General features: G+C 41.4%; 2 protein-coding genes across 6 annotated transcripts; one reads left to right on the top strand and one right to left on the bottom strand.

The window, feature by feature from the left end:
- The first annotated feature begins 30335 nt into the window (after positions 1-30335).
- PRSS54 (serine protease 54) lies at positions 30336-43802 on the top strand. Its single transcript, XM_017664615.3, is given in 8 exon segments — positions 30336-30552; positions 33410-33581; positions 38701-38959; positions 39569-39700; positions 43026-43060; positions 43062-43082; positions 43084-43467; positions 43469-43802. Coding segments are annotated over 8 exon segments (1263 nt in total). The 5' UTR covers positions 30336-30383; the 3' UTR covers positions 43560-43802.
- A 146-nt stretch (positions 43803-43948) lies between these two features.
- Positions 43949-70123, bottom strand: CFAP263 (cilia and flagella associated protein 263). 5 transcript variants are annotated; one of them, XM_073225471.1, is made up of 9 exons: positions 69924-70123; positions 68181-68304; positions 64708-64869; positions 62446-62601; positions 61604-61684; positions 59030-59185; positions 54481-54588; positions 45063-45218; positions 43949-44662 (listed from the first exon to the last, which is right to left on the bottom strand). In XM_073225471.1, the coding sequence occupies exons 1-9, from the start codon at positions 70022-70024 to the stop codon at positions 44591-44593; spliced, it is 1116 nt and encodes a 371-aa protein (XP_073081572.1). In that variant the 5' UTR covers positions 70025-70123; the 3' UTR covers positions 43949-44590. The 5 variants fall into 5 exon arrangements, with proteins under 5 accessions (XP_073081572.1, XP_073081571.1, XP_073081569.1 ...); XM_073225470.1 differs by having other exon boundaries at positions 43949-44097; XM_073225468.1 differs by having other exon boundaries at positions 43949-45218.
- Positions 70124-72089: the final 1966 nt, after the last annotated feature.

The raw sequence follows: 72089 nt of genomic DNA, 5'->3' as shown, positions 1-72089 counted from the left end.
ATGTCCTTGGTCACCCTGGGGCAGTAACTGGACTGGAAACTAGATCTTGGGCTCCTAACACTGCTTTCTACTCACCCCAAAGTGCTATGTTTATAGATCTTTGTGTGGGATTAAAGTTTTTTTTTAACTTTAAGTAGCATGGCTAAGCTTCTACTTTAGGTAATGATCTTTGTGATGCAACAAGAGTGCTCTAGGGAATCCTTTTAGTTCCAGAGTCTGAGCCAGAAGAGCATAAAGAGTATGATGACTTACAAATGGTCTGTGAAATCATAAAAGTCTCGGTAAACTATAGACACACTAAGGTCCTTAAAGGGATGCGCATTCTCTGTGCTGGCGTTTAACATGAGTTGTTGTTCAAGGGCAGCCTTCCGTAGAGAAGTGGCCCAGAACTTAGTGAGCATTGAGTGTTGGGGACATGAACGGCCACCAAGTGATCACCCTGGCAGGAGCTGTTTGCCTCAGATTCTTTTAGGGGTTAAATCACTCTGGAAGGTGCTGGGTGGATCGAGCCTTTGGGATTTGCTTGGTGCTGCTCTGACATTTCTTGTCTCTGTTCCTAATTTTAGAGCCAGCAGCTGTCACGGCTTTGTTCTAACAAGTCGGTAATTTTCCATTCCCCTTGCTTACTCGTATTCCCTTTATATATCTAATCACTCACTTTGCAGAGACGTCTAGCTTGATCTCATCACTTTTTTAGCCCCAAGGAAGGATGTGTGTGTCAGATATTCTATCATTTAGTATTTTGTCATTTCTGTAACTTAGTCACTGCTTTCCAAAAAAAAAAGCACTCCTTCAGACAAAAAGTATTATCTTTTATTTCACCTGTGTGTGCTCTATCTATATAATCTAAACATTCTTACAGTGAGAGTTTTATCACACTGTGCTTTACAGGGTATGACATTTAATGCTTTTCCTCTTCCTAACAGGAAGGTTACTTTTTGTTTTTTTATTATTGTCCATTTATTTATTTTTTAGGATTCCATAGCTGTTACTTGAATTCCTTGGAGACATTTACAGGTGGCATCATACCTTAATTTTTCCATTTTAATTTTGCATTATCTGAGATTTACTTCAGAATAATCAGGATGACAGGGAGAAGGATATAGGCTAATGAAAGAAGAATGCTGAAGGTGGGTGGCAGGAACATGGTGGTTCATGATACTGCCCTCTTAAGTCTTTGTGTATGCTGGGAATTTTCCATAATAAAAATGTTTTAAATTTTTTTACAGAAAGATTATTTGTAATAATCTTTTTAATAAAGAAAGGGCAGATGGTACAAAATTTGCCACTTCTGGGTGGAAAATGTTTTACCGTGTTCTTCTTTGACTTGCATAGGTTGCAACACCGAAAAGATGGGAAAATTTTATTATAATCTCCATTGCCATCCTAGTAAGTAGTAACCCTAAAGTGTTATTGTCATGATTATTATTTCCTCAGAACACTCTATTAATATGAATTTCTAGGTACAACTCACATTATATTACCATCTCTCTTTTATATATCAGTAAAACTAGTAATTCAAAAAGGTCAACATACACTTTCACATAAAGACTAATGATTTGAAAAGGTTTGAAAATCCCAAAGCAGAATATCACAAAAATGTGTTTTGACACTTTAAATGTTTTTGGTGACTTGAGAATGAGACAATATAGGAAGTATTCATGTTCATGTGAGCTCTCAAGAAAGAAAAGTGCTTGCTTTCAAATTTGGGGAAAATGTAAGCAATTTCTTTAAATCATATAGAGTAGACATAGGTAACTTTATGGAAAACATAAGTGAGTGGCAAAATAAATGCTTCTGGGGTTAAACCAGACATTCTGGAAATTGTATTTGAAGCTTTTGCTAGTTCTGATGCTGGGATAAGCACAAAATTGTCATTGGAGCATATTTCAAACCTCCCTTCTCCTGTGATTAGAGTTATAAGTTCACTTTATCCTTTATTTTCTGAGGTATAAACTTTTTTCTACAGAGTTGTCGTGTATATGCCTTTCAGATAAAATTTATAATATTTGGCCTATTAAAATTCCAAGAATAACAGTCTTTTCTGAGATGGCCTTGCCCAAAACACTTTTTTCACTCATTACATCTGTAGGATGTTGTCTTCACGCTTCTGCTCCTTACAAGGTATTCTGAGAAGGACAGAGGTTCACCCAGTAATGAAAACAATGTCACATTGATTATGTAGGCCAACCTAACTGATTAAGAGAGTAGGACAAATGCTTTTACATTTTCTGGGAAAACCATATAACTGGTTGGCTCAGGCTCTCTTATTACTCATTAATGACAACAAAACAAATAACCTGATTAAGAGGTGGGCAAAGAACTTGGATGGACAGTTCCCCAAAGAAGATATAAAAATGGATGTTTGGCACATGAAAAGATGCTCAACATCACTAATCATTAGGGATGCAAATCCAAACCTCAGTGACCTACCACTTCACACTCATTAGGATGATCATTAACAAACCAAAACAAAACAGCAGAGAATAACAAGTGTTGGTGAGGATATGGAGCAGTTGGAATGCTTGTGTACTGCCGTTTGGAATGTACAATGGCATAGCCACTATGGAAAGCAGCACTGTGGTTTCTTAAGAACTTAAACATGGGATTGCCATATGATCAGTAATCGCACTTCTGGGGATATACCCAAATGAATGGAAATCAGGGACTCAGATATTTGTATATCCATGTTCATAGCAGCTCAGTAGCCAAAAGGTGGAAGCAACCCAACTGTCCACAGACAGATGAATGAAAACAAAATATGATTGTCCAAGAATAGAATATTATTCAGCCTTAAAGGAAATTCTGAAATATGCTACAACGTGGATGAGACTTGAGGACATTATGCTAAGGGAAATAAGCCAGTCACAAAAAATACCAGTACAATTTGTGCACAAGTATGATTCCACTATCACAAGGTACCTAGAAAAGTCAGATTTATAGACAGACACAGAAAGTAGGATGGTGGTTACCTGGAGCTGTAGAGGGTGGGGACTAGAGAGTATTCAATGTGTACAGACTTTCACGTAGGGAAGATGGAGAAGTTCTGGAGATGGATGGCGATGGTGGTTGTACAACTATGGGAATGTACTTAATACCACTGACTTGCACACTTAAAAATGCTTAAAATGGTATATTTTGTGTAATGAAATTTCACAATTAAAAGTAACAAATAAAAAAAATTTGGACAAAATTTGCATATTAAAAGTAGGTTGTTGAAAAAGGCACGACTTTTGAGGAGAAGTGACTTAAAAAATAGAATGCTGTTTAAAAGTATTATGTTAATTCTTGCCAATTTGGAAAGTATTCTTTTAATAGTATTTTCGGAGTTTCTCTGTGTGTCCAGCACTGTAACAGATATGGACTTGGATATTGTAGGTACAGAAAACATTAGCTTGGCCTTTGGGGAAAGGACAACTTTCATGGGCAAATAAGACATTGTATATGACAAAAGTGAGTAAGAGGGAAAGGCTGTCTGAGGTTAAACTTCAAATGAGCATTACAGAGATTAAGTTTAAGAGGGAAAAGAAAGTTCCAGAAAGCTGCTCTAGGGGAGAAAAAGGCCTAAAAATAAGAGATAAGAAAACTCTTGACATTGCTTTGCCTCTCTGAACCCAGTCTTCAGTTTGGAGTCATTTCTATTCAATCAAACAATGAATACTTACTACACATCACTTGTCAGCAAAAAGGGAGTTACATAATTCACAAGAATGAATAGAACCCTTTCTCTGCCCTCCAAGAGCTCATAATCTAATAAAGGAGCTAGAGTATACATACTAAGAATTGCATGTGTATATTTAAAAGCTATTTTAGTAAACAGATTATGGCCATGAAAAAAACAACAACCAGAATATTCTGCACATTCACCATTCCTTTGGTTTTTGCATCATAGGAACTAATGTTCATGACCCAAAGAACTCTCTGGGGATTCTGTTATAAGAATTTCCAAGGCAGTTTCTGATGTGCACAGTCCCACCAAGCTAGTCTTAGTCGCTTGGGATGCAATAGGAAAAACTCTGAGCTAGACATCAGATCTGCTGCCACCAGCCCAGCTGTGTCACCCAAGATGACCCAGGCAAATCACTGAACCCCCCCCACCCCACTCCTGTAAACCGAGGGAGTTGGACCATCTGAGTTCTGTCCCTTCTAGCTCCAAAATGACCCACAGTGGTTCTTGCACTTGTCAGGTCTAGAATAAAAAGATAGCCACCGTGGTTTTCTCTGTGGCAGCAAAGTGGACCTCAATCAATGTTCGAGGAAAGCAAAGAAAGAACAGAAGGAGCCCCAAGCAGTGGGGAGATGCCTGACCCTGCCTGCTCAGTGAGGACAGAATTGTCTGCCAGCACAAAAGTCTGAATGAGACCAACAGACGCTCCATCCAGGTGTTCCCTCTTCTCCATCACTTTTCCCCAACCGCGTGGATGATCTGCCACCCCCTTTCCAGGTGTGCTCCTGGAAAACACTTCTGTGCTGTAAGTGGTAATGCCTGCTTTCATCTTCCCAGTCAAAGAGTGTGGGGTGCTTCTAACTTGTCCAAATCCAAAATGGTTGTGCTTTGGTCATTAAAAAAATAATTTTGATTATAGTTTTCCACTTCGATGCTTAGATTTCTTGAATTTACAGTTAAAGTGTACAAATACTAACTTTTGAGAATCTGTGCAAATTGACCGTAACAAACAATGCCATTTCCATAGCTAACACCATTTTCTTTGCCAACCTCATTTATTTCTGGAGTCAAGGGACTTGAGGTGTAATCCCCAGCTGCCTTGTCTGTGCCACCGGAACACCCCTGGACCTTTGTGAAATGAACAGTGGTTTTTTGAAGGTGTTTTGTTTGTTTTGACAGCAACAAGAAATTGCTATGAAATAGAGTCTTACCCATGATCTCCAATACAAAAACAGGTGCTCTAACAAAAACAGCCCCTTTCTTAGTTTCCTAGGTTCACAGCCCCTCCATAAGATGCTGCCAAGAAAACCAGAGACAGGTTGGGACCTCAAGTGTCAGAAATAATGTTTTAAATGCTGCCACCCAGTGAGGCTGATAGCTGCAAACAGACACTTTCCTGCAGGGCCAGTCAGCTTGCTCAGCCTCTGCTTTGAGCAGTCCTTCTGAAGAATGTCCAGGTGCCAAACAGTCTTGGAAAATGAGGCAAATGAAAAAGTCACCTGACACCAGTGAAAAAAAAAAACCCCATCAACACTGTAATTAAAAAGTTGAATTTAATACTGCCAAATTTTCAATAAGTTGTGAAAAGCAGGCAGTTATCTTTCTTTTTTAAAAAAGCAGTTCCTTCTAAAAACGGGCCAGAAACCAGGGAAATATTTATTTATTTATTTTTAGCATTTTTCTGCTGCTGTTTGCAAATAGCCGCTTCCCCGCCAAGGAATCGTCAGGGTAGAATTTTTACGTTAATTTTCTTTGGCCATTAATTTTCCTGAGTGCCACAGCTGGCTGCTCTTCCGAGAGGCCTGGAATGTAGAATGTTGTAGGCTAGATCGCCACCTACTGGCTAAAATTACCATCGCACATAAGCGCCCGGAGAGCATGTGGTAGGTGAAGGCAGCTCTGGGGATGGAAATATTTAATTACACGAGTTTCCTTGGTTGGACTCCCTTGGATAACGGATAGATGATAATATGTACGTGGTCACCTCAGGAAAGAACGAGAGCTCTAAACTTATCCACTCGAGGAAAGAATGTTCCCATTTCTGTTGTAACTCTTAGAATCCCCTAAAGCCTTTTCAACAACTTGCATTGTCCAAATGAAAAATGTTACAACTCATCTTGTGCAATACAAACTCATCCCAAAAGACGTCATTTTGTTGATTTACACGTTATTAAAAATTTAAAGGTCTGTCTCATCCATAATTTCTTCACAAAATGCATTGCTTGGGGGGCCATAGAAATAACTATCCTGTTCATTATAGCAAGTGGGATGTCATCAGTGACCAGTTTTTTCCCAGCCCTGCTTGCATCCTGCTAGCAGCGGACTAGGTGTTGTGAACCACGGATGTTCACTGGGTCCTTCGCCTCAAAGACTGCATAGTCTAGCAGTTAGCTTACATCATGTTCTATTTTGAAAACACAGCCAGTGAATATCTTTTTTAGATTTTTCTCACCACTCTGAGTGGGCACAGCATCCGTGCAGATCAGTAGGTAGGTCACTCCATTCCCAGCGTTTTTCAAGAGGATATTTGTCATGTAGAGCATACACTTTGAAGTCAAACAGATCTGGGTTCGCATCCCAGTCCCCTTACTTACTGTGTGACCTTGGGCATGTTGTTGAACCTCTCTGGCCTCAGCTTACATTTAAAATGTGGATAAAAAATTCTACCTCACATGATAGTTGTGGGGATTAATTGAGCAGACAGTTTGGCCCATGGTAAAAATAAATATTACAAGTATTTCAATGCATAAATTGAATGTATTAAACTGGCGTTGTTCTCTGACTTGTGGCCTAGGATTTGGTTGACACAAGAATATTTCCAACAGTTTGGCCTTTTATTGCTCAAGTTTGTTAGAGCCCTTCGACCTCTCGTCCTGAAGCCAACAAGTCAGCTTCCCTGGGTTTTCCGGTTCTCAGGTGAGGGAAGTGGCTGCCCCTCTCCTGCAAGAGGTCACACTAGGGAAGTTTGTGAGTACTCATAGAGGCCCCATGATGTTCTTGAATTTAACACTCGTGCCAGAATCTGTACAATTTTGGTTTATCTAAATAACCAGTGCCCAGGGACTTGAATTTTTTTGAAGCCAGAGAAGTGCCATTTGAAAGTGGTTGTCAGTTGTTGAGTGATCACTTCTGGAGCAGCTTCCTTTGCTTGGGGAAGATCTCCAGGGTGGGCCTTTGAGTGACACAAATGTAAAAGATTCTTCGTGACAGCTGTGTGCTCACTTGCAAGCAGAATACCAGTGCTTCAGACCAGGCTATATCACAGGGTCATGTGATCGGTAGGGGCATCTATAGCCTAAATTCATCCTTGCAGAGTTTGTAGAAAGGAGTGATCTTCAGGCCTTAAAGAGCAAATCAGATTGTGTCTCTAAATGTGAGGATTTGTTTTTAGGGGGTATGGGGCCTATGACTTGCCCACAGGAGACTGGAGCAGAGGCTGGTCCAGGCAGGAAGGGTGAGAGGCATTTTGGCCTCACCTGAAGTGGCCCCAGAAGATCCAGCTGGGGGCACTGGGGGGCCCTGAGCTTGGGAAGTGAGAGACCTTCTGGGAAGGGATGGAGGTGTTCCTGCATGTGATGAGGGGCATATTGTCAGAAGCACTCCCGAGGCTGACAGGTAAGCTGGCCTGTCAACAGGGGAGAAGGAAATGCCAAGGTGGAGAGGGGACCAGGGAAAGAGATTTTTTGAGCCATTGAATGAAACTATCCAGAGCGAAGCCTGGGAATCTATTAAACTAGAACCACTGTTTTGGGACCACGATTCCAGGTCATTGGTTTGCAACCTTGGCTGCATTTTAGAACCATCAGGAGAACTTTAAAAAATATATAGATGTTCAGTATATACCCCAAGGTACTGAAAACATGTCAAACAAATAGTTGTGTATAAATGTTCATAGCAGTACTGGTCACCATAGCCAAAAGATGGAAACAACCTACACGTACACCTATAGATGAATGGATAAACAAATTATGGAATATCCATATAATGGATGTGGATAAAATGAAGGTTCCTGTGGCCAGGATTCTCACCTGGCCCTGGTTGGCCAGCTCACTACACGTGTGTGAGCAATACGCTGTTATTGACTCTATATAAAGAGCCCTGCCCAGTGCTCTGGGCGACATGGTGGCACAGCTGCAAGGCTGCAGGAGAGCAGAGGCTGGAGTGGTGGCAGCGCCGAGGGCAGAGAATGGAACGGCTTTTCAGGTAGAGAGGCCCAGAGGCAGGGACCGGCTTGCTGCATGAAGACTCGCTCTGAGTAGATGGGATTCTAGTGATTGACCCGCAACCATGGAAATAAAGTTGGGTATAATCCTTTCACCCCAAGAATGTTCTACTGTCATTTCTTTGGTCACACTGCATCCATAGTGAACTTGTCTGGGGCTGAAACCCATTGGCAAGACATGGAATATCACTTGACCTTAAAAAAGAATGAAGGGCTGACCCCGGCTGCAACATGGATGAACCTTGGAAACAAATGCTAAGTGAAAGACTCCAGACACAAAAGGTCCTATTTTGTATGATTCCTTTCATATGAAATGTCCAGAATAGTGAAATCTATAGAGATAGAAATCAGATTTGTGGTTATCAGGGTCTGGGGTGAAGAGGGATGCAGAGTGACTGTTTAATGCATCCATTTTAGGGGATGAAGATGTTTTGAAACCCAATAGAGGGGGTGGTTGCACGACATGGTGAATGTACTAAATGTCACTGAATGGTTCACTTTAAAATGGTTAATTTTATGGTATGTGAATTTTACCTCACTAAATCTATAATGGTGTTTTTAAAATATGTAAACGTCCAGCCCTCACTGCGGGCTAATTAAACCTGAGCCTCTGGGATGTGTTTAGAAACTTCTAGGTGACTGCGTGGCGCAGCCCAGGTGGAGAGCCACATTCACAGGGAATTTGTGGCTGATTTCTCAGAAGTGCCGCACTTGGCTCACACCTTGTCCTTCTCCAGGCCTCTTCCAGGTGTCCCCTCCTTCAGAGAGTTGTCTTCAAAGGTGCTCCCTCCTCTGCCTCTGCCAGGATAGGTGACATGCTCCTTCCCCTGAATGCTCCATGACACTTCTTCCTGGTCACTTTGTGCACTCGGTGGCCAGACTTCAAGCTTTCTGGGGGACAGCTCGCTTCTGGATCTGGCCCAGTGCAGCACAGGGTATGGCATGGAGGAACCTAGAAACATTGAGGGAACGAGTGAGTGTGGTGCGGGGGTGAATGGAAGCCCAGTTCACCTGTCCTCCATCCACTTAGCTCACCCAGAACTTCTGTAACAGAACCTCTGAAGGCTTCCTTTGGGAGAGGGACTTTCATTCCTCCTTCACGTTAATTTCTGCAAAGTTGATTGGCATCAGTGCTGGTGGCTGGAGGGTGTTCCCAACGTAATCACCAAGCTTCACATGCCAGTAAGTCCAGCCTCCTCTGTGCATGGGAATCACCTGGGGAGATTTGAAGCATTGCTGATGCCCAATCCCCACACCCAGCCTCCCATCCAATTGCTCTGGGCTGGGAACAGGGCACGGATGTTTTTAAAAGCCCTCAGCTGATTCTGATGTGCAGCCAATATCACAAGCCGCTGCGTGAATTCTTGCTTGCAGTGTTCTTGAATAATTTTATTTCTACAAGTCCCTAACTACTCAGAAACTGACTGTAATGATCTTCCACGTGAAACAGAAGGCTGTTCAACACAACCATGGTAGACGCCTTGGATGAGCTCTAGAATTTGATGCCACTTTAAGTGTATCACCAGAGGCTGCAGGATCAGACAGCCTCTGCGGGAGCTGATATGCCCCCCATCCAGGCTGAGCCGGAAGGGATTGGCAGCAGCTACTGAAGCAATGCTTTGTTCTGTCCATGTAGCTTAATGCTGCTGATGTGAGAAATCTTGAGGAACTTGCAAAGGCTGAAGGATTAGCTTTCTGCCCTAGTCTGTAAATAAACAGAAAGATTAAGGTGAAGTCAGCCCTGAACCTGACATTCCACGTTTTTCAGATTCATTCAAGCACAGTTTATTAAAATGCAACAACGGTACGTTTCATATTTACAGCAAAAACATTTTTTAGCCCCATATGTTTTGCTAAAATTATTATACCTTGCTGTTGGAGAAATAAAATGCCTAAACACCTTGATTTTGTTAAGTAAGCTTAAATGTTTGTTGTTTTGGGTGATACTTTGCTGGTGATGTTTGTTGTTTATTGTAATACAATGTGACAAAAATTTACTCACTTAAATACTCATGGATAATTCTCTTTTATTAAAGTATCATTCTTATGAACCACACTGTGGTTTCAACATTCACCCATATTTTCAAATCCTCACCCCCTCTTGCAGTCACTGTCCATCAGTGTAGTGTGATGCTATAGAGTCATTACTTGTCTTCTCCATGCTGTACTGCCTTCCCCGTGACCTACCTATATTGTGATTGCTAATTATAGTGCCCCTTAATCCCCTTCTCCCTCCCCACCACCCTCCCCATCTCCTCCCCTTTGGTAACCGATAGTCCCTCCTCAGAGTCTGTGAGTCTGCTGCTGTTTTGTTCCTTCAGTTTAGCTTTGTTTTTATACTCCACAAACGAGTGAAGTCATGACTAATTCTCAAATTAGGTATGATCCTCTCCAAAGAGTTCACAAATACTGGTTTCCTTTAGTTTGGATTATTTTTATTATTATGGTAAAGTACACATAACATAAAATGGACCATTTTGACCACTGTGAAGTATGCAATTCAGGGGCGTTTGATAGATTCACAATGTTGTGCAACCATCTAGTTCCAGAACTTCTTTTTTTTTATGAGAATTGTTTAAGATTTATTTCAGAGCATTTTACAACTGTTTGGATGTGTTTTAAGACACAGGATTTCTTATGGAGAAAATGAAAATAACAATGGACAGTTTAGAAAGTTGCTCTAATAAGAGAAAAGTGGGATGGCCTTCAAATCTCTACACATTTTTGGTGGTAAATTTTTTTCCTGCATTTTAACAGAGGCCTTGTCCATTTTGTAAAGTGATTAAGTGATCATCACCTAACCTTTTCCCTACTTGGTTCATTTTCTGCTCCTTACTTTAGGTACCCACTATTCTGTCTTTTGGTAGTCTCTGACTTCTCATCTTCCTGGTTCCTTATTTAAGCTTGTCTTTCCCTCCTTTAATACAGCACACTGTAGAATTTCCCAAGCTATAGGAATTCTGAGACTAAAGGGGTTGCATAGGCAAATGAATTTGGGAAATACAGTGCCAAGCAAAATCCAACAGCTTACTTCACTGCAAGACTTCTGGAGTCTTCATATTCTAATGTGTATTGTGAATCTCTACATGGGAAATGGAGCCTGCAGTGTTTCCCCAATAAATTGATCATTGAACCCTTTTCAAAGGATAGCTAATAATACCTCATATGACCCAGTTAATTAATCTTCAGATAAAAACTTCCAGTTCTTCAGTAAACTTTTCTTTAGTGGAAGACACGTTATATGCTCTCTCACTACTGGGTTGTAAAGACTGGTTGTAAAAACAACAAACAATATCTTTTTTCTTTAAGTATTGCTTGATGCTATTATTTATTGAAACTGGCATTCTGCCTCTCCTGTAGTTTCTGGGATGGGCATACTGGGTACCACCCAAGAGTTTGTGTATGATGGACCTTTGCTAAATAACCCAATTTAGCTTTCAGGATATTTTTACTACACCTCAATTCAACTAGTTTTGATGCTTTATTCGAGGTCCTGAGTTAGGCACTGCTGGTGCTAAAATGTGAGTAAGATCTAGTTACACCTCCCTGGAGTATGTGTAGCGGAGATAAGACAAGTGCATAAAGTAAAACACAAGTTAAATGCTAAACAAGAGGTACCAACTACCTTGGGTTTCAATGGAGAAATAATGACAATTGGCAGCTGGATGAGGGAGACACATGGGAAGAATCAGTAAACATTTCTTGGATGATGCATCATTTGGGATGGGCCTTAAAATTTTTTTAATGTAGACAGAGTATTGGAAGAGTGATGTAACAGGTGGAGGATAGAGCAAATGGAGGCGTGAAGGTAGGAGTGAGGGACAGTTGCAAGTGGCTCTTCTTTAATGTAGAATATTTAGAGTTTAGTATATTCAGTTTATTAACATTATATCATTCTTCTGTTTTATTAATAAATATATTAATATAATATAGTATTAATTATATTCTTCATATCATATGATTTATATCTTAAATGCTGTAATTATTTATAACATTACTTGTTATTGCTAATATTCTAATATTCTAACATTATTATTATCTTTAATTTTTTTTTTCCTCTACCTAGTCGAACAAAAATGGAAGTAAGTGGGTGGACATCTACCACCTCTGTTGTATTTCTATTGTTATCTCTGAGTTATTCCTGCAATTTGTCTTTCTATATGAAACAGAACACCAAAATGGGACTGTCTCGTATCTGTTCAGCTGAGGACCCAAAACAGGGTTAGATCAGGGCAACAGAGGCAGAGAGCACCCCCCTTCAAAAGTGAGGGTCAAAACTGCCCATGCGAGGGCATGCTAAGGGCATGCTAAAACGTCAGATGTAAAAATTATACTCTGGTTAATCTGAATTTAGGAATAAATGAGGCAACATCTAAACGTAATTTGTAGTAGGTTTATATGACAGAATTTTATGCCATTGTTAAGATATTCAAAATATTCCATGAATAATGACATGGAAAAGAGATCATAACATATTATTCTGATTTTATGAAATAAAGGCATAAGCAGGAAAAGAAACAGGGAAGAGATACCCTGATTGAAATTTCAGGGTTTTTTTTCCTGATATTTTAGAATTTTTCTTTCATTTTTATGATTATAGGAAAAAACAGGGTTTTTTTTTAGATCAAATCCCCCGAGTAATTGCCTTCTTATGCTACCTTTATTTTGCAACATAAGACGGATACATGAATGACAAACTATTGCTCTGGGGGTGATCTTCCTCTTACACAAGGTTCCAGAGGAGGATGCGGCCAGTTTTAACAGCAGGTTCTCTTGCTTGTTTTCCCACTAAATGGCTAGAATATCTCCAGACAGTATGTCAAGTTCACCTACTTTCTTGTATACTTATCTGGGGGCAAGTGCTGGGACTCATGCAGTTTTATTTTTAATCACAGCTCAGAAATTCAGTTGCCATAGATACAGAGGACCAGGATGAGGTCACCGTTGCCATTTGCCTCATGAGCTGGTTAAAACTGACCTTTAAAACTTAAGCTTAATTACCTTTACTTCCAAAATAGGCTTGCAGGGAATATGCCCTAGTGAATTCATATTTTGATAATCATTTCCTTCTTTCCTCATCATTAAAACTTATTTTCTGGGTCTGCCACTGAATCACGCTGGGCTCTCTCAATTGCACATTTTCCAAATCCACATAAGACAAAAATCCTTATTTGCACACCCCGCCTTCTCCCTGGAAAGGAGCAAGTGAAAGGAGATCCAGGAAGGAGGTAGCCCAGTTCCTTCCCTCCATCCTTCCCCTCTCTCCTTAATGGGGTCACCCACCTGGAGTATAAGGGGGAGGGTGTGGTGTGGTGGAGAGCATGGTGATCAAAGGTACCCCCCACTTCTTCCTGTCTCTCTCACTCAACACAGCAATATCTTGTTTTATAAATGCTCTGGAAAATAAATTCTATAATGAAGCTTGCTTTGGTTTGATTTCTTTCTAAGTATCCTCATAAGTCATGCAAAATATCCTTCCATGCTTCCATGCCCCAGGTCCACAGCACAACTACAAATCCCACAACCCATAGCTTCAGCTGCTGGTGAGCACACATCTTCATTCATTCATTCTTTGAACAGATGTCCTAGAACTTGAGGATCCAGCAATGAGCAAAAACGGCAGGGGAACTAGCCTTGTGGAGCTACTTTGAATAGGGGAGGCCAAAATGAAACAAATACTCTCAGAAGTAACACAACAGTCCCCCTGGTGTTAAGTGCTATTAGGGAAGGACACAGGGCACCTCGAGACCCCATGGCTCACCTATGGGGGAGGAGAGGAAAGGGGAGGTTCAGGCAGTCTCCCTGAGGGAGTAACATTTAAACTAAACCTTGGATATTGGCCCTCCAGATTTTCGGTATAGGAGATGATTCAGGACAGTACTCAGGTTAGAGAAAATGACAATTGCTCACGGCAGAGAAGAAGTGTTGGATAAGGCACCTTCAAACATCCCTTTATCACCAGTACTGGACATGATGAATGAGATAGGCAAAAGAAACAAGTGCAAAGGCCCTGGAACATTCTGATAAAAAAAAATCTAAACACATTATTATCGTAAACAAGTGGCTCTCAAACTTGTTGGTCTTGGGACCCCTATATAAAAATTATTGGGAACTCCAAAGAGCTTTTGTTTATAGAGAGTATATCTACCAAAAATAAACTACTTATTAGAAGCTAAAACACAAAATTTAAAAACTGCTATTTAAATTTTAATTCTAAAAAAAAAAATAAACCAATTTATTGTTGACTTAACACATTTTTGTGAAAAGTACATTTTCCAGACCAAAAACATTTGGAAGAAGTGTGGCATTATACGTTTTTGTAAATCTCTTTAATATCTGGCTTAGTAGAAGACAGTTGAATTCTCATATCTGTTTCTACATTCAATCTGTTGAAATATGTTATTTTGGTTGAAGTATAAAGAGAAAATCTGGCTTCCCATAGATAGGAAATTGGAAAAGGTAGGATATTTTAATGACCTTTAAATTATTTATTTATTTTTATGTAAAATTATATTGATCTCAAGTGTACAGTGATTTGGCAGTTATCTACATTATTAAATGCTCACCCCACTTAGTGTAGTTACCATTTGTCAATATAGAAAGATTTAGGCATCAATTGATTATATTCTCTGTGCTGTACTTTCATCCCCATGACTAATTTATATTATGATTAAGATTTTGTGCCTTCACCTATTTCAACCGCCCACCCCAATCCCACCACCAGTCACTTCTCAGTGTCTATGAGTTTATTGCTGTTTTGTTCATTTTGTTTTTGTTTTTAGATTCCACATGTAAGTGAAATCATGTGGTGTTTGCCTTTCTCCACCTGGTTTATCTCACTGAGAATAATAACCTCTAGGTCCATCTATGTTGTGGCAAGTGGCAGGATATCTTTCTTTTTTATGGCTAACTAATATTCTACTGTATATATGTACCACCACTTCTTTATCCATTCATTTACTGATGGACACTTTGGTAGCTTCCGTATCTTGGCTATTGTAAATAATGTGGCAATACACATAGGGGTGCATATATCTTTTCAAATCAGAGATTTGCTTTCTTTGGGTAAATTCTTAGAAGTGGAGTTACTGCATTGTATGGTATTTCTATTTTTCATTTTCTGAGGAACCTCCGTACTGCTTTCCACAGTGGCTGAACCAATTTACGTTCCCTCCAACAATGTAGGCAGGTTCCCTTTTCTCCTCACCAACACTTATTTCTTGTCTTTTGCATAGTGGCCATTCTAACTGGTATGAGGTGATATCTCATTGTGGTTCTGATTTGCATTTCCCTCATGATTAGTGATGTGGAGCATCTTTTCATGTGCCTGTTGGCCATCTGTATGTCTTCCTTGGAAAAACATCTATTTGGAAAAAATGTCTATACAATGCCCATTTTGTAATTGGGTTGTTTGCTTTTTTGGTGTTAGGTTTTATGAGCTCTTTCTATATTTTGGGTGTTAACCCCAGTTAACATGGCCTCTTTAGATAATTATAGACATCTTTTTTTGATACTACACCAAAACTCAACACTGAGTTTTTCTTATAGGTTACTTGCATGTGGACTCTGAAACGATATCAATGAATTTTCTGTACTGTTATACTAAAATCCATTGGTCCACCTTGCTCTTTTTGTTTTTATTGAATTATCATTGATATAAAATCTTATCTTGGTTTCAAGTATATAATTCAGTGGTTCAACAGTTACCCATATTATTAAATCCTCACCACCACTAGTGCAGTTGCTATCTGTCAACTTGGCTATATGTTACAAAGCCACCTTGCGCTTTCAATGGATCTTTTACCCACATATGATTGAATAACATCATGTTTCAGTCATTTGGAAAATATAAGTTCATTGAGTTATGAAGATTTTCCAAGTGTTATCATTATATGAAATTTTAAAATCATGTTTGTTTATATCAGCATTAATCTCAGCAGAAAAATACTTAAGTATTGGAAAACTGTGAAGTGCATAGTGGTTGATACAAGTTTTCCAAATGAAAAATTTCACCTGAAAGTCAAATTTTATAATTGCCAACAAATATTTCAGTTTTTTCCTTGAAGTGACAGGTTTCCTTCACTTATTTTCAAGAAAATGTCTATCAAATAATGTGAAAACCCCCATTTTTAAGTAATACCTTCAAGAAGAAAGATGTCATACAGTAAATAAAGAAGGCTAGTTTGGCTGGCAGCTCAATCACAGAGTGTTTCTCCTCTACGTAACCATTGTCATTTAGTTTGCAGAAGAAATGTTGTATGCTTACTTCCTATTTCATTGTGCAGAATATTTTAAAAAGCATGTACTCAAAAGTCAAGATGTAATACATTTGAGTCAGGAACAGAGGGTGAGGATAGGGTAGGGGGAACTTGCAGGAGGAGGAGGATAGATGGGACCATGCCCAGGGCACTGCTGACATGGGTGCCCAAGGGGGGAGTGATAGGATGAGACTAGAAAGGTTGGAGCCTGATGGCAAAGGAGTTTGTGATCATACTGAGGACTCTTGTGGGAAGGGACCTGGACAAAGTTGACCAGAGTAAGATGGTTGGCAGCAGATGGATTGGAAAGAGGGAGAGAGACCAGTGAGGGGGCAGGACCCATAGGAGACAGCAGAGGGGCCTGTGGGCAGAGGTGAGGGGCAGACTAGGAGGCTGGGGAAAAGCCTGCACTGGGGAAGATCTCAGGTGCCACGTGGAAGACTTGAGCCATAATTAAATTATTCTAGCTTTTGTCCCTTCTCATGCACCTGCCAGTTAAGGTATTTGTTGCCCCAAATTTCCTGTCTCTCCTGACTATCTCAGTAAGGTGATGTGGATGAATCCAGTATGTCAGTTTCTGCAACAAGGCAGAATATTTTAACAGCTGGTCTGGCAGGTGGCTCACTAGTCTCTTAAATTGTTTTATTTTATAATGAGGGATACTTGGAGACCTAAGTTGGCTAGTTTAGATACATAATCCTTTGTTCCAAGAAAAAGACATTCTCATTTTAACTCCTATTCAGTAAGTGCTTTTTGGCTGGCAAATGTTGAAGATAGCATATATTTTTTGAAGTATATTAGTCTTTGCTAATTTAAAATAAAATATTTGAAAATGAAATCTGCTCCTTTGAGCTCCTTTGAGCTGGATGACTGCAGCCTGCATTTGGTAAATGTTCTTCATTATATAAAAGTAATGTGTGCCTATTCAAAAGAAAGTACACAGTTAAATGAAGCCAAAGCAAAAGCTCTCTGTCACCTCCCCACCGCTCCCACATTCTTAATCTACTCCTCAGAGGAATAAATGTGGTCTCAGTCATTTTGTACCTCTATCTTTTTGTAAGGTGCTTAAGAAACCAAAACCAGAAATGAGCTCACACTCTACAGACTATTTTGTAGCTTGCTTTTCTCCAACACTAGATGGCCAAGGCCTTCTGGGGGCCCCGGTGCTGAGTTGTACCCGCTTCTATGGAGTGACTGAAGTGTCCTGTGTACACAGAACACATAGACATTATTCTTGCTTTTGTTTTGAGGTGGCCTTGAGCACAGCCATCTTTATTTTAAAAAGCAGACCTCAAAGCCACCAATGCCATTTGCAAGGGGATCCTTAGAAAAAGGGCAGGTTTTTTTTGTCTTTTATAGAGCACCAGCCTGTGGCTGGATGCCACATGCCTTGAACCCATGGAAACTCCAATCCTCCTCTGGGCAGTAAGAGGGTCCTGGGTGGAACTGGGTGGTGCCCAGCATTGCAGAGAGCAGAAGAAGGGGAGGCAAGATGGGTGGATTTGCTGGTAGATCAGATTTTTGCTGTAGGGGATCCCAGAGCCTCAACAAAGTGTATTTAGGTCACATTTTCCATTTCCTTCAGGGCTTTGGTCATTGATATCGAGAAATATAATGACAACTTGATCTATTTTATGTTGAGGAAAAGTTCCTCCCAGGAAAACTAATTGTAACATTCACTCAGCACAGTCAAGCGATGATGTTTCTTTAGTGTAATGGGTTAGGTCTACCGCTAACTAAAAATCCTTTATGCTTGCATGTGGAGACCTGTACAAAAACATTTCCTGCTGGATTATTTGTTAATACTTTCAAAAATTGGACACAATTCAAATGCCCAACAGTAGGGAAGTAAATAAATACATTGAGGCATATTCATAGGCTTAACAGCAATTAAAATGAATGGGCCAGATCTTAAAATAATGTTGAGTAAAAGAGCAAGCAGCAGAATGTTATATATAGTGTGAGACTGTTTTAAAAACACACAGAATGCTGCATATTGTTTATGGTTATTTGTGATTTGTAGTAAAACTGTAAAAACCACCAGAGGTCATGGTACTGACCTTGAAGAGGGAGGTGGGGAAGAGGCTGCCCCCCCCAGGCTTCGCTGGGTACTTCACCTGCACCTATAATGTTTATTTCTTTCTTTAGTGTAATTGCAAAATACCGAGTAAAATTTACCATCTTAACCATTTCTAAGTGTACAGTTCAGTCGTGTTAAGTATATTCACATTATTGTGAAAAAACAGATCTCCAGAACATTCTAATCTTACAAAACTGAAATTGTCCCCATTAAACAATAACTTCCTGCCCCACCTCCCAGTCCCAGCCCCTGGCAACCACTATTCTACTTTCTGCTTCTGTGAATTTGACTACTCTAGGCACCTTATATAAATGGAATCATATGATTATCTTTTTGTGATTGGCTTATTTCACTTGACATAATGCACTCAAGATTTATCCATGTTGTGGCATGTGACCATATTTCTTTCCTTTTTAAGGCTCAGTAATATTTTGTTTATATATAAACCTTTTTCTTTATCCTTTTCTTTATCCATTCATCTGTTGAGAGATATTGGGGGTGCTTCCACCTGAGAGCTATTGTGCATTGGAGTGCTGCCATGAACATGGGTGTGCAAATATCTCTTCAAGAACCTGCCTTCAATTATTTTGTATAAAGACCCAGAAATGGGGTTGCTGGGTCATACCTATTTTAACTTTTTTGAGGACCATCCATAGTTTTCCATAGCATCTGCACTGTTTTACATTCCCACCAACAATGAACAAGGGTTCCAATTTGTCCACATCCTTGCTAACCCTTGTCACTTTCTGTGTGTGTTTTTGATAGTGGTCATTCTAATGGGTGTGGGGTGATACCTCATTGTGGTTTTGGTTTGCCTTTCTCTAGTGATTAGTGATGTTGAGCATCTTTTCATATGCTTGTTGTCCATTTGTTTATCTTCTTTGGAGAAACGTCTGTGCAGTTCTCGACTTGATTTTTTGTTGTTGAGTTGTAAGAGTTCTTTATATATTCTGGATAATAACCACTTATCAGATATATGATTTGCTAACATTTGGTCACCTTTTCACTGTGTTGATTGTATGCTAATTTCTTTATAAAAGGGAAACAAATATGAAAAAGACTAATTTTTGCTTATGCTTTCATTTAAAATATCTTTTTAATTAAAAAAGAAAAAGGCAGTGGGAAAGCTTGAGGGTCAGACAGCTCTGGGTTAAAGTTTTGACTCAAGTTACCTGTCTTCTGAGTCTCTTTCCTTACTTATAAAATGGAGATAATTGAAACTTACTTGGCAGGAGTGTTGTAAGAATTAAAATATATGTAAACCCTAGCAGACTGCCCTGCTATCCAATATATGGTAATTATGATTTCATTGATGATTGAGGCAGGAGAGTCTTCTTAAGTCACTTCCGACCCTCCTTAAGATTGAAGCATCCATTCTGTCTTACCTTCTACATTTCCTCTCTCTTATTCCTCTCCTGCCTCCATTCTCTGCCCCATTTCCTTCTCTTCCTATTCCTCTTGACTCCAAAGCGCTACATACAGGCCTATCATAATGAGACAGGCTGGTGTAAGAGAAAGAGAGTGGTGGGGCCTGCGGCAATCTGAGAGCATGTAGATATGGAATGGGGGGCCAACCCTGAGCTCTAAGCTGCTGTGCTGGACTATTGGCCCAATATTACCAAATATTCTGGGTTGTTGTTGTTTTGTAAGAAAAGTCAGAAATCCATATTTTTGGGAAAAATCTTTGGATTTTTTTATTGTTCGAAATGATTCAAATTTTATTCATTCTGATGGGAGCCAAACTGAATTCTCAAATGGGCCAGAACTAATCTGCAGAGTACCAGCTTCAGAGAGATGAAGAGACAATGTACATAGTTGGGGGAAGGGAAGCTGTGGGAATGAGGAGCAGTTCTGGGACTGTGTATATGTGTGTGTCTCTATCGGTGCACCTGTATTATATGTGCATGTCTCTTTCTGCACCTACATGTGTATGTAGATGTGTGTGCCTGGATGTATAAACACACATGTGCCTGTGTCCCTATTGTTGTTCATGTGTGTCTCCATACCTGTGCACCTGCATGTGTATGAAGGTGTATATGTCTGCATGTGTATGTGCCCATGTGTGCATGTGTATTTTACTGCCAGCTCCAGTCCTAAGTGGTGAGAGAAGCATTGATAGCCCTGGAACATTTGGTTGTTACTGAAGCATTGGTTGTATGGGACCTTGCCGTGACCTGGCCACTAAATATGTGTCACACTGGGTCAGTGCCTCTACTCTTGGACACCCAAAGCTGCACCAGAGACCCTAACCAAGTCTTGGAGGTCTCCAGTTCTAACATTTAAAGATTAAGTCCAAACCACCTAGTTTCTTCCTGCCCTACAAATACAGGATGCAGTGACAAAGATGGGGACCAGCAAGACACTATCAGAAACAAACATGGAAACTTTAAAAAATTAATCTTCTAGAAATAAAAATACTCCTTTGTTGAATTTAAAAAGTCTCCAGAGGAGATTGAATAGCAAATTTGACATAGATGAAGAGGGAATTGGTAATATAGAAGGTATATTCACAGCAGTCACCCAGAATGCACCATGGAGACAAAAAGATACAAATACTAAAGCAGTAATAAGAGGTATGAAGAAGAGAATTGGAAAATCTAACATATCTATTTGGAGTCCCAAAGGTAAAGAACAGACAGACTGAAGAAAAGGCAATGTTTGAAAAGATAATGGTTGACATAGTTCTGGAATCTGCAAGAAAATATTAATACACAAAGCCAGGGGGCATAACATATCCTAAACAGAGTAAATAAAAAGAAATTCATACTTCAACTCACTTTGTTGACCCTGTAGTACAACAAAAATAAGAATGTCTTTAAAAGGGCCAGAAAGGACAAATCAGCAATAAAGAATCAATGATTAGACCAAGAGAAGACCTCTCACAACAATGGAATCCAGAAAGCAGGGAATGAACATCTTCAGAGAATTGAGAGGAAGTAATTCTCAACCTAGAATTGTGAACCACCAAGAAAAGGGTGCAACAGAAGACACTTATAGACTAGCAAAAAGAGCATTTGCCATTGAAGAACTTGTACTAAAGAAACTTCTAAAGGATGTTCTTTAGGGAAGAAATAAGTTATAGAAACAAGGTCTAAGATACAAGAAGGAATAGTGAGCAAATAATGTAGTAAATACTATTAGAATCCAAACAATCTTTGTATGAATAAAATAATAAAGTATAATGTATGGGATTTTAAAAAGAGCTAAAATATGGAATAAGAATAGCATGTAAATCATGAAGGATAGATCATAATTAAAGCATTTCCAAGTTGTAGTATTATCATTGGGGTGTTAATGCAGTAATTAATGTCAGGGATGATGATGTTAAATGTGCATGGCAAAACTTCAATAGTATCCTACAAGGATAGACATAGATTGTACAGATTCCAAACCACTAGCAAGAAAATGTAGAATAGCAAGACAAAACAAAAACAAAAAAGGCAAGAAAGAAGGGGGGAAAGTACAGAAACAGCAAAACAATTTTTATAAAGGAAGATGATAAAGCAATTTCAAATACATCAATAATCCCAATAAATATAGTAGTATGCATGCCAATTAAAAGGACAGAGACTATCAGTTTAGACTCTAAAAAGAAATCCATCTATGCATGGTTTATAGATATATCTGAAGCATAAGGATAAGAAAGTTAGTAAAAACGTAAAAGCATTGAAAAAGAGATATCAACAAATAAAAAGCAGGCATAGTAATACTCATTTCAGATAAAATAAACTTTAAGACAAAAGGCATTATTAAGCACAGAAATCCTAAATATAGTTGATCCACATTATTCATGGATTCCATATTGCAAATTTGTTTATTCATTAGACTGTACCTTAACCAATACTTGCAGAGCTTTGTAGTCATTTGTGGACAAGCACAGAATGGCAAAAAATTTGAGTCATTCAATATGCATGTTCCCAGCTGAGACTGAGCAGGTGATGTTTTACCTTCTTGTTTCAGCTCATGCTGTAAACAAGTGTCAGTTTTTCCATCTGTTTAGTGCCACAGCTTTTGAATTTTTGCTGGTGATTTATTTGTTTAAAATGGCCCAGAAGCATAATGCCGAAGTGCTGTGCAGTTTTCCTAGGCACAATGTGTCTTCCAGAGAAAATATGAATATCAGATAAGCTTCAATCAGGCATGAGTTATAGTGATGTTGGCCATGAGTTCATGTTAATGACTTCAACAGTGTATATTAAATGAAGTGCCTTTGGACAGGAACACCTCAAAACAGGTTTATGTATTGATTGAGAAATGAAAATGTTATGACCAGAGGCTCATAGGAACCTAACCCTGCATTTTCCTGAGAAGCAATGTTTCATTATTTGCTACTTCAGTGTTTGCCGCAAATTTCTAGACAATAGCTACAGAGAATAATGAGAATCAACTGCAGTTCAATTCACCAGGATGATATGAGAATTCTACATTTGTATGTCTAACAAAATAGCCTCAAACATATAAAGAAAAATCGCTGTAACTTTAAGAAGAAATTGATAAATTCACCATTATAATAGGAGACACCTTCCTTAATTATTGATAGGTCAAGCAGAAATAAAATCAGGAAAGATACAGAAGATTTGAGCAGAACCATCAATAAGCTAGAGGCTAATTGATGGGTACAGACAGTACATTTTCCTCAAGCAAACATGGAAAGGTTAAAATGTTCTTAATGAGGCAGGTGATGGTGGCAAGCAGTCAGATAAGAGTTCAGGGCCCTTAAGTTTCAGGACCCTGTTAAGTTTCACAGCCCTTGTAGGTTTCAAAAGCTCTGATCCAGCTCAGCCATTCAAAAGTACTCTTCCTTAGATAGACCTCAGCTGTGATTGGTTATGCTGTATGCAAATGAAGCACTGTACTTTCAGCCAATCAGAACTGAGTTGTGATGTCATTAATTCAGTTCTCTAGTAGGTCCATCGGTGAGACCTCCTCCTTTCAGGAAGCTATATAATCCCTAGACACCACAGCCCTGAGGGTATCTCCCTTGGAGCCCCTCCTGATTACAGTGATAATTTATCTTTTCACTCCTTAATAAAAGCTTTGCTGGTTGCTCTGTACTCTTTCTTGGCTGGCTTCATTCCTGGTCACCTCTGAGACATGATCCTGGGAAAAACAGCATCTCAGCTGGTGACATTATCACATACTAGTCCACAAAATAAGTCTCAAGAGATTTTGAGGAATCATTATTAGTCTCCAACTAACTGGGTTAGAAGTGGGTATTAGAAGTTAAAACTAGGCATACATTTGGAAACTTAAAAACTTGAACAACACAGGGGTTAGGGGCACCAACCCCTACACAACTGAAAATCTGTGTATAACTTTTGACTCCCCCAAAACTAAACTAATAGCCTACTGTTGACTGGAAGCTTTACTGACAACAAGGGTTGATTAACCCCTATTTTGTATGGTATATGTACTAAATATTATATTCTTACAATAAGCTAGAGAAACAGTGTTTTTTCAAATTGTTGAAAATCTATGCAGGTAAAATTGTAACATTTCCAGAATATCTTGCCTGGCTTTAGTACATCTGCATATCGATAGGCGTTCAGAGGTAGAAAGAAGTACAGCTTTAGTGCATTTGAATCATTACTGTGGGGTGGAGAGAAGTTCACCTTCATATCAATGGGTAATTACCTGGGCAAGGAGGGCTTATCTGTACCCGAGAGGCGAGGGGAGGGCTGGTTTTGCTTCTGCTGGAGCAGGAAAGACAGAAAAGGCCCCAGACTTCCGCTTGTAAGCAATAAACGGATTTTAAACTTTATTTCTCCCTTTTGACTAATTTTGGTTTTTAGATGTATATTGCCCTGGGATTTCCTCTCCCTGGACTTACAATCTCCAAAAAATTTTCCAATATATTTGTTGAAAAAAGATACCCATGCTAACCTCTGCAGTTCAAACCTATGTTGTTCAAGCCTCAACTGTAGTTCAAGAGTTAAAAAAAAAATGTAAAGACACTTAGAATTGAGTAAGGACTGCACAATGTATCAAAACTTAAGAGTTGCCAAGAAAGTGCAACTTAAAGGCAAATACATAGACTTAAATGCTTATTTTAGAAAATAGGACAGGAAATTAATGAGCTAACTGTCTAGCTTAAAATTTTAGGAAAAGATCATACATACAAAGAAGTTAGAAGAAAACAGACAATAAATATAAAGGCAGAGAATAATAAGTTAGAAAGCAAAGACACAAAGACATAAACAACAACAAAACCAAAGAGATTGACAGACACAAAAGTTTACCCTGAAAACACAGATAAACTGGAACTCTCGAGAAACTGATGATGATTAGACCAGGCCAAGAATCAACAACATTAGAAATGAAAAAAGAATATTAACTTTTACAATGGGGATTTTAAAAGATAGTACTATAGTCCTTATGCCAATATCTTTGAAAATAAAACAAAGGAAAAGTTCCTAGAAAAACATAACTTACCAAGGCTGCCTCAAGATAAATAGTCCTAGAAGCACTAAAAAATTTTGCTGCTCTTAAAATCTCCCCACAAAGTAAACAGAGTTTTCAAAAAAGTTCTGCAAAGTTTCAGAGAATGGACTATTTCCATCTCTCCAATTAATTCCACAAGGCCAGCGAAACTGACAAGGAAAGTACAAGAAAGGAAGATTACAGGCAAATCTAACTCACATATATGGTTGGCAGAAACCCTGTCAAAACATTGGTGAACAGTAGTAATGCATAAAAAGAAATCATTACTGATTTGAGAACGTCTATGGATTTCATTAGTCACAGTAACAAGTAACAGAAGAAAAATCATATGATTATCCTACATGAAGCCAAAAAATTATTTGACAAAATCCAATCCCCGATTTTGATTAAAACAAAATAAAAGGAGTTTCTTATCCTACTTAAGTAAATCTATCTACTTAACAATCTGTATCATACATTATTCTAAATGTGGAAGTGTTAGAAACCTTTCCTTTGACCAAGACAAGGATGCCTGCTATTACTGATTCTATTCAACTTTGCACTGGAGGTCTTAGCCAGGGCCACAAAATAAGAAAAAAGAAATGAAAGTCAAAGGAAGACACAAAACTGTCATTATTTGCAGGTGATAAGATTCTTTACATTTTCCAAAGCAGAACATGAAGAAATGTTTTCCAGAGGGAAAAGCAACTGAGTGGACTAGAAATCTGAAAGAAATCTTTTGGGAAAACCCAAAAGAATCTAAAAACAAGTTATTAGAGATGATAAGTGGTTTAGTAAGAAATGGTTTACAAAAAAGCATAATAAAAAATATCATTTATTTGCAACCAAAAAGTATTGGATACCTAGGAATAAATTCTACCAAAATATAAGCAGATCATTATGCAGAAAATCATGAAATTTTATTGAAAAGTCTTAAAGGAGACTTTGTTGAAAGATATATTGTGCTCATGGATAAGAAGACTCAATGTTATAAAGATGTTATTTGAACCACAGATTGATCTATTGATGCAATGCAATTCTGATCCAAATCTTTGAAGGAACTTTTTTATGTGTGTGGAAGTTGCCAAGTTGACTCTAAAATGTATGAAAGTACAAAAAGCCAGGAACAGTGAAAACATTCCTAACAAAAAAGAATTAGGTGGGAGCACTTGCCTCCCTAGATACTAAGACTTTACAGTGCAATACTTAAGATTGTACGGAATTGGCATAGGGATACAGACAAAACAACCAGTGTAACAGAGTATGGATTTCAGAACAGTCCCAGGCACATGTGGAACTTTGTCACATATGTGTCTGGGGTCACACTGAGACCTGTGGGGAAATGGTGTTGGCACAACTGGGTATCCATGTGGGAAAAAGTGGATCTGTACCATGCACAAAACAATTCCAGATGGACTGAGGATATACATGTGAAGAACAAAATTTTAAAGATTTGAGAAGATGATGTAGTAGGACAGATCTCTTATGTTAGGTAGAAAAAGCTCTCTTAAACAAAACACAAAGAGCCCTGTGTAATACTAATACATTTGACTTCATTAAAACAAAATTAAGCCTTCTGTTTAGTCCAAAACACTGCAAGGAAACCAAAATTGAAAATGCAGACCACAAGTTGGTAGAAGATATTCACAATACAGATAGTGAACAATACTCAGAAGGTATTAAGAATTCCGACATAATCTGTCAGAAAAAGGCAAGCAACCCAACAGGAAAAAAGAACAACAGTCACAAGCATTCACGCATACAGGCAATAAACATGTGGGGAAATATCCTCACCCTAACAAGTAATTAGGACAATGCAAATTAGCAACGTGATATAATTTTATGCCCATTGAATGGGTAAAAAATTAAGGCTGACAGTAGCAAGCGTTGGAGAGGACATGGATCAGCAGGAAGCCATATATGCTGCTGGGATGAATATAATTGGTACAACCACCTTGGAAAACAATTTAACATTATCTGCTAGAGTTAGGCATCTCCTAACATGTCCTCTGGACCTGGCAATCCTCTCCTAGGTATAGACATTTAGAGGTACTCTTGCAGGTAGTTTAGGCATACATACCTCTGGATAAACTTATTAAAGAGCAAGAGAATGAAAGGGTGCGACACATAGTAGGTACAAGATGATGCTAATGCTCTCTCTCTTGTGTTGTGTGGTTTGATGACATAAAGAAAATTTGTTTAATGTCCCTTTCAAGTTGAATAACTTATAACTGAAAATTTTGATTGAGGAAATTTACATTCATACATACAGCTCCATGGGGCTCAAAATGTTCATTTTCCTGCTAGTCTCAAAGATGGTTGATTCAGTAATTTGACTCTCAGTGAGCAGTGGCTAATGAAATGCATTTCATTTTGATAAAAACTGACAACCTGCACACAAGCTCTTCCTTTAGGGCTTAAGAATATGTTAAATATGACATTCTGTTGTAAACACTTTTAAGGAAGATGAAAACATTCTATGGACAATTTATTTCATGAAAAACTTGCAAATCCAACACAGATATCTGAAAATAAAATTGCAAAATAAAGGCATGAAACCATTAAAGCATTTTTGTCATTTTCAAACAGGCACAGTGACTTCTTTGGTAAATAAATGACAGATTTACTTTTTCCCAGAATGAGGGCATTATAATGCTTTCCAATAAGTTCTTGAATATTTTGAATTGAAGAGAAGAAATCTAAGTGAAAAAAACCTGATTCAAAGTAATGCTCCTCAGAGTAGAAATCCTCCCATGGCTGGGACACTTTCAAAGGCTGTCGATATTAATGAAAAATAACTCAAAGAGAAAGCAGCTTGAGCTATTGACAAAATTCCTTTTCAAAAGACTCTGTAGAATGTTGTTCAGTATCAAAGGCAGACCCTGCAGATGAGCAAAACTATGACATTTTTGGGCCAAAATATATTTTGCTTAACAATTCGACAAACCAGTGATGAGTAGGAAGCAATGCCAGGAAAACATGTGGTACATCAATGAAGATGCATTTTATTTTTTTTATTGTTCCGTTAATTTCACAAAAGAAGAGATTTTTGAAATGTGGTAAAGCTCTTAATTGGCCTGTTTAAAAACCATTTTCCAAAACAGTATGTGAAGAAATGTTTTCCAGAGGGAAAAGCAACCAAGTGGAGTAGAATTCAAACCATTGCTATGTCCCAGAATGAAACTTCCAACTTTCCAGAAGAAATTCTCACTTCCCCAAGTCTTGCGTGAGATGGGCAGGCACATGAGCACCTGAGTGCACTCATGTGTGAAAAAAAAACCTATCCATGATTTTGATTCCACATTCAATCTAAATATCCAGAATGATCTGCCAGAGCTTGCAGAACCTGCTGCAATTTCAGATGTCCTGTAATTGGAGGTAGGATTTTTCTAACTTAATGAAAATAAAGAGAAAAAATAGACCAAACGACAGGTAGAGAAACTACATATATTTTGTGCTGCGTGATCCTGGATTTGGAGGCTTTGGTGTGAGATTGCAAATGAATTTCCTCTCAAAGATATAAGACCACTATTAACCTTAAAGAATAAAAAAACTTTAAAGAATTAAATAATGATTTTTAAAATTGTGTTGAGTCTTTTGAAAATTTACCCAAGCTTATGGTGTGCATTAAGTGACCTCGAGAGGCTGAGGATCTGAGGCCCACTGTTCACAAACGTCTGTAGGGTCCCTGCAGGAATCCGAGCCTTTCTTACTATGGATTATGCTAATTATTCCTGGGAAGAGTTAGAGTGTTTCTCCAGACCTGCACGTGGCTTCTTTTCATGCAGAAATTTTAAGAGATTATCTGGAGATAGGGTGTTGCACACTTAACCTCAGTATCCCCTCTCAGCAGCCCCAGGCTTTCCCTAGTCACCATTTCTGCTTCCGTCCATCCCCTTTCAAGGCAGCTCAAGGTCCAGGCTGAGAAAGGCAGGCTTGGAGACGGTTTGCCACCCTGGTGCTGGAAGGAGCCGGGTTGGAGGCCTGCCCCAGCCACTTTCTAGGTGTGCGGCTTTAGGGAAGTGACTTTCCCACTCTGAGCCACATGTTCCCATCTGGAAAGCCTGGGTGATTCCTTCATTCTGGCAGGGTGATTGTGAATCATGAACGAGAACAAATAAGAAGTGAAACTTGAGACCTGCGATGCAGAACAAGTTGAACAAGCTTCCTTTTTTCTCACTGCCAAGAATCTCTCCCATTCTGTTCTCCCAGCAGAAGCCAACCCCTGCTCAGTGTAAAAGGACATGGAGGTGGGTGAGGCACACGGGAGGGATGTTGGGAAGCCTCCAGGGTGAGAAGATTGCAGCTCCCTTCTGAGTCCAGCTTCACTTTCAATCCCCCATCCTTCCCTCCATCAGCCATTCATCTACCTGTCCAATAAATAGCTTTTATGTGCCTGTGCCAGCGGCCTGTGAGCCTTCTGCTTCCAAGGAGTTATATCTCACCACAGCGTCATTAACCTTTTTCTCCAGTCTTGGCATTTGTGGCAAAACCAAAGCTGCTTGCAGTGGCCAGAGCACAGTTCCCCTTGGGCCCTTTGGTTTGGCAGAGCCGGTCTGATAGCTTCGCTTGGATGCATCAGCCAAGAAGCTGAAGGAAACTGGGCTCCAGAAAACCGCACTGGGAGTGAAGGAATGCTGGCAGGGATTGGAAACACCAAACCCACCTGGCTTTGGGCTTCCTTTGTCCAGGGTGACAGACTCACTGGAACACTGAGTGTGTGCTGAGGAGGTAGGCAGGCAGCTGGACAGGGCTGGCCATCTAGCAAAAGGGGTGTCTCCTCAGCCCGACCCTGGGGAGCCGGGCTTCCAGATAGCCTTGCCAAGTCCAGGAAACAGGCCAGCTTTTCATCCTGACTCCTCCAGAGTCCCCCTGTCCAGACATTTGCTTGGTGACACTGTGATAACTGTGGTGCTGCAATGGAATATTCTTCCCAAGGTGGTAGAAGGAATCCCTCTGTTGAGCCCTGCTGTGTAAGGTCATTTCTCCTTAGCTGGAGCAGTTCACAGAAGAACTCGGAGACCCACTCTGATGACAAGAAACATCCAATGTCACGGTGACTGAGAATGGCACGCAGGCTGCCTTACGCTATTGTGCATTGTTTGAGGCAGACATAGGCCTGCTGGTATGGTGGATGGTGAGGCGTGCATGGACTGTGGGTTCAGACAAGCATGAGCTCTAATTCCAGCTTCATCCCTGGGTGACTGTGTGGCCTTGGGAAGCCTTCTCAGTGTCTCTGAGTGTCAGTTTCTGAATCTGTAAAATGGGGATAATGACAGTGTCTGCCTCCTAGGCCATTGTGCAATTCAAAGGGCCACTGCTATGCAAAAGTAGTAGCTGTCACCAGTGAATAGAAACCCCAGTGTCATTTAAGCCAGCAGAGTTTAGAAGAGGGTCAAAACCAGGGTGGGTTTGCACTGAACCACTGCTTTTTTTTTCAGCAGCATTTTATGGCTACAGAGTTAAATCAAAGGTTGAAAACCACAAGTCAAAACACAACCATTTTCTGAGACCCCAACTCTCTGGGAAGCATGGGGACCCTGGCTGGACTGACGGAGACACTGACAAGTGCGGACTGCCTCCTCTTCTCGGCCCACCTTACACATCCTGAGTATCGGTGCTGGGCAGCTGGTTGCTGCCTCTTTACTGCTTGGAACCAAGCAACAGGGACATGACAGGTCTGTTCCCCATGTCTTGGAAGCTTTGTCAGTGGAAAGGAAAGAGGGATGGTTTCCGATGCTGGGGGAAAATCACCACTGTGGGGAGGAGAGGGAAAGCCTGTGCGCTTGGCTGTTCTGTTTTCACAGCTGCCCACGGTGCCTGCTGCAGTTCACTTTGGGGATGGCAGAGATGAGACGGTTGCTCTTGGTACTGCTCTACATCACCCGCTCTTCTGCCACTGAGTGTGATTTTTTTCTCTCCTAATGATTTTAGCCTTTCCTGGAACATAAGGGGATCGTCCAGGAAAAGTTAATGGTCTCTAACATCCAGAGAGGAACTCTGGGAAGCTGACTCACAGCGCTTTGCTCTGGGAACCAGGTGAAGACATGGAACATGGGGAGCAGGAAGCTGGCTTCAGCAGCCTGGAGTCAGGGCTGATCCTTGCATGAGTGAATGTGTGGTAAGGAAAACAAGCCCTAGGCTATGGAGAGGCCCACTGGACAGACCTCACGCACAGTCCCTCCCCCGCTTTTCCTGGGGCACATTCCCCCAGGCACCGTCAGGTGTGGGATGTGCTTCTCCCACCGGGTGGAGGCCTGGGATGCATCTGGTGCACTTGGGAGCCAGGCCCTGCCTGTGTCTGCTTCAGCATTGGTGCTCCAATGAAACCTTTTCAATCATTAAACCAAAGAGCATATTGCTAAACTGACCCTCAATTTCAGGGCTAGTCCTGGGAACAAGAATGTGACTTGGTGGCCAGGAGCTCAGTCAGAGAAGCAGCAGCTGCTGTGCTGCCGGCCCCAACCTCCAGCTGAGTTCCGGCCCAGAGAAGGGCAGGTGGAGATTCTGTTGCACCTCACAGCCACCCCAGCTGGCTCTGTCCTGTTTTCGTGGAGTTAGAGGGGAGACACGAGAGTGTGTCTGTCTCCCCCATGCATGTGGCCTCCTCGCGGCTGGGACAGGAGGCTGAAGTCCTTCCCTTGTTCCCCCGGCCCCGAGCTCAGTGCCTGGCAGGGCTGTGTGTGTGGTTGGAAGAATGGCTCAAAAAGCAGCCACCAACGATCTGGTGCATAGTCCACTGGTGGTACCCATCATGTAACACCCATGACCTGGGAAGCCCGTGCTGGGTACTCGTGGTTTGGGATTTACAAGCAGGAACCAGAGTATTAGGTAATATTAATATTAAAATGGACTCCTCCATTCTGCCTTGGGCTTAGCATTATCAATCATGGGGATACAGTTTGCAAAGCACCTTTCCATAACCTCACTTCAGGTGATCTTTACAACTCCAAGGAGTGTTCCTTCACATTTCAAAAGGGGGAACTGAGACCCAGAGAGGTGAAGTGGCTCACCCCAGGTTTTACAGCACAGGGGCCAACTGGAGCACTGCATCCAGGGCCTTTCTGAAACAATGATGGCTCTGAACCCCAATTCACATTAGAATCTTCCCAGAGAGCTCTTAAAAAATGCCAGTCCCCAGGCGCCTTCCTGGAGTCTGGGAGGGGGCGGGCGGCAGGTGGATGAAATGTGCAGCCAGGTTGAGAATCTTTGCACTCTGCTCCGTGTGGGTGAGGATGAGATGGACATTCCTGGGTCCAGTAAGGAGGCCAGGCATGGGGAGCCCATCAGGACAGGGCATATCGACTGGTAAGGGACAACATGGGGCAGCAGAGGGAGTCAGCAGCCAGGGACAGCAAAACAACCCGTGTGGATGCCATCCTCTAGTGGTGTCTGGAAAGGAGGAGGCTCAGAGCAGCCAACCTGGGGCTTTGAGTTTCAAGAGTATTTCCTGTTCTATCATTCTCATCCTCTCCATGATTTTATGAAAATGGAACTCTTTTTTTAAAATACAGGGCAATAGAGCCATCTCGGGTGATCCCAGGACTGCCAGGGGGAGATTATTATTTAAAACATTAGTCAATGTTTACGTCTCATTTGAAACAAAGTCCAGACTGCCCAAGGGACTGTCTGGCTGGAGGTGACCCACTCAAGGGCTCGGGAAGGCAAAGGCCAGGCAGCCTGAGTAGGCCAGAGACAGCCTCCACCTGGCGGGACCATTTAGCTCTTTGATGACAAGATGTCAGAGAGTGCTTGGGTCACAGAATGCTCTTGTTCATTCGCCTGATAATTTATTGAGCACTTAGTATGTGCCGGGCAGCATGCTGGCCCCCAGGGACACATTGGCAAGCAAAACAGACATGGCAGTGGGAGCCACATATGGCAACAGTCCGAGTGGGGAAGAGCAAGGGCGAATTTGAGGATAGGAAATGTGGCTGGAACAGAGACTGTGAGGGGTTGAGAGTGTATGGAGCTGGATTCACCTGGACCCTGTATCCTGCCAGCTGTGTAACTTAGGCCAGGGCTTACTACCTCTAGAACTTGATTTTTTTTCATCTGCAAATGCAGAAGAACAACGATCACCTCTAGTTTTGTTGGACGAACTGTATGAAGTCATGTAAATCAGCAGTGCTCAAATGTTTCGGTCCCAGGACCCCTGTAGATTCTTAAAAATTATTGAGGACCCTGAAAGAGTTTTTTTTTTATTGACTTCTACCTTTCTGTATTTATCATATTGGAAATTAAGACTGGGAAAAATTTAGAACAGAAAAATATACAAGTTCACATGTGCTATTAGCTATCAGTGATGATATCATGTAGAGTCTGGAAAATTCCACTGTACATTAGTGAGTGAATGAGAGTAAAAAAAGCAAATACTGTCTTAGTATTCAAAAATAGATTTCACCTTGTAGACCCTGGAAAGGGTCTTAAGGACTCCGGGAGGTCCCAGACTGCACTTTGAGAATGGTTGATGCACATAAAGGTTTCAGATACTGCCTAGTTTGTACTGCTAAGAGCTCAATAGTTGAGAGTGATTATTGGTAGCCTAACATTACTTTTAGTTTTTTTTAACACTATTTTTATCAGTAGCCCAACATTTATTATTTACCATTGGGGGTAGCAGAGAGTGGTGCCCAAGATGGAGAGCTGGAAGGAAGGGGGAGCCAGGAGGAAAGGGGGTTCTGAAGTCTGGTGGGCAGGGTTGGCCACAGGCCACCAACTCCTTGCCACAGCAGTGAGGCCCACGCACATCCTCTCTGCAGGTTGTGGTATTCAGGAAACCAAGGTTATAAAAAATTCCGAGGAGGATTTGGTCCTCAACAAGGAATTCCCGGGGGTTGTGTTGCTGCAGGATTCCCTGTACACTCCCCTGGCTTTTGGCAGCATCCTCACTGAGTTCTGGATCCTCAGCATCGCATCTGCCCTTCAAAACAGGCCAGTACCCCTGCCTTTGGGGCCTGTGGGGTCCCCCAGGGAGGGGGGTGGGAGGAACTCTGTTTCCTGCTCAGCTTGAGGAGGCCTGGGATTCCTGGTGGCAGGGTGACAGGGTGACAGGCCCTTTCACTGGCCCAGAACTTGCTCTGCCCCGAGTCTTGGGGTCCTGAAGTCGCCAGCTGCCAAAGTTGAAATGACTGTTCACCACCTTCTACAGGAAGGATATTCATTCCCATTTTACTGACTCCTGATGACAGAGGTCCCTCCTGCTTATCTTGATAAGCAAACTGATTGGAGCTCTTACTGTGAAACACTTACCTCATGCCTTAACAATGTGACCGCCACAATGTACACACATAGGAAAGGACAAGGAAATAGGTAAAGACTGTAAGAGCACTTGTCTCTGGAGCTCAGAGCTACATGATTTCTGTTTTCTTCTTTGAACTTCTTTGTATTCTCCAGATCCTATGCAATAAACATTTTTTAAACAAGAAAAAAAAACCCATAAATGTTATTAAAGGAATCACTTTTTTGTAAGTCATCTCACTTTTGACCCAGTGATTTCACTTTTGGGACTCAGCACTAAGAAATAATTGCAATCACTGGAAAAGTTTTATGCACAAAGTTCTTCATAGGATGGTTAATTACACACAAAACACTAAAAATGTAGTGTCCAGTTATCATGGATGAATTATAGTACACTTATTTTTTCATGTATATAGCATATATTACAATATATAGTATATGAGACTGACGTGCTACCTACTGTGCTAACGAGGCACCTTTATATAGTATATGTAATTACATATATCTATATATTATATATACATACAGAGTATGGGGGAGAGAGAGTGTAATTACTGTAACTGGCTAAATAAATTATAGTATAAACCTTTGATGGAATATTGTTCAGCTGCTAAATTTTGCAACGATTTATATTTTTAATTGAAAATATGTGTATTTAAATGAAAATACATGTACATAGTATAATGTTCATGAGGGGCCAAAGGGTATACAACAAAAAGCAGCTCCTTCCTCCCCTGCTCTTCAGCCACTAGTTCTCTAATTTGAGCCATTTTCTGTCACGAATTTCTTGGCTATGCTTCTTTAAATACTCAGTGCATTTATGGACCTCTGTATACCTATAGGTCTATCTCTATTAATTTTTATATCTACTGACAGAGAGAATTTCCTTTCCCCCTGCATTAATCTTCTAGGGCTGCCATAACAGACCACCACAGACAGAAGGCTTAGAGAACCAAAATTTATTTCTCCCCGTTCTGGTGGCTGGAAGTCCGAGATCAAGGTCTCGGCGGGTCCATTTCTCCCGAGGCCTCCCTCTGTGGCTTGCGGACCGCCACCTTTGCATTGTGTCCTCACACGGCCTTTCCTCTGGGTGTGCACACACTCCTGGTGCCGCTTCTTCCTCTTACAAGGGTACCTGTCCTACTGGATTAAGGCCCCACCCTCATGACCTCATTTAACTTTAATTACCTCCTTAAAGGACCTGTCTCCAAATACACTCACATTTGGAGTGACACATCACATTAGTGTTCACCTATGAATTTGGGGGCACACAATTCAGTCTGTAACACCCCAAAAACGCTGGCAGCATGCTATACACAGCATTCCACTCTAACTTTTTTCACTCTATTGTGACTGTTGGGTGATCTTTTATTGATACATAAAGAGCTCCCATAGTCCTTTCATAAGCTGCACCGGTATCCTGTGAGCGATGTAGCATAAGTACACAGTCCTGTAGTAATGGAAATTTGGGTGGTTTCCAGTCTTTTACAAGTACCAAAGAATGTGGCAGTAGATACACTTGTCCATATGTTATTTCACACGTGTGGGCGTTCTTGTAGCATGGATAACCAAGTGGCAAGATGAGGCTACATCTTGATAGCTATTGCCAGCTAGCCCTCCAGAGAGGTTCTGCTTTTGAGGCAGTGTTTTCATTATTGCTCTTTTCTACCTGGTCTGCTGTTTTGGTTTTGCTTTTTCTCTTTGTCTTAGGGTTTTATTACAGACAGAGTCTTTAAATATCCAGGTAGTAGGGTCTTTTGTTTTATTTTCTGGCATTATTTAATTTTGAGTTACACTACATGGTATCTATTTAGGGATTTGTTGAGGTTGTCTTTGAGCTCTACTGTATGTGGTCCATGTGAATATTTTCCACAGGTAAATTTAAAAGTTCCTTTTCTATCTTTGGTGTACTATTTAGAATATAAAATTGGGGGAGGGAGTCTCCTTGATCTGTTGTTCTAGGCAAACGAAGACAAATTAAACTCTCCTGTCATGAATGAGCTTCTGGCTTTTTCTCCTTCTATTTCCTGGAGTTTTTGCTTTGTGAACATGTCACTTGCTGCGGATGTTTATGACTGTGACATCTTCACTGTACACTGAATTCTTTTTCCTCATTAAGAGCCTTTCTGGGTCTCACTTCAGGCTCTTCTGCTCTACACTGATGTTCAGAATGAAACTCCTGCTTCTTGTTTTTATTTCAGGTTATGTTTTTATTGCTTCTTGTTTTTCTTTTCACTATATGGCCTTTGATTTTTGTGCAACTCTTCTGACAAATTTGGAAATTTTGAGTGTTCCTTCTGGTGTTCATCTTAAGAGTTATAATATCATGATGACACCGAAATCCTCTATTTCTTTCTAGACAGTCCTCTTTGAACTCTCTGTGGCCAATGCTAGAATTCCTTTCTTTTCATTTCTTCCAATATTCTCCACCACCACCCAATTTTAATAGGTTATATATGTACTTTAATGTCTACTTGATTCACATACATATTTGCATACACTATTGCCTCATATATTAGCTGTAAATAAATGTCTGGACTCCTATAAAAGGTGGGAAAATTGGTGTATACATCTACATCTTTCTTTTCAGCTTTAGTTATACCACTTAATTATTGCCAGGGTTTATATTTTACTCCAATCTAAACTTGAAGATGTTTTTCTTTTAATTTTAGTCCAATATAATGAATTTCACCCTTACTGACCATCCTTTTGCTGGATTTTTCTCCAGTCAACACTAGAATTGGCTAAAATATGTCTTCAAGTAGTTTCTTAAAGGGCTCCCAAGAACCATATTTCCTTGGATTTTGCATATTCAGAAACTGCCCTTAAACCTGAATGACCACTTATGTATAGAATTCATGGGCCACACCTTTTTTTCTGAGGACTCAATAGGCATTAGCATTACCCCTAGCTTTGGTATTAAATCTTGCTGTGGAGAAGTCTGAAGCCATTCTGATTTTTTCTTCTTTAGGTGAATGACTATACATCCTAGTATGCCTAGGAGAGGCCTGGTTTACACCTATTATCCTCATATCCTGCTGTTGGCATCCCCTTTCACCCTCACAATTTCCCTGGGTTAGGCAATAAATTATGTGGCCAAACTTAAGATGACTTAATCTGGGTTTGTCTGGAGGCCCAAGGATTCCTCCTTTGTCACTGAAGTCCAGGCATTTGGTTAGCTCTGCTGGATCTCCCCCATTTCCACTCTCTATCCTTTGCTACCTTGCTGGGTCCCAGGAGGCTGACCTGTGTGTGTTACACCAATGCATGCTCTTGCCTTCTGGGTTCCAGCTGGGTTTGGCTAAGGGGGGCACTGGCAAGAGAACAGAGGGAGAGGGAGTGTGAGCTTGGAGTCCTTATTCCCCTAAGGGGTGCTGCTCCTCAAGTCAAGTGACCTGCTCCTTACTGCCAATCAGAGCACTTCCTCCCCTCACCTAGAGCTGCAATGCTCTGCTGTTATGTATCAGGATCTGCATATGCCATGTGGTACACAGCATACTGCCCTATTCCTTGTGATTTCCCACATCCTTCTGAGACCTTTGTAAAGAGTCCCTTTAGTAGACTTTCTTCAATTTACTTTATTTGAGTATGACATCTGTGTCCTTCTGGGAGCTGAGTATGTCTCAGGTGTTACTCATTCTGTATTGCCTTTTCTTTTCAAACCAGATTCATGTCTTATTTTTGAAAATTTTTCTTAAATTATATCTTGAAATATTTTTCTACTTCATTACAACAACCATTGTGGTTGCTGACTCTCCATTAACTGCCATATTTATAATTTTCCCCTCTAGCCTTTAAAAATCTTTGTTATTGTCCATTTCATTTTGGTTACTTCCTTCAGCCCTACCTTATGTGTTCCTTATTGTGTTTTCTGTAGTCTCTGTTCTTTATGCTGCTTCCAGTTTGGCCTACATTTTTATGATGGTTTTCTTTTCTTTCCCCTTCTTAGCTGAGAGGCGTGTTTGAGCAGCTTTTTCTCACTCTGTGGCAATAGGTATCATCTCTAACTCCCTGCAGTCCTGCTGACCTTCACTGCTTTTGTTAATCCTTCCTGTGATTCCAAGGTTTGGATTCTCTAGTGTCTCGTAGTTTTAGGCTGTTTTCATCTGTTTCTCCTTCTCATAATTCCTTGGGTGATTCCCAAGAGGAAAAAAAACTCCACTGAACTCCACCATTACTAAAATCAGAATTTCTCTGAAGTGTATTAGAGTATATAATATGGAAAGACACTAGTATTAAAATATTAAGGGGGGGTACCAGTACCGCTCCCCTGCAACCCCCAACATTGCTTCAGGGGCTGAGCAGCTCCAGAATAGAGCTTCTGGACACTAGAGGGCGCCATATACAAACATGAAACGCCAAAGGAACCTTGTCCAGAGTAAAATTATTAATACAACTCCCGAGAAAGATTTAAAGGATATGGACCTCATGACTCTTCCTAAAATATTAAGGGCTAAAATCAAGAGTCAAGAGTGCATCTTTGGTTTAACTACAACTATGCAAAAACCAAAAATTCTGCATGGAGAAAAAGATAATCAGCCATAACAAAGCAGATTATCTTTTGAGTGGTGAGACAACTAATGTTAAGACAGAAGAATCCCTAAGATTTTGTGGGTCCACAAAGGAGGTCACAAGCCTAGGGATTCAGAAAAGACTTCCTGGGGACTGGGTCCAAAGAGGTGAATACAAATTAGCCCAGGAAGATGAGTTGGATGACTGTTTCAGGGCAAAAAATAGTAAATATGAAAACCAGGCAGTGTGAAGCTGTCTTGGTGCCTTGGCTTCTCAAGATTCCCTTGCTCTCTCTCTCCAGGAAGGATGTTATCGCTATAGTTGGCATAGCTAAGATGGATGCCAAAGTGATTGCTCACAAAGACTATCCAGTCAAAACCATCATCTTCCATGAGGAATTTGATAATGAAACAATGAGCAATAATATAGCCCTCCTGAAGACAGACACGGTGATGCAGTTCAACAGCCTGGTCCGGCCCATCTGCTTCCTCGGCAGAAAGCTGCATAAAACACCAACCTTGCAGAACTGCTGGGTGGCAGGATAGAACCCCATGTCTGCAGTTAATGCCTTCCTTCTCCTAGAGGAGGCTGTGTGTGTGCTGGCAGTAAGGGTGACAGGGTAAACCATTCTAGCACTTATCTTAATAATTCAGGTTGCTTGAGGCTCTAGAGTTGGGCTGGAGCCCTCACCTAATCAGTCCAGATTCCCAGTGCTTGCCCTTTCTGTGGCAATTGTCATTTTTGGCCCTTTTTCTTCCAGTTCTACATCAAAATTGGAAGTACATAGGCTAGTGAATATACTGCAATATACAGCCTGGAATGGGTGCAAGGTCACGGAGTGCTCAGGGCACATTCTTCCCTGAATTAGAGCTGGCTGTCCTCTTGTCTAAGCCATCCTTGTTTCCTTTCATACTTGAGAAATAAACAAGGAAAAGTGTTCTCTGTGATACAGAGGAAGGGTGAACATGTTCTCTGCCTAGTCACATTCAAGTTTAAAGCAAAGGCAGTTTTCAGCAAAAACTCAGATGCAGGTTCTGATTTCTGTGAGGAAAAGGGGGTTATCAGGACATTTTCTACTTACTCGCATAAGGTTATGTGAGTTGCAGTTGAGTTGAATTAAGGGATGTCCTCTTGTGAATAATTCTTGGGATCTCGGTTGTATGGTCCAGACAGGACATCACATGACAATGAGTATCCTGAGGAAAATCTCATTGAAAGACATCAACATGTGCCCCTTACATGAATTACAGAAAACAGGATGTGGCAGTCAGAGAGAGCAGGAAACCAATGTTGACTGCTTGGTAAGAACATGACGGAGGAGAAGCTAAATGCTGAGAGTAAGCAGGGCCTTGCTGGATAGTGAACTCTGTGGGGGCAGGGGTCATCACCTGGGGTCATGGCTGTCTCTGGGGTGAGCAGTACTTGGCAGATAGCAAGTGCTCAGTAAAAATCTGCTGAATGGACTAACCAACCAGTCACCATTTTCTGTGTAATACGATTAAGCAAGGCTAAGGCACAGATGCTTTTTCACTGGTTGAAATTTTGAAAGTGTGGATCCAAACCACTCATACAGATATACTTGGAGCACGTCTACAGTGTGGGGTCGCTGTATTTGGCTTCTATGGAGCCTAGGCTTTGATGCTATTGCTCATTGATTATTGGCTTTTTTTCTGTAAGAAGCCCTGCCCTCCACCTGGATGATGGCTGTACAGGTGGCTGTCCTGTTGCCTCAGGAAAATGTGTAGAATTCACAAACACCTGGTCCAGGTTCCCTAATATCCATACCCAGAGAAAGTGTGGCTTACCAGGGTCACACAGTTAATAAATGTTCAAGAACCCAGGTCTGTCAGATTTCCAGGAAGAGTGTCTCTCCTTTAAAATTTTCTCTCTAAGATGCTGACCACCCACTCTTCCCTTGGTAACCTTCAGGATTCCTTGATGGGGACTTTTTTCTTTCCAGAGGATCTAGGGAAAGTTTTTTAGAAAAAGGGGGAAAAACCCATATATATAGACAACTCTTTCTAAAAATAATTTTATTATGAAAGCATGCAGGGCTGCCATTCATTATGCAGTAAGTTTGTCCTTCCCAAGCTGGTTCAACATTTATTGAGGATCTACTTTGCACTCGGTTCTCTGCCAGGTGGAAGACTGTAACAACTTCTTAAATTAAATAATGTGTTAAAATACAGTAGAAGACACAGATTTTTAATGAAATTCTGCCATCAGCTATTCCATCAGTCTAGTACCATATTTCATCGAATTTATGATGCCGTCAGTTGTAGAATGCACCATTATTTTATGTAATGCCAACAAAGAAAAAATGCTACCAGTTAAACTCTAATATAAATTGATTAAAAGACACATCCCATTTCAAAGATGTTAATCTTTAAGGAACACCTTAGGTTCGTTGCAGTATGTAAGCCTCTTATATGCTAAATGATCACTTCTACACCCACCTACAAAATGTGGAATGATTTTTAACTGTAGCACACCTGCAGACCATCCTACTTTTGAATTGTACTTGCAAACTCAGACAAAAAAAATGGTGACTTGTCTACCTAGGGTCCTTCCCTCTCTTGGAAATATGTTCTAGTGTCTAGAGGTCCTTAGAGCCACACCTCTCAAATGTGGAATAAACCACCAAAGTTCGGTAACTGGTTCATGGATTCCTAGAAACCTAACAAAACCAGAATCACTCTGAACTTATTCCCACCTTTCTTCCCACAACTGTTAGGGCTTTTGCTGAGTGTCAGCACTGAGACCCCATGCAGTGAATCCTGCCTCTGCGCGCTAGGGCACTCCCCGGGGAAATGAAGTGGGCTTCTCCCCAGGAGCAGCTGGTACTTTTTGTCCAGTTGCTTGGGCTTCAGAAGTCAAGCCCCATGGATTAGAGGAAGGAGAAAAAGCAACATATTCTTCCCTGTCTGGAATGGCATCTTGCAAGACCATGCAATAGTTGGGGATGTCTACTGAATACTCAGTCATCAAACTATTTGTCCTGAATTACATTCTTTCTCTTCCTCAAGCTATAAAACCACACTTAAAGCAAACTGGGACCAGGACTGATAAAAGGAAGGGAGAAGACATATGTAGAAGAACCTCAGGCAGACACACTGGGGTACAGCCAGGAACCTATTCACCAGTCCTAGCATAACTTGCCAGACTCCAGGATGAAATCTCTGCCGTCTGCTGTTTGGCAGCATGAAGTAAAAACAGTAGCTTGTGAAAACTGAAAAGCCAGGAGTTCTACACTAAAGCACTCCCTCCCATCTAGTGAGAAGCACAGAGCAAAGTCCAGAATGTCTCCTCATGTGTCTGGCCGTGGGCCTAACCAGGGGATCATGACAGCCGTGCCGAGCATGCCTCCGCTGCTGCCCCGCTGGCAGTCACTCCTTGCTTCTCCCATTCGCCTGCGTCACTGTTCTCCTGTGGCTTCCTCAGAACAAAGGAAGGCAGGGAAAGAAGCTGCATGTGTGCAGAAACCTAAGAAGGACCAACACTTAGCTCCAGGAATGGGCAGGAGCCCGTGGCCACTCTTTTGCCTTTCTACTTCTCATTGATTCTGTTCACACTGTTGCCTGTTGTCAGCTGCAACCCCACTCCATGCCTCAGTCCAAGCAGAGAGCAACGTGTGACTGCCAGCTCTTCTAGCCAGGCCGGCTACACAGGTCGAAGCCTTTGGATGAGAGCCCCATCCTGGGTCAAGATAGACCACCGGCAGGGGTGAGGGGCGGGTACTCCTTTAAGAAGAGGCCTAGGGGGTGGGGCAGGTAAGGTAAGTTAAACCTAGTAGTTGCCTTATGGCTTTTCCCATTTCTCAGCTTTTCCCATAAAAATGATGGCCTTTTCTAGGCACCAGGGTAATAGTAGCTAATTCTTTGTTAAGTGCATACTCTGTGCCAGGCACTCTGCTAGGAGCTCTCCGTGTGTTACAGGCATTAGATGTATCCCCACTTTAGTTCAGGGAGAGTTAGGTGACTTGGCAGGGTCTCACATCTAGCTAAATGTGCCAAGCTTCTACCAGTCACCTGATGTGTGCTCAGGTCCGCATGGCAGAAACCCCCAGTCCTGGAGGACTCCTACACTGGGAGCAGAAGGCCGAGCACAGGGGCAGGGGCTGGAGAGCAGGCGCACCGACAGGCAGCTGCTGGGGTGGGAAGCTCTGAGCCCAGCCTGGTGTGTGCTCCCCTGCAAGTGTGACTCTGAGCCCAGCAGGCCTGTGGGTGAGAGGGCCAGCTCAAATGAGGCTGAAAACTATTCAAACAGAGAGGAGAAGGGAAGACAGGAGCATTCCAGGCCAGAAAGAAAAGAAACGATCAACACTGAGGAAGGAGAGACCAAAGGAGAGGGAGGATTTAGCCAAAGTGCTAGAAAGGGACAAGGAATTGAAATGCAAGCCAGGAAGTGACAGGCAAACTATAGAAACCTACAAATGATTTGCATGATAAAATGAAAACAACTCTTGGAGTTGGTGGTGGTGGTTGCCTAGATTGGAAAGAATATCCTATAATTTATCCTATTGCCAGTTAAGAACCAGTATAAAACATTTCTAAACCAGTAAACTGCACAAGGATATATTAAAAAAGAAAAATTCTAAGACCTGATGCGTTCTGTCCTTTGTTGCAGGGAGACCCAGGAAACCCAATGATGTGCCAGCTACAATTCAATTTTGTGGGTGCTGAGAAATCCTGAACCAAGGTGGTGAGAAGTGCCCCGGCCTATTTCTGTACATCAAGGTGGAAGACTACAGTGACTGGATCACATCCAAGACTAAGCGGGCCACCGCTCCTCTGTCCTCCTTCCATCACTGGGAGAATTTGGTTCCTTTCTCTGGCTACAAAGCACAATATGCTGCTGTGACAAAGAGAAAACATTCTGGGCTGGGCCAGCTCGGATGGTCCCAAACATACTTCCAAGGACCAAAAAGGGCCACCATGCATTCATGGCCAGTAAGCAGCTCTAGAGAGAGACCAGACCTTAGGGGGAAAGGTTTGAAGGAATCAGGCACATCTTCTCGGGTGGATGTACAACCCATGTACTATGACTATTATGGTGGGGAGACGGGAGAGTGGGTCTATGTTGGGCCAGAAGAGGGTACATCAGCCCCAAGAAATGATCTTGTTTTCCTCTGTGCTTGTTTTCTTTTGCAGTGATATCTAGTCTAGGAGCTAACCCTCCAAACTGAAGAGGAGCAAACTCAGAATGCTGAGTGCCAGGCATTCACCAGGCTGTTTTGGTGTCTGTTTTTGATAGTTTAAACACCTGGGGTGCCACAGACAGGCCCACAGCTCACACTGGACTGGCTCTCCCTCCTCTGTCCGTCCCACTCCCACATGCGGGAAGACAGTTTCCTTTGTGCTTATGAACTAAATGTGGGCTAACAAATGTCAAACCATTAGAGTGCCCTGTGGTTCTTTCAGTGTTAACGGTTCCAGGGGCCAGGCTGTGAAAACACTTCCCATGGGCAGATGTCTGGGAGGTGACTGCCTGCCTGGCTGGAGAGTTGGAGATACCAGCTAGCACAGGGAACAGAGAGAGGACCCCGCGACTAGAAAGGAGCTGATTACTTTAATGGATCACTTTTTGATCTGCCACCATTGCTTCCCCCTGGCTATTTCCCAGGGGGGCAAATTGCCTGCAACTGCTCATTGGTGGTTTTCATTTTATTCCAAGCCTTGCGGTAGCCTTTTAAGGACATCTGCAAAAAGAAAAAAGAGGGAGGGGGGAGAAGGTCACCTGGGAAAAACTGATAGTGACTATTCAGAGAGCTGCCCGCATCCAGTCCTGGGGTGTGCAGCTGACCATGTGTGGGACAGAGTGTGCCGTGTGAGCTGCACGGCACAGGACCCCAGGGCAGCCCCTGGCTGGAAGATTCTTCTAGAGCTTGTTTCTGTCCAGAGAAGTCAGATGTTGCAGGTTCCTGCTGTGATTCTCGGTTACTTCTTAGCTCCAGATCCAACAGGCCCAAGTTTGGATCCTGATTCACTCCGTGACACCAAGTGACCACGGGCAAAGCAGGGAAGACTTCCATGGGATATGGAGCCAGAGTCTAGACGTGAAAATGCCAAGCTTCCCAAGTGGCCTGACTGGGTTTCTAAGCTTCTCTGATGATGTCCAAGTGTCCGCGGTATGCAACCTGGCTTGTGGCAGTCTCTGGGCTTTCCTTTTTTCTGATGCCAAAACATACCATTTTATCTTCTGCAGCTCACAAGGGGCAAGGGTGTTTCTGTGCACATTCTATCATATGAAAAGACCCGTGGCAACTACGGAAATGCACGGAATCGGGTTATCAGTGATATTAACAATCCATTATTACGTCTTTTTTAAAAAAACTGGCTTCTCCCAGTATAAAGTAGCGATCACTATCAGTGGTGGGAGAAGGGATTCAGAAGCTTCCAGAATTCAATAAGAAAACAAGCAGTTAAAAACACACTATTACTGTAGAGTCTCTTCCTGATAATCTGAAAAGATCTTGTCCCTTACAAAGAAAAAGGAGCTTAAAAACAAACAGCCTTCCTTCATCTTAGTATAAGAGCTGAAGTAACTGAGATTCTCTATGGATGTTACAAATCCAAATATCTGTATTCTTAGCTCCAAAAACAAAATCCTAGATAAAAATGTGAAGGACACAAAAGACTGCTGTCTTGGGAATCTGTGACTTACCTCTGCAATCTCCACTTTCCGTTCCCATACCTTGATGGTCTTCTCCAGGTCCCCATGTAAGATCTTCTCCCGGACATACACCATCACCTGTGGTGCTCGGAACTCGGCTAGCTGCTTTCGGAGCTTCTTGTTCAAGGCCTCAGCTTTGGCCCGGTCCTGCATTGGGAAGGGGGATTCCCATTAAATTAAACCCTGGGATTTCTGGCTATTCTGGCTTACCGGGGCTTACTGGTCCTGGCATCTTTCCCCAGTGGTTCTAAAAGTAATGTTTAAACTTTTGAAGGAGTTGGGGGGAATCACAGGATTCTGATTTTCTTCTACAATTATGATATTTTCATCCAGTTCAGAAACACTAAAGTGCAGCCTAAAAAAGCAGTCTTTTTGGCCTTCCTTCTTTCCTTTATTAAGGAGTATGTTTTCCTTATTTTGATATCTTAGGTTTGGTGGGCTTTTCTAAAGAAAAATTATATAAGTACACTTTGATTTGATAGTCTTAATTTCCCTGTCCTTTTTAGTAAAATACACATAATATAAATATTCCCATTCTAACTATTTTAAGTGCACGGTTCTGCAGCATTCAGTATATTCAGACTGTTGTACACTCTTCACTACCATCCATCTCTAGAACTTTTCTCATCTTGCAAAACGGAACCTCTGTGCTCACGACACATTAACTTCCAATCCCCCCTCCCTCCCTCAACATCTTACTTTCTGTCCCTAGGAATTTGACTACTCTTGGAAGCTCATACAAGTAGAATCATACACTGTTTGTCCTTTTGTGACTGGTTTATTTTACTTAGAATTATGTCTTCAATGTTCATCCATGTTGTAGCATTTGTCAGAATTTCCTTCCTTTTTAGGCTGAATAATAATCTCTTGAATGGCTATACCACATTTTGATTACCTATCCGTCTGTTGATGGTTGTGTCTACCTTTGGGCTATTGTGAATAACGCTGCTATGAACCTGGGTGTACAAAACACCTATTCAAGTTCATGCTTTCAACTATCTTGGGTATTTACCCAGAAGCAGGGGTTCTGGATCATATGGTTATTCAATTTTTGAGGGATATCTTTTAGAATTGTATTTTAAAAATTATCATATAGTAAAATCACTAGCCTTTTTCTTTTAATTGAGTGGTTTTTGAATTAGCCTTTTCCTTTTTAAATTTTAACCATTGTTTTGAATAGGCAATGCATTCAATTCAAATTGTATAATAGTACACAGTTCCTATCCTTTCTCACCCCTGCCCCCAGTCACACAGGTCCCCTTCCCAGAAGCAAACACTATTTTTAGGTTTTGTGCATCCTTCTAGAGATCTACAAATATTTGTTTACCTTTCTGACCTAAAAAGTTAGCCAGTTTACTTTTAGTCACACAACTATTTTGCACTCAGTAAACCTTGAAGATCCTTCTGAATCCGCATATAACAAATTTACCTTTTTTTTAACAGTTGCATAATCTTCCACTGTATGGAAGATCCATCATTTAACAAGTTCCCACAGTCACTTAGCTTCTCAATCTCTATTACACCGAACAATGCTCTGATTATTAATCTTCTGAGAATACATAATATTAGAAATATACAACTATATCATAGGATAAGCTAACTGAAAGTGAAATTGCTTGTTCTAAGACAGTGGTTCTCAACTGGAGGATATTTCACTCCCAGGAGACATTTGGCAAAATCTGGAGACATTTTTGTTTGTTTGTTGCAACCAGGGGCATGTTATTGGCATCTAGTAGGAGGGAGCCACAGTTGGTACTAAACACTCTACCTGCACAGGACAGCACTCCCAACAACGAATTATCTGACCCAAAATATCAGCAGTGTCTAGGTTGAGGAACCCTACCCTCAGCATATGTGTATGTTTAATAAATAGTGCTAAATTGCCTTCTACAATGATCAAGCCAGTTATACTTCTGAGCAATGTATGAGACTGTTTGTTTTTCCCCCATTCTCTCAACACAGTCTTACCAAATTTTATCTTTGTAGATCTAAGAGAAGGGAACTGGTATATCATTATAGCTTTGTTTTGCTTTCCTTATGAATGAGGTAGATAGAACATTTTACATAAGTTTGAGACTTTGTAGTTTCCTCTGTAAACTGTTCAAATCTTTTGCACATTTTTTTGGTTAGATTTTTCTTATTCATTTGTAAAAGTTATTTGTTTTAAGAAAATTAGCTCCTTGTGATATTGGATACAACATTTGTCCAATTATTTATCTTTTGGCTTTGCTTATAATGGTTTTTGTTATGCAGGAAACTTTTTGTTTTTATATAACTAGCTTTATTGATTTCTGGGTTTCATATTTTAAAAGTCCTGCACATTCCAGAATGATAAAAAATGCTCCAACTGTTAAGTTTGAGACTTTAATGGTTTTATCATTTACATTTAAATCTATGATACACCTGGATTAATTTCACTGTAATATACAGTTCCAACTTAATTTTTTCCTAAATGGCTACTCAGTCATCTCAAATCATTTATTGAATAATCTGGTTGTCTCTCACTGCAATGCCAACTTTATCATAAAGTAAATGTATCAGTATCAAAGCTTTATCAGAACCTGACCACATACATATTTTACATGATCTGTATTGGGGCTTATCATAGAGCTCATATATTTTCCTTTGATTTTCTAGTCTATTCATGAGTTTGTTTCAGAGACTGTAGCTTCATATTGTGTTTCAACATTTGCTACAGCTAGTCCCCTCATTTACTTATTAAGAATTGGGGGATATTCTTATTTATTTTCCAAGAGAATTTTTGAGTCAGTTTATTTAAGTCCTTAGGAAAAACTCATTGTTATTTTAATTGGATACCATTACTTCACAGATCAACTTAAACAGAGCTAACAGTTTTATGATGTTGAATCTTCCTAACCTAGTATTGCCTTTTTAATTAATTGCTTCACAAAGTATAATCTATGGCATTGGCATTAGGACCACTCCAGATCAGACCTGCCCAATCAGAATCTGCATTTTAACAATATCCCCAGGTGGATGGTTCTTACCTCCTAGTCTGAGAAGTGCTGTTTTAATTCACTTTGAAGCAAACCAAAGAAATATGTTTTTAAAATTAACTTATTAGAATGCAATAAAAACTTGTCAGGAAGTATTCGGTGAATATCTGCTATATCTAGTATAGACATACACCTGTGAGGAGACCTAAAGATGTACCCACAACCATCAGTGGACACTTTTGTGAGGATAATAATTAGAAAATAAGATAAAATATAATGAAGTAGCAAGAACTGAGGTTTTAAAAGTAGGTTCATCCATCAGTAGATGAATGGATAAAGAAGATGTGGTACATATACACAATGGAATATTATTCAGCCACAAAAAGAAAACAAATCCTACCATTTGCAACAACATGGATGGAGCTAGAGGGTATTATGCTCAGTGAAATAAGCCAGGCAGAGAAGGACAAGTATCAAATGACTTCACTCATCTGTGGAGTATAAGAGCAAAGCAAAAACTGAAGGAACAAAACAGCAGTAGAATCACAGAACCTAAGAATGAACTAATAGTTACCAAAGGGAAAGGGACTGGGGAGGATGGGTGGGAAGGGAAGGAGAAGTGCGGGTGAAGAAGAAAGAGGCCCTTACGATTAGCATGTATAAGGTGGGGGGTGGGGGAAAGGGGAGGGCTGTGCAACACAGAGAAGACAAGTAGTGATTTTACAGCATCTCACTATGCTGATGGACAGTGAGTAATGGGGTATGTGGCGGGGACTTTGTAAAGGGGGGAGTCTAGTAAACATAATGTTCCTCATGTAATTGTAGATGAATGATACCAAAAAAAAAAGTAAGTTCAATAGCTATGAAGGACATTCTGCAAATACCAGGGACTGCAATCCTGACACAGCAACCAACTTGTACAGGTGTCACTGTAAGAAAGGCAGATGACTGTGCCCACCCCAGCTCCCATGCAGTGGCATAGGAGTTTTGTCAATGGAAAAGGCTGGGAAACAGAGCTCTGGAATGCTGCCTAAAGGAACTTTTTTGGAACAAAGTGTGGGAAGTTCATGCTTAAGGACTTTGTGTAAAACATTGGAGATCTTTGGGGTGAGTAATTAAGAGAAAGCTGGTAGTTCCATGGTATTAGTCACAATAACCAAAACAGTAGACCAGCAAGATGTTAAACAGAACCAGAGAAAGAGACCATTAAGAAGGGGTTAAAGCAAGCCTCAAAGACTGGAAAAGGAGCTTGGCTTTAGTAGATCAGAATGTGAAGCAATTCATGTTTCAGGGTGCTGTTGAAAGTAATAGAGCAATCAGCAAGTAATTAATGGAGGCTATTAGCTGGGTGTGACACTCCTAGAGGTAAACAAGCCAGCAATTTAGCTGGAAGATGAAGAAAAGAATCAAACACCAGTCATTCCTGGTTGTCAGGGAGATTGCATCCATGATCAAGGCTGCACTCTCTCAGGAGCAACATCAAAGGCTACTAACAGCAGAGAAATAGACTTTATTTAATTAGTCCAGCCAATTTCTAAACAAGCAACAAAATAATAACGGACACAAGAATGATGTGGTATGGGGGTGGGGGATCAGTATTCAGAGTTGCTATGTTACCTAAAATGCCCAGTTCTCAACAAAAATACAAGATAGGCAAAGAAACAAGTATAACATACACAGGAACAAAAGCTGGCAACATAAACTGCCTTTGAGGGAGTCTAGATGGTGAAGTTAGCAGACAAAGCAGCTATTATAAGGATGTTCAAAGAACCAAAAGAAACCATTTTTATAGAATTAAATATATGATGATAATGTCTCATCAATAGAGAATATCAATAAAGAGGTAGAAATTATTTTTCAGAAAAAGAACCAAATGGAAAATCTAGAATCTTTTCACTATAATATAATCAAAATGAAAAATTCACTAGAGGGGATCAACAGTAGATTTTAACCAGCAGAAGAAAGAATCAGTAAACTTAAAGATAGATTGATAGAGATCATGCAATTCTGAATAATGACAGAGGGAAAAGAACAAAGAAAAATTAAGTTTTAGAGAAATGTGGAACACCATTAAATATACCAACATACATGTAATGGAAGTAACAGAGAGAAGAAAGAGAAAGGAACAGAAAATATTCAAGGAAATAATTGCTGAAAACTCCCCAAATTTGATGAAAAATATTAAGCTACACATTCATGAAATTCAACAAACTCCAAGTAGAATAAGGGCAAAGAAATCCACACCCAGACACATCATACACAAAATGTTGAATGACAAGGCAAAGAGAAAATATTGAAAGCAGCAATAGAAAACAATCACATATAAGTGAAGCCAAATAAGATTAATAGCTGACTTCTCATCAGAAACAATGGGGTCTAGAAGACAGTGGGATGACATATTCTAAGAGCTAAATGAAGAAAACTGTCAACTAAGAATCTTATATCCTGCAAAACTATCTTCAAAAATGAAAGCAAGGAATGAGCACATTCAGATCTTGGTTTCTAATGCTATTCTTAAATAAAAGGAAACAGGACTCTTTGGAGAAATGGCTGATTCTAAGATTGGAGCAAGAAATATGCAAGACATACATGTAATGGAAATAAAAGAGAGAAGAAAGAGAAAGGAACAGAAAATATTCAAGGAAATAATGGCTGAAAACTCCCCAAATTTGATGAACCTGGAGCATGTTCAATGCCAGAAAGGAAAGAAATGCTAAAACACACAAATACACACACACACACACACACATACACACATGCACGGGGATATGTCAAAGGGACACAGAAGCCAACTGAAAAAGCTCTCAATGGCTGAACAGAACAAGTGTGAGCTACAAAACAAATATTAGATTATAACCCAACATGTATAAATTCATGGATATTTATTTTAAAATAAATAAATGGAGAATAGACAAATCTCCCATACAGAAAAATTATGAATAATTTATAACCTCCCACTGCTTAGGTGGGGCTGCATTTAGCAAGTTCCTGCCAAAGAGTACATCTGGGAAGTGGGGGGAAAAGTATCTTTACAGTGGAGAAGCATAGCCTACTACATCAGCCAGGTGATCAAGGTTAACATCAGCAGTGATAAATTGACTGTATGCTCCCTTGACATGTGATGAAAATGACACTTTACCCCTGTGATCTTCCTCCCAAAACCCCATAACTCCAGTCTAATCATGAGAACAATACCAGACAAAGTCTAATAGAGGAATATCCTACAAAATACCTTAACAGCACTCCAATAAACTGTCAAGGTCATTAACAACAAATATCTAAGTCTGAGAAACTGTGACAGCCAAGAGGAACCTAAGAAGACATGACCAAATGTAATGTGCTGTCCTGGCTGGGATCCTGGAACAGAAAAAGGACATTAAGTAAAAACTAAGGATATATGAATAATATTAATTATAAATGTTAATGATAATGCACCAATATTGTTTTTTAATTTTAATAAATGTATTCTACTAATATAAGATGTTAATAATAGGGGAAATTGGATGTGAGATACTTGGGAACTCTCTGTACTATCTTCACAATTTTGCTGTAAATCTAAAACAGTTCTCAAATAAAAAGGTTATTTTTTTTTAATGAAGGAAGAATAAAGACATTCTCAGATAAACAAAACTGGAGGTAATTCATTGCTAACAGATGAGTCTTACAAGAAATACTAAAGGTCGTTCTTCACTCTGAAAACAAGTAACACCAGACAGTAACTCAAATACATGTGAGGAAAACAGCACAAGTAAAGACAATTAGTAGGTAATTATAAGAGAGTATAATCTCATAGTCTCTTTCTCTTAACTGATTTAAAAAGCAATTTTATAAGACGATATGTACATAATTGAATTTTGGACCTATAACTTGCAATAAAAATATATTTGACAACAGCACAAAGGAGACAGGGTGAAACAAAGCTGTATTTGAGTAAGGAAATAACTTAAACCCATAGGACAAAATGGAGAGAACCAGACAAATGGTAGATAGGCTGATACAACAAACTCTATGAACATACTTTGTCTCCTTTCTTCTCTCAATTTTTGGACTCCTTCCTCACACCATTTACAAAATTAATTCAAAATGTATCATAAACCCAAATGTAATACATCTAAAACTCTTACAGACAAAGGAGTAAATATTCATGATATTAAGTAATGGTTTCTTAGGTATAACACCAAAAGCATTAAATGAAAAAGAAATGAGATAAATTGGAGTTCATCAAAATTAAAAACTTTTGTACTGCAAAAATACCATCAAAAAAGTGAAAAAAAACTACAGAATGGGAGAAAATATTTACAAATCATTTATATGATAAGGGATTTGGATCCAGAATCCATAAAGAATTCGTACAACCCAATAATAAAAATGAATAAATGAATGAATGAATTATCCAAGGGCTAAAGGCTTGGACAGACATTTTTCCAAAAAGACAAGTTGCCAATAAGCACATGTAAAGACGTTCAATGTCATTAATCATTAGGGAAATTCAAGTCAAAACCACAATGAAACATTCACACCCCCTGGAATGGCCGTTAAAAAAAACCACAACAACTGAAAATAACAGGTATTGATGAAGATGGGCAGAAACAGGAATGCTCAAACATTGTGGACAGGAATGTAAAACACAGCTACTTTGAAAAAAAATTTTGCAGTTCCTCTAAATGTTTGACATAGAGTTACTGCATTTAACCCACAGCTCCACTTTTAGCTTATATGTTCAAGAGAAAAGAAAATACACATTCACATTGAAATCTGTATATGAATGTTCATACCAGCATTATCATTAAACCAAAAAATGGTAACAACCCTTTGAGTCACATCAACTAATGGATGAAATGCAGAATGTCCATGCTAGGAAATATTAGTATTATTCAGCCATAAAAAGAAACAAAGTACTGATACATGCTACAACATGAATCCTGAAAATAAACCCATTCAGAAAGACCACATATTTAATGTTCCTTTTTATATGAAATGTGCAGAACAGGCAAGTCAGAGACAGACAGTAGATCAGTGGTCACCGAGGGCTGGAGGGTGGGAGTGAAAGTGAGGTGGGGAATGGAGGAGGATTTCTGGTGAGTACAGGCTTGCTTTCTGGGGTGACAAAAATGATCTAAAATTATTGTGCTGAAGGTAACACAACTCTGAATATACTGTAAACCATTAAAATGTACATTTTAAATGGGTAAAGTATATGTTATGTGAATAATATCCCAATAGAGCTATTTCTAAAAAGTTAAGAAAACTAAAATATACTAAGCAGTGAATGCCAGGCTTTTAAAAGTTGACTTCATGTTTTACTGATAATTTAATAAATCTCAACCCAAACAAACAAATACCACAGACATTCTGCATGGAGAAACCACACAGACGTTTGCTTCAACTTTGTTACTGGCCGCTTTCTGAGACCAGCTTTTTTGCAGAGGGTGTTGGTTCTCCATCATGGATGTGATGTGGATGCTATGACAAAACTGAGTCAGATGTGGTAATCCTGTGGCTTTTTGGCTATTGTAGGCAGGTTTGGGGCGATGTGCACTGCTGGGGACACTTTGGGCCCACTCAAGAAGATGGCGCTAATGACCGTTCTAATGGCTTTAGAGGCTGACAAAGCATTGCTGTATGTGGTCCTATTTGATCGCCACAACAAGGTTGTGATGTCCACACCACACATTCCACAGATGTGGACACTGAGTCCTGTCTAGTTAAAAGGCTGGCAACACTAACCCTGTGCCAGGTCTTCTGACTGCAAGTGCAGTGCTCTTTCTCCTCTGCCTTCCCAAAAAAGGCCTCTTTGAGTTGTATCCCAGGAACATTTAACTGGCCGGAATTCAACTATATGTGCTCAGCAAAATAGTGAGGGTGCTAAATAGCAACCTAGATGTAAAGAGATCAGATGATGCCACACATCTTTTCACACAGGAACCACAGGCGCTGGAGTGGGCCCAGGACAGTGGCCACAGGTCTATTGTCCAAGCATCCATTGTACCAAATAAGAGTTACATATTTAAAGAGCTCTCTCTCCTTTACACAAAACATTGTATTTTGGCAGCAGTACTTTTTCTCACACCGGTTACATTACTACATGCATTACATATTTTTTGTGAAGTTATATACACTTTGGAGATGGTATCTTATGGGTCACCTAAGGAATTCTCAAGGGTTGTTTGCACTCTACATGATTTCTAGATGACTTCATGATTTCTACGTGATTTCTGACTTCAGAAATCACCCCACAGATGTCACCTAACCCAGCAGTAAAACACAACACTGTACTGGGCTGTGGGTCTCTAGGTGCCTCCTTCTCTTCTGATGGCCCAGAGTTATTTTTATTTTTATGGTTTAGGCTTTTCTAGATAAAAACTGTGGTGGCTTAGGTCTTGGCAGACACTGGCTCAAGCCCTTGTAGACGCAAGGGAACATACTCCAGAAACAGCTTTTATCCTTCCTACCTCCTCTGCTTGTAGGGTTTCTCTTTCAATTTTTTCAAGTAATTCATTTCTCAGCAAGATCTCCTTGTCCAGATTGATGGACATTTCTGTTGCTCGCTGTAGCTTGCTCTGAAATATAACAACACGGCAAGTTTTGAATGAAGATGATCTCTTAAAACTATAGGAAGGATAGACAGCTCTTTATTAAGCAGAATAGCAGGATGGCCCATGAACTTGGGCCTGCTCTTCTCATAGCTGCTCAGATTTCCAGAATTCTGGTGCCTGAGTGGCAGGGGAAGTGAGGAGCTCAGGAGTCTTCACTTGCTGAGTGGCCAGACACAACAGGACCCAAATCCCACCCCACCACTTCCCAAGAGAAACTTTGGGCAAGTCCCAGAACCTCTCTAAAGTTGGGTTGGTCACCTTGTAGTGTTTTGCAGGCTTAAGGGAAATAATCTGGGCACGTGAGGAACACTCAGCAAAGAGCTACCATTACTACCTCAGATAGTACTTCACTGTATAACATTATTTCATTCAGAGGAGGAGGGAAAAACACTTTCCATGAGGTAGGTCCACTGTTACCCCACTTTACAGGTGAGGGACTGACTCACGTTATGGAGGTAAACAATTTGCCCAAGGTCACAGACAGAAGGAGCCAGGATTTGAACCCAGGCAATGTGATTTCATAGCCTATGGGCCCCACAGCTACCGCCAAGGCCTATGGGGCTGACCCTGCTGGTGTAGAGGAGGCCTACAGGAGCCTCGCTGCAGCCTCCTGCTGTGTCATTTGCTGCTGCTCTTCACCAGTACTGCCTCCCCCACCCCTAGGCCTCTAGCTCAAAATGGGGAAGTGCCAGCCTGGAAGGAGGAGTTGGGACCAAATTGGCTGAGGGGTTTGCTTGGCTGCAGAGTGGGTCCAGCACAGGAGCCAGTGACTTCAGGGGTACTGATCAACATGGCCTTACAACCCACCCACCCTGCTCCAGGCACTGGTCAGCAAAACAACCTATGCCCTGCCACCAAGAGGCCAGCTCACAGCCAGGACAGAGGTGCAACAAGAAATGCAAAAATGTAAAAGTGCAATTGTGCCAAGCACCAAGAATTCGAGGACAGTGGTCAAGAAGGTTTCCTTGGTGGGAAGGGCTGCTGGAAAGAGAGCTGAAAAGTTAAGTCAAGTATGTGTAGGTAAGAGGGAAGGGAAGAATGTTCCAAGCTAAGGAAAAAGCCTCTGAAAGGAGGGCCTAAAAGTTGCTGGGAGGGAGGAAGGTGCTAGGGCGATGTCCAGGGCACCAAATCTGAGACCTGGCAGAACAGCCTGGAGCCACCTGCCTGGGGGCCTTAGAGCACCTGGGGGCCATACTTTCTCTCCTTTCCTGCTCCACATTCTGCATGAAATTGCTCTAAATAAAAAAGCAAGAGTAGATAAGAGACTAGCCTGAGGGGGCTGGCATTAGGGAAGTAGAGGCCAGGCAGCCCTTCACTGCAAACCAGCAGGTCAGATGGGAAAAGAGGAGAGCACAGGAAAGAATCCACCCAGCAGCTTAGAGAGACAGGGCAGGCAAGAACCCAACTCCAAGGGCAAGTGTGAGTCAGTCACTGGCTTGGGCAGTGGGGCCTTTGAGAAGATGTGCTGAGAGCTCTTTGTGAGCAGAATGGGGGTCACTTGATGTGGCTACTTCTGAAAAGGCCCACTGGCTTTCTCTTGCTGTGTAACATTACCACAAATTCTGTGGTTTAAAGCAACACCCATTTGTTATCTCATAGATTTTGTAAGTCAGGAGTCTAGGCACAGTGGCCAGGGCAGGTCCTCATCTGGGGCAGGGTCTTCTTGCAAGCTCACAGGCTGTTAGCAGAATGCATTGCCGTGAAGTTGTATGAGTGGGTCCCCATTTTCTCTCTATCAGTGAGAGGTGGCCCTCAGCTCCTCGAGGCCACCCTCAGACCCCTTCCACATAGGCCCTTCAAGCCAGCAATGGAGAACTTGCCCAGAGAATTCCCTTCGTGCTTCAAATCTCTGACTTCCCCTTCCAGAGAAAACTCTCTACTTACAAAGAGCTCCTGTGAATAGGTCAGGTCCACCTGAATAGTCCCCCTGTCTCAAGGTTAACTGCATTATCTTATAACCTTATCTTAGAACAGAACAGAAATGAGTAACAGAACTCATCACATTCACAGGATTGTACAGGAGGTATACGCCAGGGGGTGGGGAGTCTTGGGGGCCATGCGTAAGGCAGCACTAGTTGACACAAGGTTCACTAGTTTACAGTCAGTTAAGAATGACACATCACAGTTGTAGTCACAGCCTTATATTCCACCAGACTCTACCAGGCATAAAGTCAGAGAAAAAGGTGTCCCCTTGACTGAGGCTCACTCAGAAAAGTCGTAGAAGGGACCATGCCTGTCTCCTTCATGGCTATACCCTCAGCACTTGGCCCTATGCCTAGCATGCTGTAGGTACTTGGTACATCTGGTAATGGAGGAAAGTTATTCTGCATGCTTTTATAGGGTCTCACACTTGGATACTTGATATGTATATGAAAGTGGTCCCTCCTGCTACCCTCATGTCCCTTAAACACACACCTGAATCACTAGCAGTGCATATGACAATACTGGCTGAACACCTGCTTTGGGTAGGTAGGCATTGTCCTCAGTGCTGGGAGCCTAGCCAGAGCACCATCCTGGGGGGTGAGTCACAAAAACCTGCCTCCAAGAGATGAAGCATCATGCCCACGGTCCCAGTGGAGTCCCCGTTCAAACCCGGGTGAGGCCCGACTCCACAACGCGTAGTTGTTTTGCCTCCATTTCTCCCAGGAGACCTGAGATCTGGGACTTGAAAGAAGTGAGCTTGCTTCTCTCTTGCCCCCTCGCTGTGTCTACCTTAGGACTCCTGTGGGCATCTCCTCCCAAGCTCTACCATCACTTTTCTATTATTGGAAACAAGCCTATGGGCAGGATGGCCCCTGAATTCCAACTGGAATAGCTCCCAATCAGCCCACTGTGGCCTATGTTACTGCTGCTCGGGTATCGCAAACAGTCTATCCTGTGTGTTTAGACCTGTCCCAAGGAGCTCAAGTACTGGATCTGACAGATTTGTTTCTAAACCAGTAGCTCCACTCCAAAACCCTGGCTTTTCCTCACAAGACCAAACAGGCCCCATGCTACTAAGTTGATTCTGCAGGATAAGATCAAGGTCCAAAGAGATGTAACCAGGTACTGCCCAGCTCTCCAGCCACTAAGGCCTGGGAGTCCCAGGGATTGGCTTCATCTTGAAATAACAGTGATCAGATAAGCTAACTACTGATGAGATAAGATCAAAGAGGATGATTTGTTTGACATTTGTGACACATGAATTTCAGAATGCCGGCACCATATTATCTATGCCAGAGGAAGGCACTTGGGTTAGGTGGGACACACATTGGACTAGTAGTCCCAGCTCTGTCACAGACTTGTTGCTTGCATCTGGAAAACTGTTTTGCCTCTTTGGGTTTCAGTTTTTCATTCATAAAAGGAAAATGTTGAACAAACATAAGCCTAGTCTAAACACATTCAAATTCACATTTTTAAATGGCACTATGTAGGCCAAATGAAGCCCATCTGTAAACTACCTAAGCCCACAGCCACCACTGTCACCTGGACACTAGGTCAGGGATCAGCAACCTTGCTCTGTAAAAGGCCAGATAGTGAATATTTTAGGCTTTGCCAAGAGGCAAAGAGGCAAGAGGCAAAACTAAGGATATTATGTAATTATTTATATGGACAAGAGAAAGATAAATTTCCACAAGTGTTTTATTGATAAAATTCAAAATGTAATAATTTGGTACAATATTTTGGAATACAGGTTTACTAATGAGAAGAATGGAATTTCTGGGAAGGAAACCAATTTTGCTTAACCAGGTTTCAAAGGTAGTGCTCTCTTGCAAATCAGTTGCAAATACTCTTCTAAAGAAACCATTCTTCACTCACAGGCCAGTGGGTGGGATACACTGGCTCCTAGTTAGCTGATCACTGCATTAGACAGTTGCTAGCAGGATGACTGGACAGCCTGGTCTGCTGGGAACAGGCCCTATTCGTTCTTATAGTCCCTATTTAATAGGGCTTCTTTCTCTCCCAAAAGGGTTCTGGGTTGTGAGGAATTATTTAGTAGTTTTCTAATTTCTAGTTAAGATGACCTTCCTTTGCAGGGTTTTAAGCAGGAAAGTGCTTATTATAGGCCTAAATTAAACAGGCCTTAAATATGGTTAGTTCTCAAAATTCACTGTGCATAAAAATCATGTGGGTATTGAAAAAAAAAAGATGCATGGTCCTCATCCCCCAGTTCAACTGGGCAGGGTTGGACTAGGGCATCTGTATATCTTTAGAAAAAGAAAAAGCTTCCCGGGTGGTTCTAATGCTCGGCCAGGGGTGTGGGAACATTCGGGATATTTTAGAAGACATGGCTTTGTCAAGAGAAATCAAGGAGCAGCGAGCAAAAACAGGGAGAACGTGAGCTGCAGTGGTGTATGGGAGCCTTACTGAGGCTGCAAGGTTGGGGAGGGAAGCCTTGGGGACCTGGAATCGCTGAGGACCTTACTTTGTATGTGTTGAGGACTTGCAAGGTGTTCCCAGATACCAGTTTCAGCTGGATCAGTTCTTGATTTCTTGCTTCAATTGTGTCTAAAAACTGAGCATTCTCGATCTTCAGCTGCTGAAAATCAACTTCATGGAGAGCCTCACCTACCTCTTCCTTCTAAAGCTCAGAAAGAAGAAAGAAATGATGTGAGGTTGTGACTTCCAAATATATGGCTCGCACCTTGTGATTCTAGGTGAGAATTTGGAAGTTAGTCACCACAAAGTCATTCAACAAACATGGGCTAGGGATCTGCTTGGTGCCAGGCATGTCACTAGGCAATGGAGGTACAGATCTGAGTAAATATGATACTCCCTGGTCTCGCAGAGTGCATAATCAATGAGGGCTCACAGATAGGTCGCAGTATGGTGTAGTGGGATTTGCAGGGGCAGAAGGCACATGGACGCCCCTCATCAAGGCTAGTGGAGACTGGAAGGCTGGGTCAGGGAAGGCTTCCCCCAGGAGGTGGTATCCAAATAGGGTTGTAAAGGAAGACTAGAAAAAAGGCCACTGAAAAGTTGCTTTCACCTGGGAAACTCAGGACAAGCAGCCCATAAATTCCCTTCCTTTGATCGCATGATGTTTCTGCACCATAGGTGTATTAGTGTATAGGGTTCCCTCCTGGACCTGGCCCCACGTTACCCACCCCACCAGGTCTATGTCATCTTACATCTGTGGTAGGCAATACCAAACTCAGAGACTGTTCCCTACCCCCATGCTCTACTCAAGCTGTACTACCTCCTAGAAGCCATCTTCTTCCCTTCCCCCGAACAACATAATTTCTTTAAGCCCCAGTGGGATCCCTCCCCCAACTCAAATGCTCACAACCATCTTCCACACGAGGACAATCCCTCTTCCACTGAGCCCCTGATGGCTGTAGCTCTGCGGTTCTTGTCGCAGTTGCCTCTGCATAGCAGTTACACATCTGCACTTTTCTCACCTTCCCACTCCCAACCAGTCTGTGGGCTGGCAAGGGCACGCCCACATCAGTGTCTGCTCTGTGAAGAAATGGCCTCTAGGTCAAAGGTCATCCATCTACTCCCCATCTCATGCTTAACACCCCCCTTCAGGAGGGCTGAGCTTGCATGATGCCCAGAGTACTGGGGGCTCAAAGGCAGCTCCTCTACCTCTGGCGGCTCACCGATGCCATGTTCTTTCTTACACTGAACTTAAATCTCCTTCACTGACACCACTACCCTGGCCCTAGCCCCACCCTGGGGCCCTGGGAAGCAGTGTGTGCTCTCCTGCTAGAGCACTTTGAGGCAGCAGCCTTGACCCTTCTGGGTCCTCTCTCCTTGGGTCCCTCAGTCCCAAGTCCTCTGACACGCTTTCTGCACCCCTTGCTCTCCAGCTCCCTCCCCTACATGAACTCTGGTTTACCAGTTCTTTCAGGTGTGGAGCTCTGAGACCCAGCGCTCCTCAGAACAGAGGCCGGGCTACTCAGAACAGAGTGGAGCAAGACCACCACTTTCTTGGTGGGACTCTGTGGCTCCCTGTGCAGGCTAGCACCTCACAGTGTCGCCTCCAGCTGAGCTGCCTTTCAGGCACTCGAGAGCTAAGCCAGCTGGTACCTGTGCACAGAGTTCGGGAAATCAAAGAGGAGGATCTTACACTTGTCCTTAGTCACCTCATATTGTTAAAGCTGTCCCAGCTTGTTGAGTCTTTCAGGATCCCAAGTCAATTGAGCAATAGTCCCCAGACATGTTAATTCTCCTGTCCAACTCTGTCATTGTCAGTGGCCACTTCTGATGCACACGCCATCAGTGCCCATATTCAAGTTAATAATAAAAAGATTGAGCTACAAGAGGATGCAACTATGTAATCACATTCCAGAGGCCCTGTGCCATGTCTGCCTTATGCCTTTTATCAGGAGTCTTTAGGGGCAGCTGTTCAAAGACTTACTAAAGCACACTATAATTGGGCCACCCAGGCCACTTTCCCCAAAAGAGTCCACAAACATATCATGAGGGTCTTTTAAATTCAAGCCAACTCCATCCACAGATTTACCAGCAGAGTAACTGTGTTAAGTTCCTATTGCTGCTGTAACAAATGATCACAAACTCAGTGGCTCAAAACAACACAGATCTATTATCTTACTGCTCATGAGCCCACAAGTCCAAAATGGGTCTTTGGGCTAAAATCAAGGTGTCAGCAGGGCCACATTCCTTCTGGAAGTTCTAGAGGAGAATCTGTTTCCTTGCATTTCCAGCTTGAAGGGGCTGCTTACACTCCTTTGTTCATGACTCCTTCCTCTATCTTGAAAGTGCATCACTCTGATTTCTGCTTCCATTATCACATCCTCTCTGACTTACTCCCCTGCCTGCCTTTTAGAAGGACCCTTGTGATTACATGGGACCCACTCAGATAATTCAAGATAACCTACCTTTCTCAAGATCCTTGACTTAATCACATATGCAAAAATCCTTTGCCCTGTGAGATACCAGATTCACAGATTCCAGGAATTGAGACACGGACAGCTTTGGGGGGACACTGATCTACCTACCACAGTATCTTTAGAAAAAAGAGAAAACCACATACCTGCCTCAATTGTAAAAGCATCTTTTTCCTTTGGACTTTGAGAGAAACATTTTTCAAACGTAATTTATCCTTCATATTATCCTTAAAAAAAACACATTTTAATTCATTTATCTTCTCTGTTGGTTTGAAAAGTTACTAGGTCTGGGGCTACAAACCTTGAGTTCTAACATTCAGTCACTTGTTTTTAGGTCTTGTTATGTCTACTCAACCTGGTGTTGCTATAGCATTTCACATGACCAAGAAGCAGAGGAAACCAGGTCTGCTTCATGAAAATTTTTCTATGGCTTTTAAATTCAAGATAATTTGGGTATAGAGACATTTCCTGACAAAATGACCTCATGATTCTTTAGTCTTTTATTTTTTTGGTAGTTTACATAATTTTTACTGCTTAAAACATGTTGGGGTTAGTAACCCTACCTATCTCCAGGATCCAAAGCTTGACATCCTGTAAAATCTTTGGAAGTGAGGAGCATTTTATGTCTCATTCTTATAATAATGGAACTCAGAGAACCTGAGATTTACCTGTCCCACTCCATGTAGTCACCTGACTAGATAGGCTCACACCTTTCTCAAGAAAACATATCACACGTTGAGACAAACGGGGACAATAAAAAAGAAGAAATTGATCTGATATTATTAATAGTTGCCCGGCCTGATTGATTTTAGCCTTGAGAAACTTGCATTTTAAGACCCACACCGTAGGTGAATGCAAAAAATCTGCCTATGTGGGCAACATTTATGGTGGACCAAATGAAATGGGGCTGCCTCACATGGATCACTTTTATGTCATCATTCCGTTAATCTATTCCCCCTTTCTAATCTCTAACCTCCAGAGAACTTACCCTCTGGCGGTTCATGTCCTCAATGTACTTCATCAGTTTCTCAGTGGCCAAAATACTCCCTTTCTTCTTGGATATGGTTTTTAGAATATCTTTTTTAAACTCCTGTACCGCTCTCTGAACTTCAGTCCATCGCATTTCTGCTTCCTCAATGACAGCCTGGAGAAGTCAGCACCAAGAGAGAACAGAGTTTCCAAAAAACCTGAAGGATATGTTCCTCTAAGGAAACCAAAGTTCTCACAACTCCTTATGTCCTATTACATAATATATATTTTTAGTCTTAGAAACATAACCTTAAGACACAAATTTGACTATATGAATGTTATTAAAAAGCATGCCTCAAAAAAGTCATAGTATTCCTAAAAAGGGGGTGAGCAAATGAAAACAGGACCTCCTGTATCTCTACACATGTTATTTATATAGCTGAAGTATTACTTATCCATTAAAAATTATAACATATAACATAATATAAAAAATATCTGAAAGGATATACACCAAAACATCAACCACAGTCACATCTGGAGAGATGGATTAGTGGGGAGACAAAGAAGCATACTTCTGTAATCTGAAAAAAGATGTTACAAATGAATACATGCACTGACATGGAAAGATATTAAGTGAAAAATATAGTGTACAAAATAATGTGGCATGTTTTTGTGAAGAAATTCACATATACATAGAAAATAATCTAAACTCTAGGAGATAAATACAACAGTCAACAGTAATTACCTCCAGATGATAAGATTATAGATGTTTTCAAATGTTCTTCTTTTAGCTAACCTGTATGTTTAAATTTTGCTGTAACAGAGATTGTCTTTCAGTAAAAAAACACAAAAACACACAGTTATTTTAAAGAATAAAATGAAAAGGTCTCTGTATCTGCAAAGAAAATCATTCTAATTCAGGCCTTTGCATGGGCACCAAGAAGCAAAAGTGTGTCCCTTCACTGGCCAGCCTTTGGCCCCAGCCTCTTCCCTCCCCATCGTCTTCACATGCCTGAACATCAGTCCACCTTAAGTGCCACTTTCAACATGTCGCTCTCCTGCTCAGTTATCCTCATCAGGGTCCTGCTTTTTAAAACTTCAAAGATAAACTCCTTTGCCTGTCTTTCAAGGAGTCATAGCCCTACTCCACCTGATTTCCTAATAGAGCCCCCAAAGCACCCTTTACGCCAATCACCTGGCCCCCTCAGTGTCATGGACTGGCCATGTTAATTTCCACCGCCACTTCCTTGCTCATGTCATTCACCTACCTATGGTGCCCTTCTTTTTCTATTCCTTAAACAAATACTATCATTTTCCAAGGCCATGTCAAGTCCTATGTCCAGTCCCACCTCCTCAACAAAGTCTTATTTGACCAGTCTAGCCATGGAACCTAGCACGTCAGGACAATGCTAGCACATCCTGAGCTCCTTTAACGTGTTAGAATTCAACAAAGCATGCTTGAAAAAGAGAGTAGGAGAGATGAGGGCAGGCGGTGGGGAGCAGGGAAGGAAGGAAGAGTCATTTACACAGTCCGGATGGTTCCATCAATAGAGACGTGAGTCTACTGATATGTCCCTCTCAAGGGATCAAGTGTGATTCTGTGTATGCCTGCATTTTGAAATGGAAAAACTTAGAAATAGGACAGAAATATCTATTTTTCACACAACATGGCTCTCAAATGCAAGCCAACAACTTTGTCCCATGGACAACTGAATTGTGATGATTTCTACTCTGGGGGAAAACTGACCATGTTGGCCTCCAACAAGACATGGATCATGGTCACACACGCTGTGTCTGGAGCATGACTTAAAGGACTTTTCACCCAACTCCCTGACTTAAATCTTAAGCCCCTTTATTATTAAGGAATCATTATAAATTTTAAGGATGTTTATGGTTATTATGGGTAGGGGTTTTTTTTAGAATCCATATTTTAGCGATATATACTGAAATATTTACAGATAAACAGCCTATTGTGGGGGGAAGTTGGTAAGGATATGGAGAAAATAAGAGTACCACAGGTTGATGACTGTTGCATGTGGGTGTCGAGTACACAGACTAGCTTCTTTACATTTGTGTGTTTTTTAAATTTTCCACTTAAAAAAGTTTAAAATTTGTTATCTCTTCAAGCAGATAAGTTCCATAAAGATAGACCCTCAATCTGTCTTATCCTACTTGTGTTTCTTTCAAAGTGCCTTCAGTTACATGAACATACTATCAGGACTTCTTGATGAGGCAGAAGTGGGGAGTCCAGGAGGGGGGGCCTTCAGAGAGAAAGGCCTACCTCATGATGCTGCAGGTCCCATTCGGCATTGGCCTTCATGTGCCTTATTTCTTCCTTTGTGTCTTCCAGCTCCTTTTGTACAAGCTCACATTTCTGGTCAACACTGAGGCCTATCACATGGTCCGTACCTTTGCGGGATCTGGATTTACGCTTGCCTCGTAACTGTAACACAAGAAAAATAAAGCCACTGTCAAATAGCAATTGGTAGTAAAGTAGTCCAAGGTGGACATAAAAATGACCACTCAGACCTGCTAGAAATTTCTCTTCATGAGGGCCAATGAGAACAAACTCAATATGAAAAGATTCGGGGTATTAGGCTTTAGGTGATATTTATTTTACAAATCAGCCTAATCCCTGTGCTAAATACTTCAAAGGCCTATACTAGCAGTGAAATGAAAATTAGGGCAAGTGGCTTGGGGGTGGAAAGACCATGAAAATGCTGTAGAATAGGATAAAGTCAGTGTCAGAGAAAGCCCAGAGCTCACTGCTTCCTGAACACAAGAGGAGAAACTGCATTGGAGGGCATGGTGTTCAACAAAAAACAACTGAATAGACAAAAATTTTGGACTTCTATGCATTTAAGACAAAAATCACAAGCCCAGAGAATGTGTGAGCCAAAAGATGGCATTGTTTGGCTCTCAAAAGTAGACCTACATTCAACATCCATTCATGATAAAAACTCTCAGCAAAATGGGTATACAGGGCAAGTACCTAAACATAATAAAGGCCATATATGAAAAACCCACAGCCAACATCATACTGAATAGCGAGAAGCTGAAAGCATTTCCTCTAAGATCGGGAACAAGACAGGGATGCCCACTCTCCACACTGTTATTCAACATAGTACTGGAGGTCGTAGCCACGGCAATTAGACAAAACAAAGAAATACAAGGAATCCAGATCAGTAAAGAAGAAGTCAAACTGTCACTATTTGCAGATGACATGATATTGTACATAAAAAACCCCAAGGACTCCACTTCAAAACTACTAGAACTGATATTGGAATACAGCAAAGTTGCAGGATACAAAATTAATACACAGAAATCTGAGGCTTTCCTATACACTAACAAGGAACTAATAGAAGGAGAAACCAGGAAAACAGCTCCATTCACAACTGCATCAAAAGAATAAAATACCGAGGAATAAACCTAGCCAAGGAAGTGAAAGACCTATACCCCGAAAACTACAAGACATTCTTAAGAGAAATTAAAGAGGACACTAACAAATGGAAACTCATCCCATGCTCTTGGCTAGGAAGAATTAATATTGTCAAAATGGCCATCCTGCCCAAAGCAATCTACAGATTTAATGCAATCCCTATCAAATTACCAACAGCATTCTTCAACGAACTGGAACAAACAGTTCTAAAATTCATATGGAACCACCAAAGACCCCCAACAGCCAAAGCACTCCTGAGAAAGAAGAATAAAGTGGGAGGGATCTCGCTCCCCAACTTCAAGCTCTACTACAAAGCCACAGTAATCAAGACAATTTGGTACTGGCACAAGAACAGCGCCACAGACCAGTGGAACAGAATAGAGTCTCCAAACATTAACCCAAACATATGTGGTCAATTAATATACAATAAAGGAGCCATGGACATACAATAGGGAAATGACAGTCTCTTCAACAGATGGTGCTGGCAAAACTGGACAGCTACATGTAAGAAAATGAAACTGGATCACTGTCTAACCCCATACACAAAAGTAAATTCGAAATGGATCAAAGATCTGAATGTAAGCCATGAAACCATAAAACTCTTAGAAAAAAACAAAGGCAAAAATCTCTTGGACATAAACATGAGCTACTTCTTCATGAACATATCTCCCCGGGCAAGGGAAACAAAAGCAAAAATGAACAAGTGGGACTATATCAAGCTGAAAAGCTTCTGTACAGCAAAGGACACCATCAACAGAACAAAAAGGCATCCTACAGTATGGAAGAATATATTCATAAATGACAGATCCGATAAAGGCTTGACATCCAAAATACATAAAGAGCTCATGCATCTCAACAAACAAAAAGTGAACAATCCAATTAAAAAATGGGCAGAGGAGCTGAACAGACACTTCTCCAAAGAAGAAATTCAGATGGCCAGCAGACACATGGAAAGATGCTCCACATCGCTAGTCATCAGAGAAATGCAAATTAAAACCACAATGAGATATCACCTCACATCAGTTATGATCACCACCATCCAAAAGACAAACAACAAATGTTGGCGAGGTTGTGGAGAAAGGGGAACCCTCCTACACTGCTGGTGGGAATGTAAATTAGTTCAACCATTGTGGAAAGCAGTATGGAGGTTCCTCAAAAAACTCAAAATAGAAATACCACTTGACCCAGGAATTCCACTTCTAGGAATTTACCCTAAGAATGCTGCAGCCCAATTTGAAAAAGATAGATGCACCCCTATGTTTATCACAGCACTATTTACAAAAACCAAGAAATGGAAGCAACCTAAGTGTCCATCAGTAGATGAATGGATAAAGAAGGTGTGGTACATATATACAATGGAATATTTTCAACCATAAGAAGAAAACAAATCCTAACATTTGCAACAACATGGATGGAGCTAGAGGGTATTACACTCAGTGAAATAAGCCAGGCAGAGAAAGACAAGTACCAAATGATTTCACTCATCTGTGGAGTATAAGAACAAAGGAAAAACTGAAGGAACAAAACAGCAGCAGAATCACAGAACCCAAAAAAGGACTAACAGTTACCAAAGGGAAAGGGACTAGGGAGGATGGGTGGGAAGGGAGGGAGAAGGGCGGGGAGTAGAAAGGGGGCATTACAATTAGCATGTATAATGTGGGGGGGGCATGGGATGGGAAGGGCTGTGCAACACAGAAAAGACAAGTAGTGATTTTTCAGCATCTCACTATGCTGATGGACAGTGACTAATGGGGTATGTGGGGGGGACTTGGTGAAGGGGGGAGTCTAGTAAACATAATGTTCCTCATGTAATTGTAGATTAATGATACCAATAAATAAATAAATAAATAAGTAAAAGTAGACCTACATACAATTTTAAATAAAAAGAGAAAATTAATTACTAACATTTGAAAATCAGGAGATTTTACCAAAATAATCCAGATTTCCAGCTCTGGCAACACCAGGCCACCTGGCTAGCCCTTTCAAATGAAGAAGGAACTCTCTAGCACCCACCCAAGGTGCACTTCATTCCTTTATGTGTTGGCTGGGCCTTGTGAACATCTGAGTCCCCCAATTTAAGGGAATTATTTCCAACTAAGGTATTCTGGGAGAGTCAATCCACTATTAATTGAACTTGAGTCCCTCACACTCACTTGAAGAGAAACCTTGTAAGGGACTGAAGACTCCAAAGTAGAACAGGGAGAAATTCATATGCCACTTGGCCAAAGAGGGTACACCAAAGGCAGATACACAAATACTACCAGCATCGAAAGGGACAAACAGAATAAAAGAATTCTTCAATCTCCATTGCGTACTTGTGCAAATTCTGCTCCCAGTGTTTTAATTTCTGATGATCGTGGCACTTGATCCCTGGGCTCCAGTTTACTGTAATATTTCTCAAACATCTCTGTCTCAGTTTTGAGGGCAGAGTTTCCATAGCTGTAAGACAGTGGATACCTGAGTAAGCTTTACTAGTAGTTTAAACACCAAATAACTAGTACTTAACACATGCTGGCTATTATAACCTTCTTCAAGATACTTAACCTCTGAATGCTTCAGTTTCCTTATTTGTAAAAAGGGAATAACAACAGCACCTATCTTTTTGGGGCTGTGATAAGGAATGCAAAGCCTTTAAGATAGTGCCTGGCACACAGTAAATGCTATTTAAATATCTGATGTTTTAAAAATACACCTAATGAGCCACTAAATTCAGGGAACTGGGATTATATTAAAAATTGTTGCTCAGATGAAGCTACAAACTTCATCTTCATGTTCTAACTCACTTGTGAAATTCCTTCTGAATTACTATAGTCTTGAAATTATACACATCCACAGTCTTCAGATGTTTCCTTTGGTTTATGTCTCTCAGCTCCTTTATTTCCAGCACCCAACAGATGAAGTTTATTATTGGTGGAAAACTTTGGTTTTTAAACAGTTGGTTTTCAAACAACTAGAGGTGACAAACCTAGTTTATCCTGTGCATACCAAGATTATGACATTTATAACTTAACTGCATATTATATATAACAAACCTATTATATATAAGTATATACATTATGCTTGTGTATGTACAAATAAGAGAACAGCTTTGATATTTTCTTATATTATTGAGCTAATTCCTGTTTGGCTGAATGTTAAGATTAGTGGAAAGACCAATGAAATCAGAGTCTCTTTCTTTTTCAGCATATGTCATATTCTTATCGTAGGGTGTGGAGTCACACCTGAATCTGAATTTCAGCACTACCACTGACTAGCTGTGTGACATTAGTAAAGTTACTTAACTACTGTGTCTTTGCTTCCTCACCCACCTCCTAGGGTTACTGGGTCATTAATATAGGGTCAGATATGCAAAAGACTTGGCACATATAATCATTCAAAAAAATGTAGCTCTTAGAAGTAACACCTCAGTTCTGACCTAAACTATCTGTAGACATATATAAGTAACATTCATTTAGCTACCAGAGACTGGAAATTCTGTGTGAGACCAATAAATTGTACAGTTTACCTCAACTACATCATGGAATCTTGATATCCAATTTACTTTCTATATTAGACATAAAACAAACTGCAGAAAGACCCCCAGAATATTGGGTCAATCATTCTTTGCTGTCCATCTCCAAGCTTATACTCTGATTCAGGTATAAGTTGCCTTATACTAAAAACATCTCAATAGCTTCCTTTCTATCCAGCTGCCATATTGATCTTATCACAGAGTCTTAGCATTGGAAAAAGGCTGGGAGGTCACCTGGTCCGGTCCAACCTGCTGCCGAACAGTAGAAAGGCGGCTAAGCACACAGTCTGGCACCAAACCACCAGGCTGAAGTAATTACCACTCTGATCTTCCTACCACGGGCCCACCCCCTCGCATCCCCACCCTGCTCTGGCTCCATCAGTGGCTTGTTAGCTCAGCAGCAGTGGAGACACAGGGGTAAAGAGCAGAAGCACGTTCCCCCTCCCCCCAACTTTTGGTGGGTGGGTGGGGTTTCAGTTTCCTCAGTGTTTTTCCTCTGTGGACCAGGGTCCGAGCCTACACGGTGAGGACGCCGGCCGGCCAGTACCTCAGCTCTTCCACCAGCCCACACAGCTGGATAACTGACAGCTCGTTCTCCTCCTCCACCTGCAACTCGGAGACAGAGGGTTCAGAGTCCTCCTCAGTCATCGCTCTGCCGAAGCGGCCGTGGCCAATGTCGAGTGTGGCCAAGAGCGCCGAGGGCTAGGGGCCGCACGTCACTCCCTCGGGCTGCGACCTAGCTGCGCGTTGCCGGGGCAACCTGACGCGTGCGTGGGGGCGGGGATCCATGAGGCCCCGCCCAGTCACAGCCCCAGCCCCGCCCATCTCCTTGCCGACCAGAGCGAGATCACTGGCCTGAGCCAGGCTCTTGAGTGCGTTCGCTTTTACTTATTTAACAGTAATTCTTAAAATTATAATAATAGCTACTGTTTGCCCAGCAGTTACTATGCCCTTGGCACCCTGTTAGCCATAGTTTATGAAAATCCTTGCAACAACCTTGTAATAGTATCTACTCTTTGTTCTCCAAATGAAGAAACAGACCCAGAAAGTTAATTCGAATTGTCAGTGTCTTCCTTCCCCTACCTCAGTGTGAGGCTTCTACTCTATTCATCACCTGGTGCTTCATACGTATTAACTGCAATTTCTCTCAGATACCAATATCCTGCATTCCTAGAAGGAAAAAGCTGGCAGATTATTAAATGAGTATAAATTCAAGACATCGCTAAATAGGCACTGAGTATCTTCTATATCTGGAGTATCTTGGGGAAATGTATGGAGCAGGCCATTCCAGCCCTGAGGGAGCTTCCCTATTTAATGAATGAGGGAAATAGCCTCTAAACCAACTGTTGCTATCTGAAACAATAGTAACAACGTCATGCCTCTCACCATTTCATAGTTATCATCTCAATCTTCAAAACAGTCTTTTGAAATTGGTTTTATTGTCTTCATTTTACAGATCAGGACACAGAGGAATAGAGTAGCTTTGCTGAATTACCTGTGTCCACACAGGAATGGAATCCAGCTCTGTCGGAACCCAAAGTCTGTGCCGTTTAACTTCTACACACACTGATGTGTGTCATGGTAGGGATTGGCAAGGCAGCCGGGTAGCTTTCTGTCTGTTCCCATTGGGATGGAAGAGGGCAGAGGGCAGAAGAGGCAAACTTCTCTGAAGGAGGGTGGGCACTGTATATGGTCAGAAAGTAAGCTGTGATAAACTGCTTGGGGTGGGCGTCAGCCACCTTCCCCTCCACGGGACATGCCTTAGCATCAACACACAGTCATTAAACTCCAGAGAAGGACTTCTGTTTTGCTGCTTAGGGTGCATGGGCTGGGGCTGGATGATGGCAGAGAGACTGAGCCCTGCTACCACTTTCTTCTCTCTGCTGGCAGCTCCACAGCAATGCAGACTACATTTAGAAATACTTAATATGCTCATATGCCAGCTGATACAAATGATGCCAGCCCCAAGAGGGCCTGGAGCAAGAAAGGGCTCTGCAGCAACAAGGCTATGGTACAGAACAGCCCTGTCAATTAGGGTATATGATAGAGCAAACCCTATGGTGTTTGGAGGTACCAGTGGTGGGAAAAGAGGCAACATGAAGCTTAAAGCAAGATCCAGTGGGAGAATCACAAAATACAAGACCTGGGATTTTAAGGAAAGATATTTTAGTTCACAGCAGGTAATTTCATGCCTTTTGAGAAACAGCTCCTGGCCTGTTACTAGACCTTGGTAGAGACAGAACGCTTGACCATGCCTTCAGTTCTGCCCATCATGACCTGGGTTCTGTTGGACCCATCGAGTCATAAACTGGTACAGGCCCAGCTTCAGTCCATTGTAAAATGGCAGTGATTCATCCAGAATCAAGTCCCGGCAGGAGCAGAGAGCTTGAATAAACTGCAGGAGCAGGTAGCCCAGACCAGCATGTCATCCACACTTGCACCAGTTCACACTTCTGGCCATATGAGGGGAGGGTACAGGGTCATGACCAGCTGAAAGAGAAGAAAGATGCACCCACAGGAGACTGGAGGGCGGAAAGAGAGAACCTCTAGGGTATTTCTTGCTGATGTCTCTCTGCTTTGCCATCATAGTTCTGGTGGGGCACAGTCCTTCTATGACACATGTCCTGTCTGGCATCCCCTCACTCCCAGCACCAGCTGTCACTGGACACTGGCTTCACCTTCATACATGGAATGCTGCTGGTCCCAGAGGCCT

Source organism: Manis javanica, chromosome 17 (assembly GCF_040802235.1).
Source record: "Manis javanica isolate MJ-LG chromosome 17, MJ_LKY, whole genome shotgun sequence".
Lineage (NCBI taxonomy): Eukaryota > Metazoa > Chordata > Mammalia > Pholidota > Manidae > Manis > Manis javanica.
Note: the sequence above shows the minus strand (reverse complement) of the source record. Positions and strands in the feature narration are given on the sequence as shown.

Excerpts from the sequence above, each read along its gene's own strand:
- CFAP263 (XM_073225468.1), bottom strand. The coding sequence starts at position 70,024 with ATGACTGAGGAGGACTCTGAACCCTCTGTCTCCGAGTTGCAGGTGGAG. Across the intron at positions 54,589-59,029 it reads AAGTCCTCAACACATACAAA|AGCAAGCTACAGCGAGCAAC; the intron begins GTAAGGTCCTCA and ends GTTATATTTCAG. Across the intron at positions 45,219-54,480 it reads AAACCCTACAAGCAGAGGAG|GACCGGGCCAAAGCTGAGGC; the intron begins GTAGGAAGGATA and ends TTCCCAATGCAG.